The sequence below is a fragment of the Carica papaya genome, chromosome 3, assembly GCF_054855325.1.
Source record: "Carica papaya isolate Zhongbai chromosome 3, ASM5485532v1, whole genome shotgun sequence".
NCBI classification, from domain to species: Eukaryota; Viridiplantae; Streptophyta; class Magnoliopsida; order Brassicales; family Caricaceae; genus Carica; species Carica papaya.
In genome coordinates this window covers 6,564,949-6,626,905 of record NC_142311.1, presented here as the reverse complement: position 1 = coordinate 6,626,905, position 61,957 = coordinate 6,564,949, and the positions used below count along the sequence as shown (strand labels likewise).

Below are 61,957 nucleotides of genomic sequence, written 5' to 3'. Positions count from 1 at the left end.
ATTATGTTATATCACTGCTGTAAAAAATTATGAATCACTGTTTTTTTTTTTTTTAAAGAAAACTAATTGAATTTATGGGTAATTACAAAAGATTTTAGATAACATAATCTCTTTTTTTTTTTTAAAAAAAAAAAAGAAATTCCTGTAATTTCCAATAAAGAATTTGATAAATTATGAAATCAAATTTGGGATAAGAAATTTCAACTGAGATAAACGTGCCAATTAGTTGATTATGATGGAAGATGATTTCAATAGATAATAATTTTGATAATTTTAATTTAATTACTTATTAACTTTACTAATAATTTATTAATTCTAAGGTTTAACAAACTTAAAGAGAATTTCTACTATTTTTTTTAATAATTAATAAAACGTGTAAATTCTAATTTTTAAAAACTATACACTGTTAATAGAAGTGTACTTAGAAGAAAACGTGTGAATACGACCGAGGGGGATTTCTAATTCTACCTGGTTCACTTGAAAGAACACAAGCTGTTGCCATTAATGCTCATCTGGAAATTTCAAATTCACACCACTGTGACAACCATGTTTTTTTGTTCGGTTTTTATCATTGATTTCTAGATGTTCAAATATCTATTCTATAGTTATACATGGTACGTATACATAAATGTGTATATATATATGTGTATGTACATGGTCATCAAACGATCTTTATTTTGGCCGACTAGCTGGCTAACTTGAGGCATTTGGTTTCGTATGTCGTTCAAAAAGGCTACCGTTTACCATGTATTTCAATTCATTGGTCCATCCATGTGTTAATTCTCTTGTTACATCATGGTGGGATGTTTAGAATGTTTCCTAATACTATGTCACATCATACACATATATGTATAGTTATTATACAATGTCATGTCATAACATCATATCATGAAGCATGCGTGCAACACCAATTTCTTCAAAATAAACCTAAATATGTGACATATGACTAAGCATACAATTTTTTAAATTGTAATTATTAAAAATTTAACAAATTTATAAAAAAAATCATAAACTCAAATCAGATTGTAATCCTCATTCAAAAATTATTTAAATATTATGTTATAATTGGTATATTTATGTTATTTTGTTAATAATAAAAAATAATTATCTCACATCAATAAGTAGAAGCTTTACTTTTAATATATGTATTTTGTTTATAGTTTGGACACATTGAAAAAAATGTATTCGGTACATTTTTTTTATTACGAATAAAAAAAATATTATAATATTAGAATTGCAGTTATAATATTTTATTTTGTTTATGAAAACTTTATCATAAAATATGACAAATCAACTCTAAGAGATATGTAAATCTTAACGCTTGTACTTAGCGCACTTATATGACATTTTGTAAATGCATATTTGCATAAATTAAAATCAAGTTTCCATAATCTTGTTTAGGATATTAGAGCTTTGATACCTTAATATTTCTCTTTCTCTTTTCTTTTCCTCATGACTTTAAATCAGGGCTCCCCTATATATTCTAAAACCACTATATCTCCTAAAGTCTTTAGTTTTTCTTTTTTCGGCAGAGGGACATATAATGACATCATATTGGCCTAAAAGTATTTATACCATATAACACCTGAAAAACAAGAAAGCCTATGACTATTGACCTAAAGAATGTTTATTCGAAAGGTGTCCAATATGAATTTCACTTCCCTAGTACCTATCATAAGAAATGGCTCTAATGAGGCTGTACATCCTCCTATCTTACTTATTATTTGATGATGATATTCTTTTGTTCTTTCGGATCATCACAGATTAAGTTAATTGTTCATGTATGTCTTAGATTATTTTATCTCACTTATTGAACAATTTAATATTGTTAAATCAAAAACTTTTTTCTTCATAAATACAGATAATCAAACTAAGGAAAAAGTTTAGGACATTTGTGATCTAAAAGCCACTACTAGTTTGAAAAAAATTGAGTTTTTTCTTGAATTTTGATTAGACTTCAAACTAGTAAACTCAAAAACTTGATGGACAACTTTTAGAGGAAGCTCACTAAGTTAAAAATATAATTTTCTCAATTTGATTGAAAGAGTCATTCTTGCCAAATCAATCATTATGTTCCTCTCAGTTTATACTATACTGTTTATTTTGCTACTAAAATGTATTTTTGACATATTGATAAAGAAATGAGAAGATTTATTTAAAGTATGACTAATAACCACTATAAACTTTATCCTCTTTAGTGGGATAAAGTGTGCAGGTCTTAGGATTGAGGTCATGGTTGTTTGCAATGTTAATAATGTTAACACTATTATGCTAGCCAATATTCATATACCAACATATCTTCCACTGAATTTAGCATTCATGTTTCTACAGATTATTGACATGTCTATAATTTATGAGAGAATTATCCCTATTAAGCTCTAAACTTTATTATTCAACTTTGATGCACAAAGTTGGTTTCGGCATAAAGTTCATGTCTTTAACTATGTCAAGGATATCACTTCATGGCATGCATTTTTATTTCTAACTTATTTGGTCCACTTGTAATAATATTGTATTTGTAGGTCCTAACTTACCTCTTTACATCATGCATACAAGGGCTTGAAACGATCAAGTTATTCAAGAGCATCTTGATTAAAAAATTTTTTTAGTTTAGTATTACACTAAAAACAAAAACAAACCTTGGAATGCTTCTCTACCCCAATTGTTAGACATAAGAACTAATGTCTCCTGTAGCAAGATTAGTAAAGTTAGATTTGGATAGTCTTCTTCAGAATATACTGAGAAATAATTAAAGAATTTCATTCGTAATTTCTTTCTGCATAATACTTTACATGGTATACAAACTTGAAATTTGTTGAGGCTTAAAACTTGATGTTAGAAAGAACTTGAACCATATCATCATTGAAAGTCATGCATATAAGAAGTGGCTTTCCTTCTCAATAAAATACAATCTGATTATCATAAGTAGAAATATTTTCTGAAAAACTAATATATCTTAACAAAATATATCGATTATGTTACCATCTATTATATTCTTAAACGAAGCAATGAATATGATGCATGCACGTATTAATTCCATGTATCAACTGTGAGACATTGTACATAATTTTTTGAATTATAAAAGCTAGTTGTATCAACAAGTTTATCCTAGAGAACTCGGGTATCTAATTGATTGTGTTTTCTTCTCCTAGAAAAGAAAACAATCATAGTTTTAGCTAATCAAATTGAAAAATATAATGCGTGCTTATAAAAATCAAACATAGATTGTAAAAAATTATAAATATACTGTCTATTAACTGGAATTATATAAATTTTTTTATGGATAAATATAATTTATTAAAAAATTGTGCAAACCCATCTCAAGAAAAAAAAAATAATTGAATTTTAAAATAAGAGTATTAGAATTCAAAGTAATGCCATCAATATGAGCAGATTAATTAAAGAAAAAAAAAAGACATTCTCTAGAAATAAATATCTCAAGTTTATGGAATCGAGTAGACCTGCAAATTCTGTTTGTACCCTCGAGGTTTTCGTCAAGACCCATGAATACAAACATATAAAAAAGGCAAGTGTATATACAAATTCCAAAAATATTCAACGTGCACTTCGTGCATTCCTATATTATCTTCATCATCTTCATGCATGAATAGCCTAGGAAACACACAAATATACATACGTATAAGATATATATATATATATGTATATATATCTGTGGATCGTCATCAGCTGGAAACCACTGACTAAATTAACATTAATTAAAATAAATAAAATCAAGTTCATGCATGAATGATATCATCTAGGAAAATGAAAATGAAATGTTTAATTTTCTTATATTTAAGTTGTGTAATTTTCTAGAAAATTTCAAATTACGTTCTTCTATAATTATCTCCCTTCCTATTTTGACAAATTAATTCAAGCTTTGTTGCGTAATTGACTTAATTAGTTGATGCATGGTACAAATAAAAAAACTAATATCGATAATCAACTACGTCATTTTCGTAGAAAAAAAAAAATACATAAATAATCAAATATGTCGACCGCTCGTGCACTCAATTGATAGGCGACTCGAGTAGTCCAATCCTCGTTATGTCCAAATTTTTTTAAAAATATCTACTACCTACCTAAGTATATCAATTTTATCAAGATCTACTACGTGTTCTTTGATTTTTAGAGATGAGTTTTCTACCATGTTAGGAGCTACTAAAGAACTTCTATACGGATCAAGAACACGTGTGTAAAGTGGTTCCAAACATGCATTCGTAGTGTTTTGTGGACTTTCGATGTTTTTTTGAATATTTCAAAAGCTTTAGAGACGTATGTATAAAAATTTTAGTTAGTTGTCTGTAAGTTAGCAATTATGCATTAATAATCATATATTAGAATTTACAAGATTTGGGTAATGATCTTCTAATTCCGGTAAAATTTATTGAGGTGTAAAAATTAGTATGTGTGTGTGTGTGTATATATATATATATATATAACAATGAAGTAAAAGTTTAGGATAAAATTTGAGTCCAAATATTCCAGTTTCCATAATTTCATGTGTTCAAGTTCGAAAGATGATGAGTTGGTGGAATTTTGTAATCAGCGGCTACAAATTCCACAGATTTGGTGAGTTAACCCATAAAGAATTTTTAATACCCCATTATATATATATATATATATCTATATGTATATATACACATATGCATATATCCCTTAAAAGATAAATAATTTCAGATCTTAACAACCTTACATGGACTAATGTTTCTAACCGTCGTACAAAGTCATAAATAATAATTTTCCAGGTGGCCAACAGGAAAATTGATTAATTAATTGAAAGTTTTTTAGAATTGTGTATTAACTAGATTTAGATGTGAATGCAAGACTATTTAAAACTTAAATTAAAAATTGAATATACTGTCTTTTCTCTTTCTTATTATTTCTCGAACTGTCGTAAAACTGTTTCTTCAACTCTCTTATGTCATTTGAATTCATGCAATTACAGTAGGTTGAACAGTTATTAAAAATTGAAATATCAATTATAGAAAAAACTGATGAAGTAAATATAGTACAATCTCTAAAAATTTTTTGAAAATTAATTGAATGAAACGAAAAGAATCGTGATAGAATTTAAAGATTAGACGCATGCTTAGAAACATATAATTGCATTTGATCCACTGAATTTTCGATACTGTTAAGAATAGCTTATTCCACTTAAATAATCTCAAGTGGAATTTTCGTAGTTAATGGAGAGGATTTTAATTGAATGGATTTTTCGTATTGAACAATTCCTTACAGAACATGTCACTAAACTCAAATGTCCTTAAATCAGACACTTTATTTTGATAAAGTTATATTACAACGACATTAGCTCTTTATTAAAAGTAAACCTTCCAATGCTCTTATTACATTTGGATGACTTTTGTCGTAATCAATTAAAAGCTTTGATTTTGATAGGTATGAAATCCTATAATTGGACATATAAATTTTTGAATAAAAATTGTATATTGAATCCGTAAAGACTTTGAATTCTTTATGAGTAAGTTGAAATCGTCAAAAAGATTAATGTATTGAATACTTTAATAAGAGTCTTAAACTTGATATTCACTATCCAAAATGCTTGTTTAATCACTACCATATTGCACTTAGCATGCACATTAGTCAAATTGTAATAAAAATTCTAGAAAACCCTATCATCTACATACATACATACATACACATTTGATCTTTATATCCTTTTAACCAGTATCAACAATATTCAAAACCTTTTTGTATACTACCACTTTTTCCAATGTTACCAACCAAATTAAGTAACTCACCAACTAAGAACAACATATATCCCCACACAAAATCTTTAGAGAAGTACATATAACCCCATAAAGATATATGAAAAATTATCAAATTAGTTCTTGAAATTTGATATTTATTATAATTTAGTCTCTAAAATTTTATATCTATTACAAAAGTCAATTTTTGTTCATTCCTTAATAAAAAAAATCTAAAATAATTAAACTATATTTGAAAATTATTTTAAATTTTAAAGAAATTAAATTTTTTTTATAAAAGCTCATTTTTGACACAAAATAAGTTGCTTTAGATTTTTTAGTTATTTTAAAATTTAAAATAAATTATTTTCTAAAGAAAAGATTTGATGAAAATTGGACATTTGAAATACATATAAAATGTTGAAAAATAGATGTTAACATGTAATAAATATCAAAATTTGGAAATTAATTTGATAACTTATTCAAAAAATATATTATAAAAATATAAAATTAAAATATTAATAAACACAAATATATTATATCGTGTATTATATTTGTAAATATGGTATAAGTATATATAAATAATAATAATAATTACTATTATTTATTATCTATGGATAAGATGAATGACAAAAAAAATTTTACATATCGACATAAATTGATTAGCGTAATACGAAATCTAATATTAACTTATTATATGATAACTTTACTTATAAAATTATTTTATTTAATTATACATTTTTTAATAATTTTTTTTTAAAAAAACAAGTTAATATAAGACTATAAAATTAACAAGGACATCATTTAACATTAAACATAATATAACTAAGAAAAATATATAGATAACATTTATAAATACAGATATATGTATATATATATATAATTACGGTGGTTAGAATAGTTATAAGCACGTTGAATTAAATTTTTGACTATGTGATCCCTCGTTTGACCTAGTAGAGAGGCTATAAGCTATTCAAATTTTCTAATACCAAACAATCATGTGCAAGATCATATAATATAGTATGGTCATAATTGATTAATTAGATTATGAATAAGATTAATTTGTTTTAATGGAATTAATTCAATTTGAAGTGGAGGATTTAGATTTGTTGCATTGGATGATTAGGCAACCCTTCTTATCTTTCCTTACATGTATATGTATATATATATAGATATAAATCAATGATTTGTATATTCCTTTTAATTAAATATGGCCATTGATATGACCTAAAACATCCCTGCACATGTCACCTTATGTATTTCATCAACTCGCTAACATCCAAAACTTGGTCAAACTCTCTGATGATTCTCACCACATATTATATATATATATATATATGAGTGTGTTATACAATTATTTTAATACAAAAGAACAAATAATTAGGAACCCTAATCATCCAAGAAATCTTCAATATTTTAGAAGCCACAACAATTGAATTAAGCACAATTAATTTTAATGGAGATCATAATTTTAGTTGTAAACCACATTAATTATTGCTCAACTATTTATGGGTACTTAATTAGTTATTAATGATTAACTTCACAAATTAATCATGAGATCCATTCTATTTTAATATCTTCAAGTTCTATTATTTGTTTTTTTGCTTAATAATTTTTTTACATTTATATTTCCTTTTTTGATTATATGAGTTCTAAAAAAATTTGATAAAATAAATTCATAATTTCGAACAAAAAATGTCTTGTTATAAAAAAAAACATTAATTAGGTTCGGACGACCAAAATACAAATTTTTACAAAATTATGCGACCATGTTTGATGGCTAACACTTACCCGAAGGCTAAAAAAATCAGTGACCTGATAATAGAGAAACTGACAATTAAAAGCTTGATGAATAATAGTCATAACTATAAACTAAATTTTTTATCAAGTAAGTTTCGATTCGTACAAAAAAATATAATAATCTAAGTATTATTTTAAATTTTTTACTGTAAGTTTATGAAATATTGTATGATTGTGTCTTTTTTTTTTTAAAATATATTATTATTTATAAACATCTAAGAACTAATTAATAAAATACATAAAAAAGATAAAACATTTGGAAGCACATGTTGTTAGTAATTAGAAAATCTAACCGACCAAATTAATGAAGGAAATATATACTTTCAAGTTTTCCAACATCTCGATCACATGATTTCATCAAATCAAATCAACGTTTACGATTAATTAATAATTAAAACATGATAATTACAAGGTTATGATTAAGAGTGTTTTTCATATTTAAAAAAAAAAAAAGAAAGATTAATATAGTTTTGCAAAATTAATTAATGCAGACAATGTAGTCAAAATTGGGCTCGTAAAGCCCATTTAACATCAAAATTGATGCTCTTTTCAGCTTTATTATTATTATTATTATTATTTTAACGATAACATGAAAATTAGAGAATTAGATTTATAAATCTAAATAAATTTTTGAATACTTTATGATAATTTTTATTATTAAGTAGGAAATAGATTGTAGAAATTTTAGTATACAACTTTAGGGAAATTTTTTATAATCGACTCGTAATAATACAAAAATATATTCTCAACTTGTTCTTCTCTTTTAAATAATTGAATTCTGAATTTCTAATATAAAAACCAATAATAGAATTGCAGTTAAAAAGATGCACATATAATGCTTGGAGACACGCATTGTTAAACAATAATAACAACGATATCTACATACAACTACCTATAATACTATATAGTTATAAAATAAATAAATAAATAAATTTCTAGAACAAATGTAAATCTGGGAAGGAATATATTGAAATGTAACTAACTTTATAACTGTAACAACTGAAAAAGGAATATTTGGATATATATATATAAAATAGAAAGATTGGTTTTTCAAGATGGAGAGTCACAAAGTCAAAGATGGGAACACATGTGAGCACATGAATGGCTGAAGAGTTACCATTGGTGAATGAAACAAGGGAATGGGAGAGGGGAACCCTTTTTCAAATTTTCAATTGAAATTTTAATGAACTTAAAAATTCAAGTACCGCACCATGTGCTCCATAAATAATAAAATCAACCAAGTACTAATCCTTTTTTTAAACCCTAAAAACTTGGCACTTCTTCTGTAATTGTACCCAATCTTAAGCCTCTGCAATAAAAAAAGATTCTTGCATGAATACAATACATTGCATTTAGACAGGTAAGAGATGGAATTTTCCCATCATTTTTCTTTTTCAATTCAACTTCTTAACTTCATCCCAGTCAAAGGGAAAATTCATTATACTTGAAATCAGTGCTTTCAGAGATTTCTTGTTTCTACAAGGTGAACTTTGAATTGGACAGACTACCAATTTAATTATGGGAGTTTCATTTCTTTTCAGTCACGAAGTTATTTGTCATACATCTTTACCTCTTGCATAAACTCTTTCGAGTAATATTATGATCAACTGGCCATCTAAGGCATATAACCTGTCATGACCTTTGAATACTTGCTTGAGCCAGGAATGAAGAAACTTAAAGGGGGGAAAAAATTTATTCTTAACAAGAACAAGAGGGAAAGTGATGATATATTTTCCAGGTTTCTTGGCTAGTCTGTCTGATTCATTCAAGGCACTACAAAGTTAAATAATTCTTGCGAACCAGCAATTGTCTGTATTGATCTTGTCCATCTGGTTAGGAACTAAATTAAATATTGATGAGCCAAAAAGAAATTAACTAACATAAAGTTGAATAACAAATGATTATATTTCAATTCGATGTATCTACAAGTCAGAGTGTTTTCGAGCATAAAACTAAAAGAAAATCTAAGAATAGATATCTTCAATTTTGAATGCTTTGTACAATCTAAATTAGTGAATCAAGTTGTTATCAGATTAGTTCCTCCCACCATGCTACGCTGATATTTTCTTTCCTCCTACTATACCTACAAAGAATGCTGGTGGCAAGGATGCCCTTAACAAAGAAATGAAAAGATGAAAAAAAAAAAAAAAAAGGTGGTCTGAATGTAAAACCATCCTTGCCCTTCGAGCTATCAAAACCTAGAGAATTTTACAACTCTAAAAAATAATTATACATCCAGGGCAATGGATGTTACATTCGGCGGAAAAAAATTTTAGAGGCAAGAAAAACTAAGGCGGATATACAATCTGGTAACGAATGGGGATTGATATTTCTTCCAAAGCTCTATTTTGACGGTGAAAAATAAAGATACAAAAAATTGGCCTTAGTACTGTAAAAATTCAAAGGCCGGATTCTCAAGAAGTTCTGAGGCAGGTTTTACATCTGAAAATTCCTTCTCTTGTAGGGAACTAGAGATCTCATCGAGTGAGAAAGGAATACTGCATTTACAAGGGACAATCAGTATAAATTTTGAAAATATAGTTTTTAACTGAAAAGAATAAGCAGTCAACATTCCCTTAAGTTTTCGTACCTGGAATCCTCATCCAGCAAAAAGGACCGGCTGTCATCGTTGCTGGAGTCATCCGTCATAAGGATTTTCATGCTGGAAATTACCTGTACGACAAAATGCCGGAAAGCCATGTTAAAACTCAAGATGAATGGGAAAAAAGAACCTGAGCAGTTAAAAGAGACATACGTCAGGGGTAACATTCTGAGTGTTGTTGTCATCATCATACAGAGTACACATTCTGTATAGCTGGTGAACACTGAGGACCTGAGAAAAGTAAAGAATAAATTGTAGGGAAAGACAGAAAATAAAGATATCCCACAATAATATCGACAACTTTTGACTGATAATGAAGAATGAAAAAATTCACCAACTGTTACATTATAATGACAGAAAAGAACAAACAGCAAGCGACAAGATTCTAAATATTAAAAAAAAACATACATTTGAGTTTGATTCTGTGCAGGGTTTGGAAACCTTTTTCTGTTTTCTTGCTTTTCACATTTGGTTTTTATTTTTATTTTTTGGTGATAAAAGAAGAAATATCAGTAGGATGAGAGAAATAATTAAACAAAGGAGGAAAGGGACTCTCCTGCAGCAAACTCAAAACCACAAGAAACAAAAGGGAGAAAAGGAAAAGGAAAATTAATAAAAAATAGCAGCCCAACTCCTTGTAAAATAGCTAACGAGATGGCCTTAATCCAAAGAGAAGCCAAAAGATTAATCTATCGCGAAGCAACAAAGAAGATGAAATCGATTTCTGAAAACTCTAGCATTCCTTTCCAACCACAGTAGACTTTCTTTTCTGATGGAGTTCGTGATACATGGTTCCATACCATTTTTTCTCTGAACAATAGTCATCTGCTCAATTTCGAGGTGGATTTAAGGGACACTATAGATATTTTGACAAACTCATAACTTCTTTTCCTTTCTAGATGGGTTGCAGCCCTTGGTTTTCTTCCAAAGGAAGCCTAGCCCATAGTTTCTGAGTTACATTGTAATGATGAACGAGCTGGATATGGGACTCGGTGTATGATAGTTAACGCTAATATATTTGAGAGCTACAATTCATATATAAACCTTAACCTTAGGACAAGCAGTCACCTCCCAGGAAGATAAGTAAATGTCATATTTTTATTATCAGGATGGTGAATAAGGTGCAAAAAAGGAGTTACAACTTAAAACCCAGAAGAACCCAAAGTTCACATTCCACCTTCATGTCGGGGAAAAAATGAAAAGGCTCAAGATTAAGCAAAGACATCCAACCATTAGTTTTTCTATCACTAATGCTTCTTGAAAAGAAGAAATTCTACGAGCTCTCACCATCCAAACGGGACAAGAAATCAGAGATAGGTTAAGTTGAATGGTATATTTCAGTTGAAAAGATTTCCAGTTATTTGCTTCTATGCCTTCTTCCTTGTTCTTTATTCTCTCTCCCTCCCTCTTATTTCTTCATTCAAAGTCCCTTTTTCCTGCCTATTTCCTCTCTCTCCCTTTCACCTTTGTTTTCTTCATTAAAAAGTCATTTTTGTTTTGTTTCTGTTATTCCTTTCTTTAGGAGAGAATCTTCTGTTAATACAATTTTGAAGCTCACTTTTTCCATGAAAAATTCTCAGATTTCCCACACCAATATAAGTGCTTCAATTGGCTCCCCCACAATTTAAAACCCTTCACTGTTCTTTTGTTTATCTTTCTCAGAGCCCAGGGAATACCTCTTAAATTTGGATCCATATATATAGCGAAATCATTATTCACAAAAGATTTCCAGTAAAAATGGGGTTTTGTGCTTCAAAGTTATGATTATTAATCATTTCAACCTGGCCTTTTTAAGTGGGTATGTTGGCGGCGAGGAAAACTATTGCAGCACAGTATAACTTTATGAGGTAAGGCCTTTTCTTTATTGGATAATGGGAGTCATTTTGTAATTTTGGTCTTTCTCATTAATCTACCATATAAAGGAAAATCCTAACCCTAGGATTGAGTTCCTCATAGTAAAAAAGTTGAGAATCCGTGAATGTAGATGTATATTTGATTATCTTTTCACTCTTCCCCTTGCTTTAACATTAATTTTCATTGTACGCAAATATTCGCCACACTTTCTTACCTATCGTTTGTGAGTGTGTGTGTGAGAGAGAGAGAGAGAGAGAGAGAGAGAGAGAGAGAGAGAGAGAGAGAGAGAGGAAGAAAGTTACCGGGCATAGGTCATTTGTAATTTCATCATAAGATATACTGGATTTCTGTTGTAGAACCTGAAAAGAAAGGTGCATTGAATCAGGCTTAGAAAGAAAACACGATGATGACTATCTCTATCTACTTAAATGACGGTAGAGGATTGCTCGATATCTCAACCACGGACTTTCAACGAAGTCCGATTTAATAGATTCTTAACAATATACTGGTATACATTGACAATTGTTTTCTGGAAAACAGTTAGATATAACTTGAGAACACGCAACCAAATGATTTTTATGAATAAAATGTCACCAAAGGAATATCCCTCAAAATGCACTTTTGTTAAGTAAAAGAAGAAAATTCTTAGAATGAGAGAAAGTTGTTATAATCAAGATTGACAGGAATCCTCCAGCCAATACAACAAATCATGGGTGTTATAGTCTGATAATAATTAGTAACTTCTAGATCAAGTTATTAAGATAACTTGTCTCAACCATTGAGCAACTAGTACAAAATAGGAAATTAAGAAAAGCAATTACGAGAAATAATCAAGAAGCACACAACCAGAACAGAAAATTAAAAAAAAAAAAAATTGACGTGGCTCAGCTTTGTAGCCCTCCATAAACAAACACAACAAAGACTTTCACTGTCAGTGTAGGAGATTACAAGGTCAGATTATGAGACAAGAAATTCAAACTGAATCCTAGTTATACAATCTCACCACTTAAGTACTTGAGAGTACAAGCCATACACTAGTATTTTTCAACACAAAAACGAGTCTCTCATGTACTCCACTAACCACAGTCTCTAATCACTTACATTTAGCTAAAAAGCCATGCTTTGACTCACAAATGAGGGGATATTTATAGTTGAACAGTCTAAAAATCTTCACGAACATACCATGTTGAGTGCAGGATAATGAATCCAATGCCCCAGGTCATTTTAACCATGAGTGCAAATAATCTTTTGTGTAATAAACACTTAAACTATGGGGGTGACTAAACCTTATCTAGATAATATCACATCACTGGGGATATCAAACCTTAACCACATTGTTAATCAAGATCTAAATAACAAAGTAAAATGAGATCCAAAAGATGTTGAAAGTTTCATAGTACTTTACATGCATAATCAATAATATATAAAAATCAACCAAGGCAGAGGAGACATACCCCCATTTCACATGAATGCTAAATTGGAGTAAACAGCAGTCTTAAGACATCTTTGAGACTATTATTGTTCCAGAAGTTTCTATTTAAAAAGTGTTCTAGAGGTTAAAAAAAAAGAGTTCAAATCTTTTGTACGGATATATCTTCAAGAATCGGCAAAACCTAATTGTATATGCATGCGAAGGAGTTACTGCATTCCATGAGAGAATGGTAAACTGTAGTGAACCACAAGCAATCTTTTTTTTTTTTGGGATAAAATAAGAATTTATCATTAGAGAGGAAGGAGGACAATGTTATACAGGAGGTCAAGATATCCTCTGAAAACCGAAATTAAAAAGAAATGTAGAGTAAAATGCTTCTTACTACCAAGTTGTATATATATGGTAAACAAACTCCACCACTTTGGTAGCAGTTACTAAAAAAACGCTGAAGGAGAACAACACGTCTCTGTATTCGACAAGCAGGTCTGGAATGTAACACAATATTTTTGCATTTACTTGTACAAAGACAAAGAAACATACCAAGAATCCGACAGCTTGCCTTGTATGTTTGAGTTCATCCCAGGACAAGCCTGCATACTATATTAACAAATTTTCAGCAATAAAAGTCTTACATGATCTAGAAACTTGAGAAAATTGATGGAGACTTCACTATGTTCAATATGATAAGATCTTATGGGTTTGGCATTCATTGTCAAAGGTAAAAAGGCTAAAAGGTACCTCCTCTTTTGTTTCACCACACCATAGGTCTAATTCAACTAATCCAGCCTTCACATATTCTCCGTTGCTGAAAGTGCAGCACTCTTGATGAAGAAGAAGACTGCAGCAGCATATGACATTATTGTGTTTGCTAAGTGCTCTGGTATATGTAATTCACACCATGAAAAAATAAATGGAATATTTAGAAAACAAATTACCTATTAAAAAGTTGTAGGTTGATATGTGAGAAAATTTGATTGAACATTTTCTCAACAAGAATTGAAGGCACCTGAAACAGTGCAAAATTAGTAAGTTATTTATTGAAAGGGGCAAAATAATTTGCTTTTGGTGCTTCAAAAGTCAACATACAAAATTTTCTTTCAATGTACATCGGAGCCCATTGAGCTTCTCGATAATTCCCTCCCAGGGGTTAGCTGAGGGACTGTTGCCAGATGGGTCCGCAGATGGTTCCTCAGGTGCCTAATTTTGGGATGAGAAATTGACCGATTAGAAAATTACTCTTAACAAGAAAAATTACAGATGAAGTCCAGGACTGAAGAGTCAATTAGGGGTTACACATTAAGACCTTTTAACATACAAATGTTACACTCAGGGATCAAGCCGTAAAAACCTAAATCAGTTGCACAACAGTAATAGAAGTAACCTCACTACCACTGATTAACAGCATTTGGCATTTCTCTTTTCCTATAGAATAACTTGTTTAACCATCAAGGATCATGGAAATGGTAGGCAAGTAATTCACTCTCCTTGTAGAAACCCCACATGAACCAGAAATAAAACCCAAAAGAAACTACACATATTGAAAGAAAAAACAAAAAGAAATCAAAGTAACTTTCAAGATAGAACAAAATTTTAAGATAATAGAATGGAGAAAAAATGATTTTTGACCAACCACAATGTTCCACTATTTCAGATGCATTCCTATTCCTTTCCAAACAAAGAAGTACAAAAAAATTAACCCTTATAATGCGCACCAACTAAAAAATTTTAACAAACAGAAAACAAATAAAAAGTGATAGGAAATTCCAAAGATGGATAAATAAATATCCCTTACCTTCCTGCAAGATGAAAGCAGTGGTGACAAGTCTTTCTTCAAATTGTCCCGAATGATTGCATATATTGTTTCCACATAGGCTGTAAGTTGCTGCTTAAAAAGCAAAGCTGGGTATTTGGCCTCTACCTGACGTACTACATCAACAGAAAGGTTTGCAGAAGAAGAAGATGAACGGAAACCCTGCAAGAGGGGAATCTATCAGATGACTTTTGAAAAAGAAGTGAATTGGTTAAACCAAAAAAACAAGGTGTTCATTGCTTAGTATTCTAAACTCTAAACTGCAATCATGTGGAAAATATTTAACAAAAAGCAAAATTGAATAAATAACATTACTTGTGCCATTCTTCCAAAAAAAGATGTTGGCTGCGGAGGTTTCTGATGTGGACTTGAACTAGATGCACCAGGGGCTTTTAAACTTCGTTGGAGCAGGAACAATAATGCAGATGTGTTGGAAAGCCAATAAACCATATGACGGTTATCCTCCTGGTTCTGCAAAATATTATGTATAACCCAAATCACGTCACATTTCACTTTACTAAGCTCGAAACAGCAACCATTAATCTTTTCTCAGCCCATGCTATTACCTGTCTTCAGTTGGGACAAATATTAAGAAAGAAAAAGCTTGGTAGATCCTATCAAAAGGGTAAAACCTCAATGGAGCTTTCACACTCCAAAAAATTGAAAAAAAATTTTGAAATTCCCTTTCAATCAAAGCAAGCAAATGAGTAAGGATTGAATTCAATTATAGTAGGTTCCATGCAAGAAGATGAGATCTGAACTAAGCAAGGGGCAGTTTTAAGCAGAGAAGGAAGACTCTGGCTTAATTCCACTATTAATTTTGTGGACTGTTTGGAGAGAAAGAAACTTCAGAGCTCAGAAACTGTTGAATCACTCTTCCAACGGATCCCAGATTTTTAGCTGAAGACCCTTTTTCTTTATATTTGTAACAAATCAATAGAGAAGAAAGAGGAAATACAACCTTTAAAAGGATAAGAAATCCTAAGAAAGACAGGAATCGAAAAACATGAAAGAAAACAATGAAAAAATCTAAAACATCAGCATAAAATAGCAACCCAATCCCCCTGAAGGTAGAAAGAGGAATCTCCCTAAAGAATAAATGAACTTTAGCCCAAGAGAAGCTAGGCACATAATCATGTCCCCCAACTTTGTAACAGAATAGAAATATGATTGTAAGATTTCAGCATTTCTGCCTAACTGAAGGACCCAAAGACCTGCAAAATTGCTTCTCTAAAAGATGAGGAGTGTTCTATACTCATCCCCAAATTACAGAGAAACAGAAACGAAAATCTGCAAATTTTGGAGGCAAACAAAACCAACCTAAACTAGAAGAGAAAAAAGGTTTAGCCCAAACCTTCCGAGCACCTCACAATGCAGAAACAAATGACTATTATATTCTGAGCTATAAAAACACAGGAAGCACACATCAGGGTAGAGAACAATCCCGGGCAAACTGGAAGCAAGTCATTAGCATTAATTTATCATGCACCACTGTCTAAATAAAAGCTTTCACTGTGGAAAGAACTTTCACTTTCCAGAATTAAAGAAAAACTAACATTAATTTACTGCAGGTATGGGTGAGATGATCAAAGAAGGTTTACAGGTTATAGGCTCCGAAAATGAAGAAACCAAATTCAAAAATCACAGTTGGAAGAGGATGAAAGGACCAAAGAGAGATCAAAGAACCCAGGTCAGATGCTTCCAGGATTGCGTTTCTAACACAGTACGAATTCCAGGATATATGGTTATCATGACGGGCCCAAAGGAGAAAACGAGATGCATTCTCCACCCTAGACTGCAAAAAAAGACAAAACAAAACATGCATTTGGGCAGAAATTTCAAGAGAAATTAGATTGATTACACAAATTCATACATGGGCGGGCCAGATTGATCCCTTGTTCATAATATGGTAAGAAAGGAATAAGTTAAGTAGGAGTCCTAGTATAGCTCTGCCACAACTGTTACTGAAAAACTTCTCTATTTTGAATTGCTCAAGTAATATTTTTATTCTTTTCTAAAGAGAATAAAAAAAGATCGCAAATTTTCCTGGCAGAAAAACAGAAATGGAACATTCACACTTCAGATTTTGTAATTCCCATCACAAATGAGGTCAACCAGCTATTCCGCACAATCTTAACATGAATGAGAGTTCTACATTCTTCCATTGGTAAAAAAATATGTAGGATCTCTCTGTTGGTCAATAATAGGGAATTGCAGTTCGAGTTGATAATCCAATTGCCATCAAGTTTTTTTCCTTTTACCTCTAGTGCAGAACCAACCATCTGAATAAGCCGATCAAATACACTGGTTCTTTCTGCTTCAAATGATCTCCAATGGAGAAGACATTTATATATCGTAATTGATGCAATGGGTTTTCCTCCACTGAATCCAAGATTTTGTGTCACACATTTGACCAGAGCATCTATACTCTCCTGCACAAAAACCAGAAATAATATAAGAAAACTGTAATAATCCATTTGAATTTCATCTTTGAATCTAAACCAAATGAAAAAATTTATCATTTAAGCACGTACTTGTTGCCGTTCAATCTGAGATCTCCTCAATTGACTGTCGCATGTACCAAACTTTTTTGATGGTTGAGAACTAAGTGGTTCCTGTAAGAATAGGTTCTTTATCTAAGAAAACAGATATAGGTAAACATTATTGAAACTCCATAATAGTAGAGCTGAAATGGTGTTATATTCTTCACTTACTTGATGCCCATTCTCTAAAGGCTGTGATAATATAGAAAAAGGAAAAATATCAGAACTTTTTCAATCCAATTTAAGTGAAAATATCAACATTTTGTATTATTAGTTACCTGCCCTGTTGCAACTAATAAATGTCCCGACATTCTCTTCGAAGTTGAATTCCGTAGTGCCTGCTGCCGTAGAATTTTATCCTCAGTCTCTATATCAGACAATTTTTCTTCGAGTCTGAGAAAAGATATAGTCAATTTTTCAAATTAAAGATAAAAAACATGATCCAGCTTCCACATCTACATCAAGAAGAGTAAAACTCTAAGATGCAGCTTTATGAAATTTGACAGAAACAATAAGCCACTTTCACTGAAGGTAGACTACCCCACAAACCTCTGCATGGCAGTTTTCAACTCAATTATCTTTGACTCTGCCTCCAATGCCTGCTTCAACCGTTCTTCACTGATCTTACTGGTTTCTTCAAATTTTTTCTCTGTTTCATCAATTTTGTTTTCTAATGAACTTACCAGAGCCTGAAACGTGTAATAGCCATCAAATAATCAATAAATAAATGCAAAATTTAACAAAACCACAGTTGCGCATTCAAACAATCTTTTCCTAGTAACCTCCTTTCGAACCCCAAAATAAATGAATAAACATAAATTGAGATCTTATATAAAAGCAACATAGATTTGATGGAACCTTGAGCTGCTCATTTTCAGCAGTAAGTTTATTCATTATTTCATGATCGACAACTTTAACTTCCTGGACCACTGGGACTTGTTCCTCCACTTTCTTTGCAGCTTCACGTTCCTTGATAAGCAGCTCTTTGGTCTCTTGGAATTCCAGTTGCATTTCTCGCAAAGCAGACTGCAACTTCTCATTTTCCTGGATCCGTGCTTCCTCAAGGTCAGCCTGTATAAGTGTTTGGAATAAATAAACTAGATTTAGACATGATTGTCATAGTCACTGGGAAAACACACTTGGCGGATTGTGAATAATGGTTTTTTATTCCTATAAATTTTTTAAGCAAGGATTGATGGATCATCTTATTAATAGAGGTTATAAAAGGCCCATCACTTTTGAGAAGAAAGTCTTTTTTGCATAAAAAGATGAAAACAGCATGTTTTCTTTTATAAAATATGTACTTTAAAGCTAGGAAATAATTAAGTTGCGTGACCAATTATCCCAAAAACCTAAATAGAAAAGTTCTACTTAATTATTCATATATTTGAACACACTGACTCACAGACAAGGACACTAGGTTTAAAGGATGAAAGAGCTGAATTCTACTACACTATATGCTGAATTTAATTTTGAAGTATAAATGGAGTATACAGTATTCAAACTCTTAAACCTGCTATTATGTGGAATAGTTAAGTTAATAGGAAAGCCCCACTTAATTATTCATATACTTCAACAAAGAAAGTAATGAAGTTAAAATTCAGCAAGCAGGCAAATTCCATTGCTCGTCTGGATAAGAAAATTCCTTTTTTCTGGGTGTTTGCCACTTAATATGGATGATAGCATACAAAGTTATTGACAGATAATTTGTTTCATGGCATTGATCATATTGAAATATTACTTCTACAATATCATACATTTGATAACTTCTTGGTTATTTCAAAATTCGAAAAAGAAAATTCCTACCCTCATTCGTTTTTCCAACTGCAGATGCCATGTGAGTTCTTCAACTTCCTTTTCCAGTTTACTTTTGGCAGCTTGGAGAGCACCTGTTTCTTTAGCCGCCTGCAGATCAGGAAGAATAGAAGAATTCAACCATTTGAATCAATATAATAAAGAAAGAACAAGGAAGATATCTAACTGATAGAAACCTCTTGCTAGATTAGCAATTCAGTGATAAAAACTCGAAGTTAAAATATATCACATTCTCAATAGCTATGTTTCCCAATAAGCTAAAATGTTTAGTTGAGTTGTGCATGTACTTGATAGGTAGGTAAGGAAAAAGCAACTAATTTCAATAGAGAAGTTAAATAGATAACATCTTGAACAATTTCTATGCATCTAGAGAGCTGGTGAAAGGTGCTTCATTTTCTTTAGATGGTTGGGTCACTCTCCTTTACGCATGTTTGTCCAGCATCCTTCATTATCATCCATCTACGCTTAAAACCCCAACCGACATTACTAATAGACTATAAGAGATTTTGTATGGTTTGGCATGAGGGACACTAGAAGGCATCATCCAAATAGATGGGAGGTGCATTGTCACTCAAGAAAGGAAGGAGGCCTCAATAATATGATTTAGTACCTCCCCTCATAGTAGCCCGAATTTGAGTATCTCCCAATTTCTCATTTGAAACAATAGTCATGTGTATTCTTCACTGCAAGTTAGTTTGGAGGATTTTTCACATCTGACATTTTGCAGGTATGTCCCCCTGAGGAGAATATGTACTGCTGGTGGGGGCTATCTTCATAAGGTTATGGCCTGATTGACAATCTTCAAGCAACAATCTTAACCAATTCAATTTCTAAGGAAAAGATAGGTGTTTCTTACTTCTCTTTGAGCTAGGATTCAATGTTTCTTCCCTTTTTTTTTCACGAGGATATTTTATCCTTCCCATCTACTTTGTATTCCTTTTTGTAGAAAGTAGCTGACACTTGTGCAATTAGTTATAATGTTCTTTACTTTCTTAGAATAGCTTTTGATCTCTTTCTTCTAGTTTTAGTTTTTCCTTAATTAGATTTTGTAGTTTCTAGTTTTCCTATTTTGTTGGAATTCCTAATTTGTAGGGATCCTTTCTCCTTTTTCGGTGGACTGCTATGCCAGCCCCTCTAGTATATATATTAAGATGTAAATTATTTTTTGGGGATAATAAGAAATTAGAATTTCTTCATGGTATCAGAGCCAGGTTCCTAAACCCTAATCCATTCCAAAATTTTTTCTCTCTACCGCACTTTCCTCATAACAAAATACGGCATGGCCTGTCACTTCTAGATCCGAGCCTAATTCTACAGCCCCTATTGTTCCCGATTCTTCCTCTCATATTGTCAAAAATCTCAAACTTGATGGCCACAATTTTCTTCAGTGGTCACAATCTGTTTTCATGTACATCTGTGGCAGAGGAAATGATGGACATCTCACAGGCGAAATCTCTGCTCCGGAAACAACAGATCCTAAATACTGGACTTAGAAAACTGATGATCACTTGGTTATGTCTTGGCTAATAAATTCCATGACCACAGAGGTTGGAGAAAACTTTTTGCTCTGTAGGACAGCCAAGGAGATATGGGAGGCTGCTTGTGAAACATATTCTAGCACTGAGAATTCCTCAGAGTTATTTGAGATTGAGATATGACACGGAGAATTGAGTATTATTCAATATTTCAACACTCTCACACGCAGTTGGCTGCAATTGAACATGTACGAGATTTATTCTTGGAAATGCCCTGATGATTCTGCCTTGTATAGGAAAATTGTTGAACAGAAAAGGACCATCAGATTTATTCTTGACCTCAATAAAGACCTAGACGAAGTCAGGGGGAGAATCGTGGGGATTAAACCTCTTCCAACTATTCGGGAGGCTTTTGCAGAAGTTCGTAGAGAGGAGAGCAAAAAGAAACTGATGATGACAGACAACCACAATACACCCACTGTTGAAGGGTCAGCCTTGTACACTCACAGTTCCTCTCAGAATAATAAGCCAAGGAAAAGACGACCATGGTGTGACCGTTGTAAGAAATTTGGTCATCTGAAGGAGACATTCTGGAAAATATATGGAAAACCTGCAGATTGGAAGCCATTCAGTGGAAGATATGAGAGAGAGAACTGTCAAATGCTGCTGCCACAACAGACAAAAATGCAGAATTCAGTCCATTCACTAAGGAGCAAATTGAGGCACTGCAGAAAATGTTTGGTCACGTTCCCAGTTCTGGACAAGCACCACAATCCTCTGCTGAACAACCTACCAGTCTTCTAGCACACCAAGGTACTCTATCCTATACTCATATTGTACAAAATAGGACACCAAAACCTTGGATAGTTGACTCGAAAGCCTCGGATCATATGACTGGAGACATCAACATTTTCAGAAACTATAGTCCATGGACTATTCACGCTGCAGTCCGAATAGCTGATGGTTCATTCTCTCCAGTGGCAGGAACCGGATCAGTCCAATTAACAAAGGATTTTCATCTTAACTCTGTCCTTTATGTTCCTAAATTAGATTGCAACCTACTCTCAATCAGCAAACTTACCCGTGACTCAAAATGTGTGACTAAATTCTATTCTAATATTTGTGAATTTCAGGCAGTGGATTCGGGAAAGGTGATTGTCAGTGTTGAGATGCATGGTGGTCTATATTTGCTCAAAGAAAATAATCTCCTTGATAGATAAGTTCACCTATCAATTTGTGCTTCTCAATCTAGTTCCAACTCTGTCAATCTTGTTTCCAATTCTGTGTCTCTTTCAAATTCTGAGAGTCAAGTTATTTTATGGCATTGTCATCTTGCTCATCCAAATTTTGCGTATATTGAAAAGTTGTTTCCACATTTGTTTATCAATAAAAAATCTAATTTTTACAAATGTGAAATTTGTCAGCTTGCAAAACATACTAGACATATATATTCTAGTTTACAATACAAACCTTTACATCCAGTTTTTGCAATTCACAGTGATATTTGGGGACCCTCACGGGTAAAAAATATAAATGGGGTTCGATGGTTTTTGTCTTTCATAGATGATTATATGAGAACAACTTGGACATTCCTTACGAAAGAAAAATCCGAAACAGCCACCATATTTCAATCCTTTCTCCATGATCTCTACTCAATTTCAAAGCATTATTCAAGTACTTAAAATAGATAATGCCAAGGAGTGTTTTAATTCCATTCTTGGTCCTTATCTTTCCAATCATTGTATCATTCATATAAGCTCTTTTGTTGATACTCCTCAACAAAATGGCGTCACTAAGAGGAAGAATAGACATTTACTTGAGGTAGCCCGTGCCAGTATGTTCTCTAATCATGTGCCTAAACACTTTTGAGGGGAAACCATACTCACAGTCACATATCTCATCAATAGGATGCCTAGTTGAGTACTAAAATTCCAAACTACTCGTCATACTCTCATGAAAGCCTATCCACTTATCCACTCTTTTTCTTCCAACGTACCACTAAAGGTTTTTGGTTGTTCTTTCTTTATTCACATCCACCAACAACACTGCACCAAACTTGATCCCAAGTCTCTCAAGTGCATCTTCCTTGGTTATGCCTCTAACCAAAAAGGATACAAGTGTTACTCCCAATCACTAGGAAAGCATACAACTCCATGGATGTCACCTTTTTTGAGAACCAATCTTACTTTCACAAATCCGATATTCAGGGGGAGAACTTGAGGGAATATCATATTTGAGATCTTTTCCAAGACACTCAGGCCATTTTTCCCTCAACAACTCCAAATACCCCAAACACTTCCACTCAACCGGCTCCACTTGAAGAATCAAACTCAGGCACTAAAACTGTCTCTGCTCCACCTCAACTTGACACTAATAATCATGAACTTTGTGTCTAAACCAGAAGGAGAAGACCAACTGAGCATATAGAGGACATTATGCAGACTATCTGTGACTGCCAAGAACCGGAACCAAGTCCTGCATCCGATAATCACAATGGTATGGATCTTTTGTGTCACGACACTCTTGAGCCATTGGTTGATGACTCTAATCAGCCAATTGTCCACAGGAAAGGTGTCCGAGGGTGCACTAGTCATCCAATCAAAAGATATGTAGTTTATAGGAAGCTGCTACCACCTTACAGGGCCTTTGTGTCCAACCTTGATAGTGTGCAGGTTCCTAACTTTATTCACGAGGCTCTAAAGGTTCCAGCATGGAAACAAGCAGTTGAAGAAATTCGGGCTCTAGAAAGTAATGGCATATGGACTCTTACAGAATTGACTCATGGGAAAAATCCTGTAGACTGCAAGTGGATATTCACGGTCAAGTACAAAGCAAATGAAGTATCAAAAGATTCAAAACCAGACTTGTAGCAAAGGGCTTCACGCAGTCATATGGGATAGACTACAAGAAAACTTTTGCACCCGTTGCCAAGCTCAATACTGTTCGAGTTCTATTCTCTCTTGCAGTGAATCAAGATTGGCCTCTATACCAACTTGATGTTAAAAATGCCTTCTTAAATGGGGACTTTGAAGAAGAAGTCTACATGACTATACCTCCGGGCTTGGAAAATAGTTCAAACTACAGGTTGGTTTGTAAGTTGAAGAAATCCTTATATGGCCTGAAACAATCTTCTCGTGCTTGGTTTGACAGGTTTGCCAGAACTGTGATTACAAATGAATACCATCAGTGTCAAGCTGATCATACACTGTTTGTTAAATCTAACTAAGATAGTTATTCTTATAGTATATGTAAACGATATCATTATAACAGGTGATGATTCAAAAGAAATTATTAGACTCAAAAAGATGCTTGCAATAGAAGTTGATATCAAGGATCTCGGGACTCTAAGATACTTTCTGAGAATGGAGGTGGCTCGGTCTAAGGAGGGAATTGTAATATCCCAAAGAAAGTACATCTTGGACTTGTTAAGCGAAACTGACTTTCGTGGGTGCAAACCTACTAATACACCCATGGATCCCAACAAAGAGCCAAACAGAAATGGAAAAAGAAATCCAGTTGATAAGGGAAGATATAAAAAACTTGTGGGTAAACTAATCTATCTATCACACATAAGACTTGACATTGCCTACTCAATCTGTGTGGTGAGCCAGCACATGAATAATCTGAATGAGGACCATTTGAAAGCAGTGAATAGGATTTTAAGATATTTGAAGATGACTCCTGGACATGGTTTGCTCTTCAAAAGATCCGAAAAACGTGAGTTTGAGATGTACACAGATGCTAGCTGGGCAGGAGAATTAACTGATAGAGGTCAGCCACTGGTTCATACGTCTAGGGAAATCTCGTCATTTGGAGAAGCAAAAAACAAGCTATTGTCTCTCGGAGTAGTGCAGAATCAGAATATCGTGTTCTCGCACTAAGAATATGTGAAGGAATGTGGCTTCAAAGGCTATTAAGGGAACTTAAAGTTGAGACAATGGACACCGTCAAGATGTTTAGTAACAGTAAAGCAGTTGTTAGCATAACCAAAAATCATGTGCATCATGACAGAACAAAACACATCGACATTGATCGACACTTCATTTCAGAAAAGGTTAACAATGAGATTGTGCAGCTAAGCTATGTGTCAACAAGACTTCAGATTGCAGACATTCTCACCAAAGCATTACGAAGGGTCAGCTTTGATGAATTGAACTCCAAGCTTGGTTTGTATAACATCTACAACCTAGCTTGAGGGCGAGTATAGAAAGTAGCCGACACTTGTGCAATTAGTTAGGATGTTATTTACTTTCTTAGAATAGTTTTTGATCTCTTTCTTCTAGTTTTAGTTTTTCTTTAATTAGATTTTGTAGTTTCTAGTTTTCCTATTTTGTTGGAATTCCTGATTTGCAGGAATTTTTTCTCCTTTTTCGGTGGCCACTTTAGTATATATATTAGGATGTAAATTATTTATCGGAGATAATAAGAAATCAGAATTTCTCCACTTTTTGAGTTGTTAATAAAATTTTCTTTTATTTCTCATAAGATAACAGTTTGAGCATAGTTATTAAAACCAAATCAGTCATGAAATTAGCTAAAACATAAGTTCACTAATTTATTCGTCTGACCAATAGGTAGTTCATTAGTTGAACTGCTGGTTCTAAAAAGACACATATAAAAGAATATAATTAAATTTATATTATTTAAAGTACAATATTTTTTATAGAAAAAAAAGATATATTGATAGAAAGAAAGAATAAGAAAAGGAGCATTAGGTATCCACGAAAAAAATAAGCTAGCTATTCAAGTGAAAGGCTAGCTAGCTAATCTCCACTTAAACAAATAAAGAAACATCCTGAAAATAACTGTTAGCCTTAGTCTAACAGAGACTAAAACACACTCTTTATCCAAAAGAAATGGAAAAGGTGATTAATAGTCCTGAGAGATTCTAGCTTTCAGCTCTGACCAAATCACCCACAATAAAGTGAAAATCACTCCATTGCAAAATAATCCCAATATCATCAATTGAACTGCTTGATTTTAATTGAATATGATAGTTGTTACTGATTTCTATCAGTTTTAACTAGTTCTAACTTGTTTTATGTTTATCTAATATATTTATCTAATCAAAACATTTAGGTATTTGGTTCACAGTCGGAATGGTGAAAATGGCCAGTTGGGTCCGATTTTAATATTACAAATCTAAGTACAAGTTGTTAATGCATTTTAGGGGTAGTTATGGACAAGATAATGACTTTTACATAGCTATCACCGTGAAGAAGATTATTTCTGTGTAACAATTATTATTATTTTGTATTTCTAAGTTATTTAGATTATTTAGGTTTATTCAAGCATTGTGATATTTTACTTTTCTATTCAAGTAGATTAAATGTTATAGGAATTAGAATCTTTTACATCTTCTCTACTATAATTTTCCATATTAGTTGTAACTAATGCTTATATGAAAGCTAGCAGTTACCAATAAAGAGAATAGGTAATAATGAATTAAAAATTTCTTTATTAGAATTTTATTCCATATTATCTGTCTTTGTGTTTATTTTTCTAATTATTATTCTGTCTAACCTATTTTGTTCAGTCTATCTTTATTTTTCTGTTTGCAAACTATCCATATGACAAGGTAGTTTATCCTGCATCAATAAAGTAACTAATGAGAAACCAACACATACATAATAGGAAATAAAATAAAAGAAAGAACATCACCATTTTAAGTTTCCGTAATTCTATCCGGGCGACTCTTGCCCTCCAGGCAGATTGTGTAGTTATTGTTGCTTGCTTTGTCTTTAAATAATGACTATGATCCAAGTATCGACGGCATTGACTCTGCAGTATACAAAAATTCGAATAATTTCAGAAGGCACAAGTTACATATGTTAGTTAAAAGATTAATTTTATAAATCAATGAGATGCAGGAGCATTGAGAAAAGCATCCCAGGACATTCCAATTCTAAGCACGGTGAAGCACCCTTGACGCAATCAGCATCTGAAGCTTTCCACATCAACTCAAAATATAATAATGTTCTTATGCAAAGTATGAGTCCATAAAAAAGCAACACAATCTATTGTAATGAAGATACTCATGTAACACGTACAGATTGAGTAAAAACAAGAATAAAGGGAAAACATAAAAATGGCACAATTTAGGAGTGAAGATACTTATGTGTTATAGAAGAGTAAGGTTCCCTCCAAGATTAAGGTGTTTGTATGGATAGCATTCTTTATCCACTTTAAGACGGAGGAATTAGGTTACTATCATGCATCACCATGTAATGTGTTATTTTCTTTGGCAGATAACTTATCGTCCTTAAGTTTATATTTCCTTTTCTCCCTTCTAATAATGTTTTTGTTCTTTTATATTTAAAGAATACATTTTGGAGAACCAAATATAAAAATAGAAAAGAGCAGATATTGTTTATTCAAAAAAGCCCAAAGATATTACTACCTAAATAAAGGAAGTAATATCCTTACCTGGATAACAATTGCAGCTCTTGTCTGCTTCCTGAACCAAAGTTCATTGCAAGCAGCCATTCGACGCATACCAGTTTGAATGGAAATTGCTGAAGAGCACAACTTCTTGTAAGCTTTGCTTGCAAGATATGATCGTGACTGCTTTTGAATCATCACACAGGCAGCTTCTCTCCTCATGTGCTCGTACTGATGCCGTGCTACTTGCCCTGCAATCAATTTAGAGAGAATATACACAAAAGTGAAATTTATTTAAAAAATCAAAGCAGTATACCTAAACTAAATACGTTTTCCAGCATTCATACATGTAAAGCTATGAGTTACCTCTGCATAAGGCTTGGATTTGTATGGCAGAGGACCGCAACATGATAAAGCTTTTACGATGCAAATGTGAGCGAACTTTTCTCTGTATAATGCCTGCTGATTTACCTAAAAGCTCCGTACGATGAGCATCTAGTTCTGCCATCTGACCAGCCCTGAGAAAGACCTTTGTTTTGCCAATCTGCAGTAGCAGTAAATAAGAATATTTTTGTGTATATTGTTGAAGAAAATTAAGCAGTAACATGGTCAAATAAAACCCATGCCTTCATGGATAAAAAGATAACATCCAGCAATAGAAACAGTAGAAACAGTTACAGAGATCACAAAGGCACTATGAAAGGCAAAAAGCAGCCAAATAATTTAGAAAAGCAATAAAATAATGAAAAGAATAAATACCTGGTAACCTTCAAGGTTCACCTTAGCCAGAAGCCCTTTACAAGCAGTGACCTCATCACAGCTATCAGGAAATAACAACAAAAGAGAGTAAAAAAACAGAATGGGAATTAGAAAAGGCAAAAGTTGGTTTTTGTTTCTTTTTTTTCGGGGGGCGGGGTGGCGGGGGGTGGAGAGGATGTTGGGATTGAAGGGGCTGTGGTGTCAAACTCGAAAGGTGCATTATCATAATATAAAACTAAACATGAAATTTTTAATTGCTAAAACTCTTGAACTGATAGTTCATGACAAAATTAAGGATCTTCTGTTGAACAGACTGCTCTTTTGGAAAGACTGTCAAACAAATTGGTAATAGAGATAACATGAGATTGATACGTGTGGTATGCCTACTTCTTCATAACATCATATCTGTGACCTGATGATAGCTTGACATTTCAAAAGGTACTTATTTTTTTCCATTTTTACATAAAAACAGACAAACAAAAGATGGAAAGAAAGAAAGAAACATCGTTGCTAAATTAATCCCTCAACATATAAACTCAAATACAATCACTTGATATTGCCATATAACAAGCTAATCAATTCACACATCATAAATGTGACGATTTACTCTGATTTTATCTGTTTATTCAGAAAGATCCTTATATGATACTAGCTAGGATGCAAATTGATGCTAAAAGATTGAGGTACACTGATATTTCTACGAACAAAATAACAAAGGGTGGAATTTTGATAAAAATCTCCAAACATAAAAATTTTGAATTGAAATTGTTAATTTAGTACACTACCTCCCATCTAGAACTTCTGGAGCCAGGACGCTAAAACGACTTATAAATTCCTGAAAAGGCTTTCTAGTGGGATACCCAGCACAACTGATCCTAATAGCCTCCATGACTCCCTGTATAAGATTTATGTACCATGAGTAAAGAATGTAGCAAAAACACTCAACAATACCAGCTCCTAAATTGACCAAAATGTTAGAGCTTACCCCACATCTAAGCTGTTGCAAAACATCATTGTTCTCAAAAATTGCTGGCTTAAGAACGTTATTTGGCTTCACACAACGTATATAGTGCGGCTCAGTGGCACTCAGCGTTTCAAGCAAAGCTTGCAGTTGTTGCTGTATATAGAACATTATAAGAATAAAAGTAAACTACAAAGATAAAGAAGATAGTTTGCAGTATACCCAAGATTAGGACAAATTCAGACCTTGAACCGAGAACCTATTGATGAAAACTTCGATGTCTTTGAAGATTCCTCAGGTAAAGGTGGGAATAAAGCTGAAACAAAGTGGCACTTGGAAGCACTTAAGAGAGCTTGATGCTCTGCAACAACATAGTCTTTGTTTTTATCCAAGAAGTACTCAGTCTGGTATGTAACCTAAAAGTAAGAAGAAAAAAAATATTCCTATGAAGTAAACAATTTTACAATAAAAGTAGATCCACCAATTTAATAAAGAATGAGTAATTTATAATTACTGAAGCCACAATTATTAGTTTGTGGTTCAATATGATAAGAGATACTTACGTCACCAGCATAGTGAGAAATGGTGAAGTCAGTCCGTGCCAACTTTGGCTTGCTGAACCGTTTATGGTCCTTAAACGTCTGGTAAAGTTTTTGGGAAAATGTTTCATTTGTTGATCTAGGAAACATACTGCAGAGCATAATAGTAGTTTCGTCAATATCTTACAGCAGAAAACAAAGAAAGGAAAAAAAATGAATATACACACACATAAAAACACATACATGTATCTTAAGGGAAAAGAAATTTCATATACAAGGAGCCAAGGGGGAAAATTAAAATATAGTTATATCGATTGATATCTTAAATAAACAATTGTCTGATATTCTAGTGATATTCCAATACATACCAAGCTTCATCCAGAAGGGCAATGATACCACCTGGCTTCTGACATTACAGAAATAGATATTAGATAGAAGATATGATAGCAAGACCTATTAAGAGCTATTAGAAAGCAAACATCCAAAACCAACAATTAGTATTTATTAGAATTTAAAGACAAATTGTCCTTCATTATCAAAAATAGAAAGCATCGTCCATTACTCCACTGGAAAAGCCAAAGGTAATTTGTTTTAATAGAAAACAATATTGAGAAGGAAGAGTCAAACTCTGGGTCTACGCCCAAGTGCTAATTCCATGCCCATTCATTTACACCATCCTCTTATTATCCTTAGAAATACCCCATCATATTCCTTTCCATGTATGATGAATCAAACAACCAACACTAGTAATCATGGCATTGAAATAACTTTAAAAATCAGTATCAAACCCCTATTTTGGTACACTAATCAAATTAGTGATAATAAGAAAAATATCCAAAGTTTCAGGATTGTGTTAGATGGAAGTTGGGCAGGGGGGAATAGAATCCATTTTTGGATGGATAATTAAATTGGTAGGGGGAGTTTCAAGACGCAGTTTTCACAGATTTATGCCATTGCTTCCAAGAACATGTCAGTTGAGAATGCTTATGGTGGGGGGAGTGAGAGTGGGGAGTGGGCAGTTTTTGTGTCAAGGAATCTTAATGACTGGAAGTTAGAAGTGTCTAAAGTATTATTAAACATACTGTCTGCTGTTCATGTGAATACTAACAGAGATCAACCATTGTGGAAATTGAAGGAGAATGATGAACTTACTGTCAAGTCATTTTACAACCATTTGCATGGTGAGGGCGAGACAAGTTTAAATTACTTTCCAGCTAGACAGATTTAGAAGGCGCAGGCTCTGCCAAAAATTGCTTTTATTGCTTGGAAAGCGAGTAGAAACTGCACTTTGACCGTCGACAAATTGATGAGAAGGGGTAGAATTATGGTGAATGGTTCTTACCTTTGCAAGAGAGTGAATGAATCTTGTAATCACATACTTTTATGGCGCCTGATGGCCTATCATCTTTGGTCAATGGTGTATGAATTGTTTGGGATTAACTGGGTTGTAGAGGGTCCAATAAGGGAGGAGATTTGGGCTTGGGGAGGTATTTGGAAAAAAAAAAATGTAAATCTTATTCCTTTAACTATTTTTTGGGTGGTGTGGAAAGATATGAACAAAAGAGTTTTTGAGGGAGTTGAGAGTGATATTTTGAAAATCAGGGTAGGTAGTTACATAATTTCGGGTTTTTGATTCTGGATCATGACATGTATGGGAAAGAGGATTTTGGATATGTCATTGACAGGCTTACTCATCTATAAATATTTTGTAAATGGGTTGCACCCCCATGATGTTATAGAACTAATCTACAGCTTACATTTTTTCTTTCAAAAAGAAACAAAAGAAAAATATCTGAAGTTCCAAGAATATGGATCTTTACTGTTTCAAAAAAGATTATGAAATGATAAAGGAAAATACTCCTGATCTTTGCTTTTCTTCCCGACTAATTATTATCCGCTTAGTTATTCACTTATGCAACAAACAGAGCAGAATTTCCGTATTAAGCTTCAATATTCTTTGCTTCAGGTTGCAAGCTAACACAAGAACAACTAGCAAACCTTTTCAATGAGATCAAGAACATCCTGATTATCAATGAATTCTATGTAACTCCACTCAATTTCTTCCTTGGTATATTCTTCTTGCTCCATCTTGAACACATGCTGTCAGAGAAAATAATGATGTCAAATAAACAGTTTAACAGTTCCATGGGTACCCCACAGTGCCACCATGTAATATACTGCACAAACCTGGTTGAAATGCTGCTGCAACTTTTCATTTGTCAAATTGATACAAAACTGTTCAAAGCTGCATATAGGTCCACAAAACAAGAGTATGAGCTTTGAAAATAAAGTGAACAAAATTCAACTGAATACATGGAATGATTGACATTTTAAAAGAGAAAACAGGACTTATTCACATTTAAAAATTCCATGAAGTGCTTCATACACTGGCATGCAAGCATTACAATAAACAACCAAATCACTTGAATAGAAATTTTAATAAAACACATACACTCATCAGATCAACATTCAAATGGCATCATCACATGAAAACCTTTCTTAGTTAAACATCCCCCATGACTGAAAGCACAGGGAACAATGCAATTTGCAACAAGAAATAACATATGTAAATGAAGAAAACAAAAGCGTACCGGTTAAGCACCTGTTTGTCTGGAAACTCTCAAATCCATAAATATCCAGAACCCCGATTATGGATTTTGAATCAGGATCTTGACCAATAGAATTATTAATCTTGTTCACAAGCCTGAGGCAACAAGTGTCCAACACATTAAACAAAATCAGAGACTAGGTAAAGCAAGAGAAAGTTTGATGAGGTGAGAGATATAATGAGCAAGTAGTAGAGGGCATTGTGCCCACCAATCAAATAATCTTGAATAAACAATTTTAGCCAGCGCATCTCTATTCACAGTTGCAGAATCAGGATCAAGCCATTTCGTTATGCTTTCATCCCGTGTCACAATCACACGCTTGCATAATGAGTCCTCAAGGGACTTCTCATCACACCTTAAAAACAGTAGCAGATGATGAGATTTTCCTTAACAAAGTACAACATCATCAAAATCATCATGTGAATGTTTCAAAGTCAATAATCATCAGTACATGAAAAGCTCAGCTGCCATTTTGAGATGAAATCGAGATGAATCATCCTTAGGCTCAGACGAATCTGCTTCCTCCCCTTTTGCAAACTCAATGTTGCCTAAATGGAGAATTGCAGCCACAACACGGAAAATTGCATCCTGAGGAAATAAAATTTAAACAGAATGTCTGCTGGTCAATAGTTGCTTTTTTTTTGGGGGGGAGAGGAGAGCAGGAGAGAGGAGGGTGTAATAAGATAAAATACCTGCTCTTGAGCGCTGATCCCAACAACATTCATAGCTTTCCTTGTTGCAAGGTATTCCTTAGCATCGTCTATCCCATCCAGCTTATAGCAGTTTGATTGATTTAGATAATGAAACGTGCTTGGATTTCCCAACTTGAACCGCTCAATGTCCTGAGAAAACATCCATATGAAAACATATGGACCAAACATCCAAATCACTAAATTGATTATAAGATTTTGGGTCAAAATAACTACAGCAGAAACCATTGTTAAAGAAATGGTAAATTAAATGAAAGAGTATAAGAGTAAACTATATCCTCTATAATTTATTGTAATTAATTGTTTATTTTCTTTTATGTCCTAAAAATATATATATATATATATAGAACAGTAATATTTAATAAAAGATATACAAAAACATTTATAACATGATATTAGAGACCAATTGAAGAAACTCTATCATTAGTTATAAATCCTATTCGACCTTCATTGTCAAAATAGAAAATTAAAAAAAAAAAACTAAAATGATTAGATTAGCCTTCATAGCTGACCACTATAGATCAACCACCAGCAATTGCTACCAACCACCAGTAGCAACCAAACCGGACTTCATTGCCGGCAGTAGAACCTTTAGTTGCACATCCAAAAACAGCCGCACTGCAAACAGATGTAGTCACACAGCCAGACGGGTCAGCGACCAAACATAGACACGACCCTCTCTACTCCATTGTTGTTTGTTGCGATGCCTCCTTTCGCAACCAAACACAGGTGTGACGCCATCTATCGCATGCTATTCTATCACGAAGCGCCAAGAAGTACGATGCTTGCCCTTTTGTGCCACCCTCAGCTCCAACCTCTATCCAGATGAACGACACTCACGAAGACGTACTCAATGCACACTCGTGACAAACGGTAGATACAAACGGCGCTCATACAAATGGCAGACAAAGATGAATGGTGCTTGCCAGATGAACAGTTCTTTGCTTGTACCATGCCCCTATGAATTGTGTCTCTGCCCTCTGCTCTTTGCCCTCTACTCTGTGCACAGTGTCCCTACCATGCTCGTGTCTTTCATTGCCTCGCGCCCCTGTGCATCCGAACTCATGCCTTTCTGTCCAGATCCAAGCTGCTGGATCAACCGTGCAAAACTAGATCAGCTACAAATTGCAAGTTCCGTCCACACACAACCACTTGTATTCTTGGTAGAATCTCTTTTATAATGTTTTTCTTTTAACCTTAATTACCGTACAATACTTAGAAAGATGTAAGAGATAACATCTCAAAATACTAGAGCATATACCCACAAAGGAAATCCCATCACCGAATTTCAATCAATCCAGGTGACCTAGTGCTTTCCAGGAAATGATTATTTGAGTTGATCCCAATTAATCTAGACCACTCTCAAAGGTAAAGGTAAACTCAACCATCTTTTAGATACCGGACCAAAACCCGGAGACCACATTTGATACTTTCGACAAAGAGAACTCCATGACCATGATATGACTATGGAATCTCATGGCTCCAGAAAAATATGCTAGACCGGATGTTCCTACCGACATAAAACCAATGTGGGATTCAATTGGTGAAACCTACTCCAAAGTTAAGAACATTGCACATATTTATGAGCCGACAGTCAAGACATGGTCTATCAAGGAAACAAGTCAGTAATGAAATTCTAACTTGTTAGAGAACTTGTGACAAAAACTGGATTAGTACCATAGTTTGACCATAGGGATGCAGCTCGATTTAAGCAATTTATATAAAAAGACCGTATATACCTATTTCTATCAAGGGTAAATCCTGAACAAATGAAGTACGAGTCCAGATTTTGAGAAAAGAGAAAATGTTATTACTCAATGAGGTAATTTCCATTATAACAGGAGAAGAAAGCAGAAGAAGAGTTATGTTAGAATCTCTCTCCATCAATAATTCAGTCATAATTTCACAAAACTCCAGACCTTGTTAGCAAGCAAATGAGATAAGTAACTCTAAGAACTCAACTCCGTGAATAGATAGCTGGGATAATCCTTGGTGTACATTTTGCAAAAAGCTCATATACGCTAGAAAAGTGTTAGAAATTGCACTGAAAGCCTAGTCTGGGATAATCCTTGGTGTACGTTTTGCAAAAAGCTCGTATACCTAGAAAAGTGTTAGAAATTGCACTGAAAGCCTAGTACTTCCAGCAAATAGTGGGATACAAAAATACCTCATAAAAGATTCCTAAGCAGATTCATAAGGCTAACCAACGGGAAGAAGGAGCATATGTCGATCTTACTGTTTTCAAGGTCAATATTGAATGACCACAAAGTTGATTGGAGGACCTTGAGAAGTTTACAACCATAAGTTTAATAAAACACTCAAATATATATTTCTTTTCATACGATTTGAATGTCTCAAATAAATCCTGTGGAAAATTTTTGGATTGTAAATTCAGAAATCACAAATCATATGATCAATACTAAACATTTTCACATATATCTTCTCTATTCAAATTATAAGAAGATTGTCACTACAAATGGTTCCCTAAATACTACTGGTAGCAAGAAGAACATTAAGATTAATCCTATCATTATCCTAGAAAATATGCTATACATTTCCAAATTAATCGCTAATATTGTATCAGTCAATAAATTATTACGAAACTTGAACTGTAAAGTAACAAAACTTATAAAGTAAGTGTTATAAACCAATTTACGCACAATTGAAAGAAAGTGCACCTACAAGTAGCTTACAGAGTATTACAATACTAAAAAAAGCCACCAAATAAAAGAATTATGTTAAGAAAGAATGATAACCTACTCCTAAAAACATATATTGATGTAGATTATGTAAATTCAATTGTAAACAGAAGTTCTGCTATAAGTTTCTGCACTTTCTTGGGGATAATCTAATCACCTGGAGAACTAAGAAATAAAATTTACTTGCGAAATCAAGTGTAGAATCAGAGTTGCGGATAATGGTACAAGGGGTATGTTATTATTATGGATAAATTTTTTTTTGAAACATCTTAGAACCAAGTGAGAAAATCTTATGCACCTATAATATGACAACAATACGGTCATAGACATCGCTCATAATTCGGTGCAATACGACCGAAACGAACACATCAAAATTAATAGATATTTTATTAAAAAAAAATCTTGACGACGGTCTGATTTGTACTCCTAACGTACCTACCAATTCTCAATTGTCAGATGTATTAACAAAATACTTAAATAATCTAACATTTCAAATTTTTATTAGCAAGTTGGGGAGGGGCAATATCTACTCTTCAACTTGAAAGAAAATGCTAAAAAAATAGTAAATTAAATTAAATAGTACAAGAGTAAATCATACCATTTGAATTTTTTATAATTAATTATCTGTTTATTTTCCGTTCTACAAAAGCTGCATATATATATAATTATAATATTTAATAAAATAGACATTAAATAATTATTAATAACTATTATTATAATAAGGCTAGTTTATTATGCTAGCTGCTTTCCGGAAAGAATAACTCAGCCAAGTTATAACTATAAAAAATGGAAACTGAAAAAAATAGTATTTCAGTATTTTTTTTTATCCTCAATCTCTGTAACAGTAAAATGACAGAATTACTAAATTGTTATTTTACCACTCAAAAAAAATATTTTTAAAAAACAAGACATTTAGCTATAATTGTCCCAAACATAAAGAACTTGAAAATAGTAGAAAAAAGATAAATTAATAATTTAAGTTTTAATTTTTAATTATTTTTATTTTAGTTCTAAATTTTTTTGAAACAATTTTCAAATTTTGTAGTATATTTTAAAGTATTGACCGCATAAAAAATTATTTTTGAAGTATTTTTCAAAGGCCTTCTTTCGTTTAAAAAAAAAAAAAGTTACCATGAGAGTCTCCCCAACTTCATCTCGCTGCTCTCCCTCATCACTCATCTCTTTCCAAATTAGCTTATTTTATTTTTTATGTAAAATGAACACAAAACCATGAAAAAAGAACTCAGATGAAAAAAATTAAACACAAAATCACGTTTCTACAGCTATTCTCCTCCTCCTTCGTCTTCCTCGTCTTCTGGATCGTGAAAATGGAGGCCAGGTTCTCGTCTTCCATGGCGCCCACTGCTAATTTGCAGCTTCTCGTCTGCAGCTCTTCTCATTCTTCTTCTTCGTCTCGCTGAGATTTGTCCTTTTCGAATGGGAATGAAAGTACCCACTGGTTATTTACAGTGGTTGCATCTAATTCTTCCTTCATCCGTATCTTCCTCGAAAACCCTAGCCTTTGCAATCTCCTCTCCCGTGTCAAAAAGATTAAGCTGTCGAAGAAAAGGAGTAGTAACAGCAGAGACAGTCTCAGTCTCCGCATTCCTTGCAAAATCCGGTCAATTTTCTGACTGACCACATCGAGGTTGGAGAGGAGACCACTTGGCCCAGACAGAGCAAGGAGAGACAGAGTGATGAGAGAGAGAGACAGAGAGAGAGAGTGTGTGTGTGTGTGTTCGCGCGCGCGCGTGTGTGTGCGCGCAGAAGGGGGAAGAGAAGAAGATGAAGACCACTGCCTCATAGATGCTCTGAGGTACAGACAAACTGTTGAAAGGAAAAGGCGGTACAAGTTATTGCTTGGACTTAACAAAGAACGTGATAATGTCCGAGGAAGGAGTGTGGGTTCGAAACCCGTACCTAGTAACCGCAAGGCATTCTCCAAGATGTTCATGAAGAAAAGCTGAAAGAAAGTGATATTTGGAAAACTCAATTCATCTGAAGTCATTGAAAGCTCTGTACTTGCTACCCAGAATAGTCGAATAATCCAGGAAGAGACAAAGCAGAAGAAAGGGAGCCATCGGTATGATCACTGTCGAAAACTAGGCACACAAAGGGAAAATGCCGGAAACTGCATGGGATTGAAGACCGGCCCAGAACCCAAACAGTAAAGAAGCAAGAGGAAACATAACGGCAGGAGAAGACTCTACTCCAACAAAACGAGTTCTGTTCAGTAATGAGCAGACAGAATTTTTCTAAAAATTAATCAATTCCCACCAAATAAATAGCCCGGTTGCTGATATTGAATCAGTGGCTCACTCAGGTAACTTCATAAATGCTATAACTTCAAGGCAGAAGTTGGACAATAACTGTATCATAGGCTCTGCTACTTCAAATCATGACTAGTGATTTTGGGGTCCTCAAGACTTATAACCCTTGCTAGAATAACATGTCTGTCAAAATTTCAGATGGGTTTTAGCACGAGTTGTTGGAAAGGGTTCACTACTCCTATCCAAAGATATAACCTCGAATACAATACTCCTTTTTCCTAATTTAAGTTGCAACTTAATATTTGTTAGTGAACTCAAGAGTTGATTTGTGTTGCTAAATCTTATACAGACAGTTAAATTTCAAAAACTAAGTTCAAGGAGGATGAATGACATTACTGAGGTGCACTTTGGATTCTATATTCTCAAGAGTAGTATGAAAGTGCAATTATGTTGTGGTACTATAGACTCGAACAACCCAACTTTAGTTATTTATAAAGATATGTTCTCTAATTATTCATCAATAAAAATTTTTAGAATTCCAGTGTGAAATGTACCAATTTGGAAAGCATACTCGTAACTCCTATTAGGCTCAATCTTATAGAGAATCAAGCGCAATGATTCTTATTGATGTATGGGACCTTCCAGATAAAAAAAAAATATTACTAATACAAGATGGTTTGTTCTATTTATTGATGATCACACTAAAATCACATGAGTATATCTAACGGAAAAAAAAATCTAAAGTTGAGGAGATATTTCAAAAATTGAACACAATGATCGAAATCCTATTTCATAGAACTGATAATGTTATCACACGAGTATATGTAACGGAAAAAAAAATCTAAAGTTGAGGAGATATTTCAAAAATTGAACACAATGATCGAAATCTAATTTCATAGAACTGATAATGTTAAGGAATACTTTTAACAAAGTCTTCGAGTATATCTAGAAACCAAGACATTACACACTGAAGCTCATGTATTGGTATACTCGAACAAAATAAGGTTGTAGAGAAAAAGAATTGTCACATCCTAGAAGTTGTCATATCACTCATATTCACAACTCATGTTTTTGGGGAAAAGTCATACTAACTCATGTTTTTGGGTATTATCAACAGAATACCCTCATACTAAACTTTCTAAAGTCAATACAAAAGCTATTCATGATGTTCCTCATAACTAAACTATCTCATCTATTCCACTAATAATATTTGAGTGTACAACATTTGTCATATTCATTCACAACACTGCGGTAAACTTGAGCCTAAATCAGTATAATGTCTCTATCTTGGATACACTCGAAATCAAAAGGAATACAAATGTCATTTGCAAGTAACAGATGGTCCTAAACCTCTAGGGATGTGGCATTCTTTGGAACCACTATGCCCCAAAACTTGGCATTCAGGGGTAGGGAGAGCAACAAGAATCCTAGATTTGGCATCAAATAGGGAAGACCAACCAACTTTGTGATTGAACAAGAGAAAACAATCAAGCTATAGAGTCATAACCTACCTCCAAAACTTTGCAAGATCATGGTTTTGAACCAAAACATACCCATGAAGATTGCCAAGAAATTGTGAACACAAGGCCAGCCAAGAATGGAGAGGTTCTTGATTAAGGAGGCCTTGGGTTCACAAAATCTATTAGAAGAAATAGAACAAAACCGTCCTAGATTATAGTTGCCAAATAAGGAGGATGTGGATTTGATTCTAGGATCCTATAAAATTAGTACAATTTTCTTTCCTTCCTAGGAGACTCAACTTAGAAGAATTCTTGCCTAAATTGTTGGGTCACTGCTCTTGTGACCCTCTCCTATATATTTGTTTCTGGTGAACGAATAAAATTAATACCGAATTATCAAACAACAGTGTTATTGTTTTTGAAAAAACTTGAAAAGTTCAAGGACTATTGTGTATCGAAAATAACATTTAGGACGAAAATGAAAAAGAGACCAAATGCTACGCAACCAGCCAGCAAAGGCACTAACAAACGTAAGACATCATAAATATAGCTTGCTATCTTCCTATTAAAAAAAACTTTCTATTGACAATAGATAGCATGAGGCTCAAGAAAATCACATTCATGCCTCCACTCTGTAGACAAAAAAAAAAAAAAAGAAATAAAAGAACTTTGTTAGATGTAGAAAAAGAAATTACAATATGGAGGAGGGGAAGCTATTCTCTATGAAGAGATGGAGAAAAAAGCAAAACAGAAAACAAAGAACACAATCTACTTGAAGGTTAGGAGTTCGAACTTCACTGATGATATAAGACTCTCCTATTTATGGATATATTATGAGTTGACATTGACTGGCCTATAATATTGAATCCAATAGGACTGAGCGCTTAGCTCATTAGTTTGTTGTTAAAACTGCAATGACTAAGTTGCATTTAGTCTCAACAAGCATATCATGTTTTTGAATTAGAAGAACATTATGATACAACTAGATTTCCTTAGTTGGATAGTCACATTAGTTGGATAGTCACAATGAGTTATATTCGATTTATCATTTTATTCATTAAAAAAAATCATATGGAAGAAACACCCTAAAAAATGTGTGATTTAGCCTGAAAAGAAGCAAAAACACCATCCTCTCCAAAGATCATTTTAAATTGAATTAATTGACTAATGAATTGTGTGGAGCATAAATTTAATTGGACAAGTAATGCTACTCTAATAGTACCCATCTAGTCCAACAATATTTGTAACCAATAATGTCATGCTAATTGCTTGACACAGTTTTAAATTTGCACTTTCATAATAAACCTAAAAAAAAAAAATCATTGACATTGTCTTTGCATCATGTTTACAATAAGAATGTCGGTTGCATTAGGGAAGGGCAATGAACAAATAAGCCAAAGCATAACTGCAAGTTCTTTAGAAAAACAAAAAAGCAAAATTGCAGGTTGTCATACAGAAGAAATCTATCGTTGCGCTAATCATTATCAACACCATCTCATTTAGACGATCAAGTCTCCACTCTATAAACTTAAAGAAGAAATTTCATATACCTCTGCTGGTGCAGCACAAAGCATATAAAAGCAATGATAATTTCTCTCTGGATCAGACACTTGACAAACACGGGATCTTTCTAGCAAATAAGTTCTGATAGCAGCTCCTGAAATTCTCCCACTTTGATCAAATTGAATCTCCACAAACTTACCAAAACGACTGCAAATATATTACTTAAGTTCAGTGTTATTTTTGATAGAATAAGGTGATTTCCAGATAAACTATAAAACTGAAGGAGAAACGAAGTTTGGGATCTAATCAGTACCCACCTTGAATTGTTATTTCTGAGAGTTTTTGCATTACCAAAAGCTTCTAGAACTGGATTAGACTACCAAACAAGAAAAAGGAAGAAAATATGAAATAAACATGAGTGGTTATTTCTGTTAATTCAATTTTCTAGAAGAAATTATGACATCTTATAACCAACAATTGAAGTATGAAACTGATATTCCACCAAGATGAAAAAATAAATATGTAAGACAGGGATGAAAAGAAATTTTTTTTTAAGAATAAAAAAGTAATGTATAAAGAAAACTTAAGCACCTCTAAAACCTGCTGCTCCACAGATCGCCCCTCATTCCCAGCTCTCCCTCCCATGTAAGCAAGAAAATGCATAAGCATCTTAGTACTCTCTGTTTTACCAGCTCCGCTTTCCCCACTCACCAAAATTGACTGGCTTATTCCCTCATTGATCATTAATCTGCAGGAGAAATTGTTAAATGATTGTGAGACACTATAGAAACCTGCAACACCTGCGAATGAAACCGATAGTCATCTGAAAATATTTACCTGTATGCGGAATCTGCAAGAGCAAAGGGATGCGGGCTCAACTCAGCAAAGGCTGCCCCTTTATATTTGCCCATTACATCATTACCATATAAATGTGGTAGCCTTTGAAAAGGATTTACAGCAATCAATATATTCCCTGTGTAAGTCTGGCATCAACATAAGAACTTTTAGCTCAAAGTTGACTAAGAACACAAAATTTCAAGTGACTTGAGCACCATAGAATTCAATGTAGATTAGAGATTGGAAAAAGAAGGCTCTACCATGGCTCTTACAAAAGGAGAAAAAAACATTCAAAATTATGCCAAAATGGCGTGAAATAGATAGCATAATTAACACCTGACATGTATAAATTATATCTACTAAAACAATAAGTTAGAAATAAGAAGATGGTCATGAATTGTACAGCATATACTCACATATATTTCATTTGTATCATATCGACATTTTAAATTATGCAGGACTCCTGGTTCATGTAAATATGCAAGCTTTGTCATGTCATCCACACCGCCTTCAGGAAATTCAGGATCCTTTGGATGGACATCAGATGTCTTGGCAACAACCTAAAGTTAAGAAAAAAAAGATACATGCCGATGAATAGAAAGTAAGCACCAAATTTTATAAATAAACAACCAACATTATACAACTAAAACAGACTCTCCATAGAAAATTATTAAGTGAAAATAATACTTTTCTTGGATACAAAGTGACACTGAACAAAAGAAGAAAATTTAGAAACCAGTATTTACGAAACATCAACCCCAAAAGAACCATTCAAGCCACAGCCCATCAAATTACTTGATAGCGGTTCTAACTTTGCAGGGAATATCCCCTCTTTTGCTCAGTAACCAAGTTGTAGAAGTTCAATAGTCTTGATAGAAAAATAGTCTCCATTACATGTTGTAAATGTAAAAGAGAATTGTCAAAAGAAGCACTCACAGACTTCCCTGATGAACAATTTATTGTTACTTCTTCACCATTAACTTCTTGGACTTCCCCATCAATCCAAGTTTCTTCTGGATCATCAACCCAAACTAGAGATCCAACCACTAGTTTGACCGGAGCCGCCTGCAAATTGAATCATCCTTTATGAAGTCAAAGTAGCTTGAGTCTCCATGTTAAACATAGGATGTGAATAAAAAAATGGGTTGTCCGTCTGTAGGTATAGATATACGTTATATATTAGCGTAGTAGCAATGTATATCAGATTGACTCCAACCACTAGGTTAAAAATGCTTCTCCCCTCAGCATTCTTATGAAACATGTTAGATTTGATTAGGAAAATCTAAAGGCCAATCATCATTGTATGCCTATTACAAAGTATTTCGTAAATGAACATTATAAAATTTGGTTTCCTAAAAATTTCACTACATAACTCAAAGGAAAAAGAAATTAACATCAGCACAGTTTTTCCTCAAGTAAACCGGAGGGCAATGAACTTTCCACTTTTAAGTATCTTCTCCTCTATTTCTAGAACAATAAGAAGGAAAGTATAATTACTTTTCTATCAGAACCTAAGAATTTTACCAGAAATGAAAAAGAAAAGTAGAATCATTCTTAGTATTAGTTTGCACTTGGCAGTAAGTGTTAGTAGTTTACCTCTCAGAAAAGCTGCAGAATACATTTTCACCATTGTCCCAAAGTTTATATTTCACATTCTAAAAGAAAATAAATAAAAATGCAGCTGGCTCGTAAACTATTTTATAATCATTTCAACAGAAATAAAATTCTAAAAAACTGAATGTTCCCTTAACAATGCATCCAACTTTTAAAAAACTGAACGTTCCCATATTACTACAAATGAAAGAGAGAAAATTAAGATTACTAAATCTAGAATTTCTTACTTTCTATCGGAACTAACGTGAATTCTCTAATGTTTAAAGCATGTTATAAATGAAAACTAAAAAAATGTAATAATTATCTTCTCTAGCTCGCCAAACTAATAAGCTAGCGTCATATAAAATGTTATTTTATATATGAAAACTAAAACTGAACGTTGATTGATGCAGTAAGCTCTGACATATTTGAAGAACAAGGTTCCAATAATAAAATGTAATAACACAAAATCCGAAACTAGAAAAACGGGAAAAAATGCATGACAATCAAAATCGGAAACAGGGACTCCTACCATCATCCAGCCAAATTTTATCAGATTTGGATCCAAGGTAGCGGCAATAAGCCCTAGGCTCCGTCTACAACCAGCCACGAGCCAATGCCAATACCAACGAATCCATTATCGATTTCTTCAAATCTAACCAAAGGAAACGTCGCAATAAAAAGATCCAATACGCCCTAACTCAAATGATATTAAAGCTCCAACCTTCTCCCTTCTTTTTCCCTCTCTCTGTGTAAACGGTGACTGTAATGATCCTTCGTATCTCTTTACGGCTGTAGATAATTGTTTTCAATCGAAATTATGCACGGGCGAGGGAGGTGAAAATGCTCACGCAGAGGATAGATAGCTCACTACAATGGGGGACATGGAACCACCATACTCTGGCGATGAGAAAACCAAACCTAACAACACCACTCCTCCGCAACTATTTTCTCTTGAATGTTCTCGCGCTTTCAGTTTCCTGGACTTTTCTCTCTCCCTCGTTTGGAATTCGTTTTTCCGGTTGCAGGCAAAAACAACGTGAACGCGTAAACTCTAAGATCGTTGTGCTTAATTCCTAAATTACCCCTCATTTTGTGGAGTATATGCAAAAATACCATGGAGTTGCAACTGTTGCATTTATTAAAAAGAAATTTCTTATTATTCTTAAAAAAAAAAAAAAAACAATTACTTCGTGCCATGTGTAAAATTTTTATATATTACTTTATATATTTTTTTAAAAAAAGTTATTTGGGTTCTTAATTTGTACATATTTTTTAATATTAGATTATATTAAACACAAATTTCTATTTGTTAGTTTTGTTTAATTTAAATTATTAATTTTGGTAGTAGTTAGTATATGATATTTTTATTAAAAAAAATGGTTTCTTTCAAAATTAAAATAACTAAACAAAATTTAGGCAAATTCATGAAATTATATGTCAGTATTTTTACAAACATTATGTGTTATTATTTAATTCAATATAAGTAATTAGATAAGTATTTAACAAAAAAATTTAATTTTAAAAAGATATTCAAGTTATATATTAATAACACTATTATTTCTCAATCAACACCAAATACTATTTTTTAATAATTTTTTTCAGAAAGAATTATTTTTTAATTTTTTAATTTAAATTAAATATTACGTATATAAAAATTTAATTAATTATATATTTTTTGTGTATCCAATAGAAAAAAGAATAATTCAGATATTTTTTTAAAATATAGAAATTAATTTAACAAAATATTGAGGTAGGGATTAAATCAAATAAAAAGAACAAAATTGTATTTAAGTCTAATAATACTATTATTTCTTGATGAACACCAAATACTAATTATTATAAACTTTATAAAAAGAGTTATTTCTTTTCTTTTTTTCTCTATTTTCTAAAATAATTTAAATATTAATTAAAATATTTATCATAAAAATTTAATTAATCATATAATATCAGCGTGTATAAAATTAGTGACACGTGATATGATTATTAACAATGCAACTAGTCACTAACTAAGAGAAAGTAATTCTTATTTCTTAATCTTTGTTATTATGATTATATGTATTACTTAAATACGAAAAATTATTTATTAAGTTTTACTTATTATAATTTATAAATTCATTGGATAAACTAAGAAAGAATTTCTGTTATTTCTAATAAAATTGTCATATTTATATGAAAAAATATGAATTTAAATAATTTTATAAACTTTAATAGCAAATTGTAATAAATTTTTTTTTACAAACTTAATTATAATGTGACAAATATATAATTAAAAGAGGATAATAATAAATTGTCCTAAATCTAATATACCCGGTTGTGAATATCTCCAAAATCAAAAAACATATAATAAAAATCATTTTTTAAAAAAAAATAAAAATTTGAAATCTTTTAACACACACACACACACATATATATATATATATATATATCGAGTAACATGTAAGATTTAACGAAACAAAAAAAAAAAAAGAACTTTTTCTCTCTAAACGTTTCAACAGAAGAAGTCGAAAATTCTCATGTTATTTTTGTTCTTGCTACTCATATAAACCTCTACACACACACACACACACATATATATATATATATATATATGCATGTATCTTGTTTTATTAGATTTTCAAATGGGTTTCAACTCTTGTTTCAACAACTTTGGATCATGTAGAAGTTTGATGGTTGCAGACTTTCACAATAGCCCAGCAGGTTTCTATCCTAATACCCAGAAAACTATAGTTAAAGAGATCCCTGTTTCTAACCCCTCTGTTCTAAAGCCCACAAAAGTCAAAGTTCAAATTTTCAAAATGAATGAAAATTGAGATAACCACTGCATGAATAAAACTGTAAAATTGAAAATATAGATAGTATTTACTAACATGTACATATTGAATTGTTAAAATCTATAAAAACAACTTCGTTTTGTTTAATTCTACAACCATCAGATTAAATCCAAGAAATTTCACCCCTGAAATCCAGAGAAAGAACATATTTTCTTTTTCTAACAGAAGGCTTAAAGAGTGTTCTGTGTCTTCTAATTATTAAGAAAAGAAGGAAGAAAGAAGAAAGAATAGGAGAATAGGAGAATAGTATTGGGTGAAAGTAAGATAGCCGTATTGTGTGGGTAAGGTTATAAGGGGTAGATAAGATGGGTTGACAAAATAAATGAGTCATGGACCTACATGTGCGTACGAGCGCTCTCAACCATTATATGATAATGCATGCCATCCTTGTGCAATGTGCTTCTCTTCTATATATATATATATATATATACACATACAAATACATACACATACACATACACATACACATACACACACATATGTGTACATTGAGTAGACTCAAGAGTATTAACTACGAGTCCTTGTCAGCCAGGGAATCCCAAGAACCATCGCCATAAATGTCTTTGTATGCATGTAATTACACTCCGCTGCAAACTTCGAACTCTGCAAAACTAGAAGCCAATTTGGATGATAAGACCCTCAAGTTTTTGTTTGCTAACCTACCCTACAGACCTCTATTCACATCATAACCATGTGAATGAGCAGTAAACAGTTGCCAAATTTTGTCAAACTTATAATTATAACGATCTTTATTGATGATAATGATACTTTGTCATATATACATACATACATACGTGCGTACGTATAATATGTACAATGTATCACTTTGTAAGTGAAGATGCCGATCCATCCCAGATTTGCCAGACTCTATCCTGGAATACTGATGCGCTAATGTGGACAAGCAAGCTACCTAGTAGTACACATATATGTACAAAGAAACCAAAATATATATATATATATATATATATATTTCAATTCCCTATATATAATATAGTCAGTACATGGTGGAAAACTAGCTAGGTGGAAAGAAATAATAATACATAAGAACTGAACTCTGTTCTTCTCTCCGGCTAAATTTGTCAAAAAGTTATGTTCCTTATGTCAGTCATGTTAAAGAACGGATTAAAAATTCAAAAAGATACAAGCATAAACTGATGGATTTGACTATTATTTGTGGACATTGTCTCCTTGTTTTTATCTGCTGGTAAAACGCATTTGTGAATGATGTAATGGACGATGGAAAGAGAGAGAAAATGCCCTCAAGAACACCATAACTAAAGTAATTAAAACTCCAGATTGATTCAAAAGAATTCTTCATGGATTTCAGCCAACTTATCCACCCCCTTTTCTTCTTTTTGAGAAAAGAAGAGAATATCTGGGGGAAAAATTGATGGATATATATAATGAAACAATATTGTTGTAGTTAACTAGTTTAGTTTTGTATGGGAAAATATAATATTAAGAATCTAGTCAAATCCGAGGTGGGGAAAGCTCAAAAACACAAATGTGGTTTACAAAAGAATGTAGGACCACAGGAAGCCCACCATAATATTCTAGCGGAATAAGTAGATTGTGAAATCCATGTTCCAGAAATGTTGCATGTGAGCAGCCATCATATCTAATCTGATCCTTCTCCATTTACAGTTTCATATTAAATGTCGTGTATGTTCGAACAGACACCCATAGTTCACTTCACGAGTCTCTTTTTTGTTTTTATGCTTCCCCATCAATAATTCAAGCTAGCTATACACTCACATATACATGTATGTAGTTGCTCCTAGTTTGTTTGACGTACATGAGCGTGTGTATATACTAGCAATTGTTTGTGGGTTTATAGCCATATTGACCAGGGCCTAATAATTAGTGCTCTCCATTGATGAAGGAGCCTCTGCATCATCTGCAAGGAATTTATGTCATTCACAGGCTGCGCTTCTTGTAAACCCCACCAAGTCTCTGTCCCTCTTTTGTTACCCATCAACAAGGAGAGATCAAACAATTATTTGGTGAGGAAAAAAGGCAAGAAACAGGGTGGGGATAAAATGGGTGGTTTTGCAAGCAAGAGAAAGGGTGATCATGATTATTATGATGATAGTCATAACAAGTCTTGCAGTAGCGAGATTAGGTCAAAGGAGAAGATGATAATGTTGCAGGAGGAAATTGACGAGATGATGTGGGAGAGAGAGGAGGAGAGGAGGGGTTACGAGAGGGAAGTGATGGTGTTTGCGATAAAAGAAGCAGAGTGGAAGAGGGAGAGGAAGAAGCTGAAAGAGGAGGTGAAGAGATTGGGGAAGATGGTGGAAGAGAAGGAAGAGAAAATGAGAGCTGGGGTATTAACTAAAGATGGGTTATTAATCAATAATGGAGATAGTCAGAAATGGAGTACTGAAGAAAAAGATTACTGGCCAGAATTCATAATGGGGAGTAGTTTCTTGGTGGAGCAAATGAGAGAGGAAAGAGCAAGGAGAGATGAGGCCGTGGAGAAGTGGAAGCAGCTCTATCTTGCCATCAAAACTGAGCTTGATGATCTAATTCAGAGAACAAATGGTGATCATCTCTCTCTCTCTCTCTATGTCTCTAACATATATGTGTATACATATGCACATGATGCTTCAGTTTATTTTGCTGCTGTTACAGCATATTGATACTAGCTATTTATACATATAGCAAAGATTTTTTTTTTTTACTCCAGCTTCACTAGTTGAGCACGATTGGATTTCAGTTTTGCATACAAATTCTGCAATTCATGCTTCAGTACCGGAACTCCTAAGAAATACATGACTTTGTCTCCTGTGCAAATTTAGCATTACCTGTCTGAATATGACATTACCAAAACTCCAGAAATCATGGATGGGCCACCTTACCTCTGTATACTTTTTTGTTAAGAACAGAACAACAACCAAAAAAATGTCTCATTTTGAAAAATATCCTGACATTAATTTTTTTTTATGCAAAAAAATATCTTCCTAATACTTAGTCTCCTATGTAATACAGAATCATTTTCCTTTATTTGTGTGATTTACTGCAGTGCCATGACAAAATAGACAGGTTTACATTATTATGTAAGAATTTAACATGTTTAGATAAATTACAATATTTTGAGGCAAACAAACAATAAAAAGCACTTGTTGAATGGTTTGTCTGTGCCACTGTATGTTCAGGAGACAGCTTGTACTGGAGAGCTGAAGAAGAAGAGATAATTGAAGAACTGAGGAAGGAAGTGAAGGCGAAAGAAGAAACCATAGAAATGCTAAAGGCTAGAATAGTTACTATGGATCGTGAAGAATTCAAGAAGGCAAGAGAGATTGACATCCTGAGACAGAGTCTGCGAATCATGAGCAACAACAAGAAGACTACAACATCCCATCCTTCAAAGAGTCTCCACCAGTATTTTCTTTGAAACCCCAGCCGTCTAATTAAATAACAATTTAAGTTTATTAAGTAACTATATTATACATGCATATACATTCTGTCATTCATCTTTTAAGGAAAATGCTAAATGCGGAATCATATCTAAATAAACCGTGATTGCATTAAAATGTTCTTGAGAAAAATTTATTGAAGCAGAAAAAGAAAATGGGTAAGGGTCTAACCCTTGTGGCTACTTCCTAAGACCATTACTATTGAAAGAAGCCTCTTAGGTTTTGCTAGGGTTAACAATGAGCCAAACAGATCTGTATTTTGGTTTGGTAAGAATTTGTATGAGTTTGGTGAAATTAGAACTGGAGCGCAAATTCTACCATGAAAAAAGGGTATGTTTAGCTTAAATCTGCGGAATCCAGATTAAAGAGATTGGTTTTAGCAGCTAGTGGTTTCTTTGTTTATCTATTAATAAACTAAACATATTCCACATATTTTTGGAAGTGATTAATTTTAATTCTAACCTGAATACTTCCCTACATATTTAAAAAGAACAACCAAATGAATAGAATGTTAAACCAACTTAGAGTTTAAGCTCATTCATAAAGTTTCGCTTGACGTCAAATTGGTGAATTTGCCCGACCTTTTTGTGCTGCGAAACTAAATGATTAATCTCAATGTCACATACCTACTACTAGTGCAAAGATATCACTGAAATAAATTCCATGGCATTGGGAGTACACTTCGACAATAAGTCTAGCTTTCATTCAGTTAATAGAACTATAAAAGTTTAGTTTGCTTAATTTCAAACCAATGATGGCGCAGAGTAGAAAGATCCTAGTTTTGAAACGAATTTTCTATTAAAGAAATCTTTTGTAATTATGATTATTATTATTATTTTGTATCTTAAGTTATTTAAATTATTTAAGTTTATTTATGTATTAAAATATTTTAATTTCCTTTGAAGTAGAAAATATTTTAGGAACTATAATTTTTAAGATATTCTCTTTTACAATTTCTCTTATTCGTTGTAACTAATGCTTATACAAAGACTAGTACCTACCAAACAGAAAATTAGAAGATAAATATAAATAATTCCTTCGCTGGGATTTTATTCACTATTGGCTCTCCTTGTGTTTGTTCTTCAAGTTGTTGTTGTTTCTTTTTCTTTTTTTCTTTGAGGAAAATTGTTATTCTCTTCGATCTATCTCATTTAGTCAACTTCTATATTTCATCTCTGTTGGTCCAAATCCCACGGTAACCCAAGAAAAGGGATGAATTGGGTTTTTGAAACTTTTATCTTTTTAGTCAATTTCCCAACAACACCATACAAGAAGATAATTCTCAAGCAATTAAAGTTAATTAGAATATACATGTACCTCAAGTAATTAGTGTGCTAGAAAAAATACAAACTCCAAGCAATTTGTTGAACTAGCAAATATTGAAAGTTCAAGTAATAAATATTAACAAACATTGTCAATCTCAAACAATTAAGGAAGCTATAGTAAAAGTAAACGCAAGTGTAAGAGAGAGAGAGAAAGCAAACTCGTTTTACAAAAGTTTGATCCCTACTTGCGCCTATGTCCTCTTCTCAAGTTATCTACTAAAGAGTTTCATTATACTTCAACACTTTTTTATAAGTTGTCAAATTCTACCTTTCAAGTGCTCTTCCTAACACTTGACCACCAAGAGGAATAACTACTCATATCTTATAATACTCAAGCAAATCAAAAACGAAATTATAGATAATTCTCTCACAAAGAGTTGATTTACGACTCAAAACTTAGGACTCAATCAATGTTCAAGAAAAAGAGATTAACATTTTGTCTTGATTCTTTCAAAATAATTCTTTACAGGTTTCAAAAGTTATGCATGAAGTTAATGATAAGAACCCAAAAAAGTTATTGAAATGATTTTTCAAATAATCCTTACGAAGGAATTAATATACAGATAAAAAACGCTTGAGAATTAAAAAAAAAAAGAAAAGAACTTTTCACTTAATTTCTTCCAATAATTTTTCAGAAGTTGTAGATAAAACAATATTTTAGAACCCAAAAAAGCTTTAAAAGACTACTTAAAGAATCCTTCTCAAACAATAAATAAACAAGTAAAAGCGTATTAGATGAATCAGAAATTAAGAAATAATAAAGATGAGAACCTTTCTTCAAATAATCTCGTAAATAATGTGTAAAGTCCTTTCTTCTACCTCTAAATGATGTAGAAGAAGTGTATTTAAATGTGAAGGAAAAACTAACTTTTAGAGATAAAGAAATTTGAAAATATCTTTTTGAAATGTAGCTAAATGTGCTTTTGGATGTGTCGGTAGAGATAAGTTCGGAAAGTTAGGATTTATTTCTAAAATATGAAAGTTTAAAATAAATCATAGATTCCATAAGATTAGAATAAATCCCAAATTTCATGAGATTTATTATTAGTCTGATTTTATATATTTTTTCTCTCCACATATCTGTAATTTGTCATAATCAGAAAATAAGAGAAATGGTTTTTTACTACTTTTCTTTCTCTATCAATTTTTTTTCACGTGGTATCAGAGCTCTAGGGCTTGATTATCAATTACAAAGTAGCCATGGTTGGTTTTGGAACACCACCTCCAAAAGACACGTGGTACTATTTCGACAGGGACTAGTTCTCAGTCATCGTTGGTTATCTCATCTACACCTTCAGTTGTCTCCCTCATTAAAAATTCATTTCAGATTACCATTCACAAATTAGATGGAAAAAACTAACTTGAGTCGTCTCAACCTGTGTAGTTGACAATTGACGGAAAAGGAAAACTAGGTTATTTGAATGGTGAGGTCACCAAATCCGATTCAAGTGATCCTAAATACCAACAATGCGCTCAAAAAATTCAATAGTGATTGCATGGTTAATCAATTTCATGGAACTAGGAATCAGAAAGCTTTCTATATTTCTGCTAATAGTGAAAGAGGTACGGGATGCAGTTTGCGAGACCTAGTCGAATCTACATAATCATTCGCAACTTTATGAGCTAAATACTCGAATGTAAAAACTGTAACAAGATGATTGTAAGGTGACAACCTATTATAATAATATGATAACAATATGGCAAGAATTGGATATGTTTGAAGATGAATCTTGGGAAAATCGTATTGATGGTGCTCGATATAGGAAGAAAATTGAAAAAAAATCGTGTGTTTGTTTTTCTAACTGGCTTAAATAAAGAATTAGATGAGGTTAGAGGTTGCATACTTGGAAGAAAACTCTTGCCAATAATAAGAGAAGTGTTTGCAAAGGTACGACAGAAAGAAGTTCGGTGAAAGGTGATGCTAAAAAGCAATTATGAGTCTAAAAAAATTGGTGAATGATAAGCACTTATAGCTTGTGGTACTGATTCAGATATTGAAAGGCGTGGGGGAAAACAGTGGTCATGGTGTGATCATTGCAATAAACCTTGGCATACTTGGGAAACTTGTTGAAAATTGCATGGAATACTAGCAAATTTAAAAAAGAAACCAGACAGCAACACTACGTCAGGGGAAGACAGTCGTGCTCTCCAAGCGGGCAGCCCTTATTTGGAATAAAAATTTTCTCTAGATAGAACATCTTTACAAAATGTTTCAATTTCATTCTACTCCTTATTATTCTTTAATATAGTCAGATAATCTTTTTTCTATCATCTTTATTTGTTCAAATTCTAACAGCTCTTGAATATTAAATTCGGGAGCCACCAACTATAAAACAGGTTCTTCGCATTTTTTATCTTCATACTCACTATGTGCAGAGAACCAAAATGTAAAAATTACAAATTGTTCACTTGCCTCGATTGCTGGAAAACGGACCGTCTCTATCTCTTCTTTGTTAATTCTAGTAAAAATTCTTCATATTCAAAAATTGTCATATAACTTGTTGTCCGTTAGTAAATTAACCCTTAATTATAATTGTCAAATTAATTTTCAGTTCTCTCATTATGAATTTCAGGATTTAACCCTGGGGAAGATGATTGGAGGTGTTAGATAATGTGACACCCAAAAAAAAAAAATTATTATTTTATTTTTATTTTAATTTAATTTGGAATTTTGTTTATTTTATTTTATTTTAATAATTAATTTATAAAGTTTTAATTTAATTTAATTTAATTTAATAGAAATAAAAATAATAATAATAATAAAATGGGGTAAAATTATTTTTGGCATTTAATTGAAATTGATTTTGGAAAAAATGGGTGAAAATTTGGATTATGGGGGTGTTTTTGAAAAGAAAATCGAAAATCGGGGGTCAAAATGTAATTTAGAAAAATAGCACCACATCAGCAGCCGCATCAGCAGCCCGGTCAGCAGCCCCGGCCAATCAGGACACGCCGCGTGGCAGGGACACTGACGTGGGAAGCCACGCGGGACGGAGACACGTAGGCGATCCGCATGCGCGCGATTGGACGGCCCAGATCCGTTCCTGCGCGCACGGACGGCCCATATCAAAAATGCGCATGGACGGCGCAGATTTCACGCGTGCAGACGGTTCAGATTTGATCACGCACAAACGGTCCAGATCGCATCGCGATGGACAGCCCAGATTTATTTCTAATTTAATCGCGATCGGACAGCCCAGATTAAATCATGATGGACGACTCAGATTAAAAGAGGAAGATTATAAATAATCGCATCCACACCCAACCCCAAACCCTAGCCGCTAGAACCGTCGCCGGAGAAGACAACCCAGCCACCGGAGGAACCGGCCACCGCCACCCGTCGCCGCACCAGAGGATTTTCCGGCTGCCAAACGAGGTAAAACTTTTCCCATTGGCTCATTTTTCGATACTGAACCTCCCTGTGGCCAAATCAGAGCCAAACCACCAGCCAATTGGCCAGAAAACACCGCTGAAGTCCAGCAGCGTCGCCGCAGGTTTCTTCGATTTTTGCCTCCGATGAGGCATTTCCCAATTTTCGTTCGATGTAATTTTTATACCATTGTGATCACCGTCTTTTTCTCTACAGGTTGACCGGAGCAAAACACCAAATCACAACTCGTGCTGGAGGAGCCGCCGTACTCGAGAGCTTCGCCGCTAGTAAGTCTCAGTTTTTTGGAATTTTTTGGCCCACCGAGGGCCCTATGAGTGTTTTATCATAGGAACTAATGCAAGTTTGGCTGAATTCAGCCAAAACGGTCGGAAATGGCCAACTCGAGGCAGATCGCCACCGTGGGCGGCGATGCCGTCGCCAGAGCACGGTGGAGCCGCCGTGTCAGAATTCTGAAATTGGCCGAAAGGGCCCTGGGTCTGATTTAGAATTTTTTGGGGACGTGTGTACCTGAAGTGTGTTTCAGTTTCTGGAAAAAAATTAAGGGAATCTAGGGACTGCCCGTAGGCGCAGTGAGAACCTGATTTCAGACTCCGAAACAAGTAAGGATTTCTCACCCTATTTCCTATCACGGCATTAAAACTTAATAAATGATTAAACAGTATTTTATGAATTTATAGATATATATAATTAATTAAGATTGCTAATGGGGTCCAAACCTGATATATTTGTCGGTTTGTTTTTGTTTGATGTATTTTACAATCTAAATGTAATATGGTGCTTGATGTGTTTATTCTATGGTTTCATATGTATGAATCACGGTTTCATTTATTATGGTTTGAATTATTGTGAACCCGATGTTGTGTTGCCTTATTTGGTGTCTATTGTTGGTTTACGTATTTATGTTGATTGGGTAATTGAGACTAAGAAAAATAAGGGATGTTAATAATAATCTATTTTATTTCGCTTCCGCACTTAAAATAAATTTACACATTTCTTTTTTATTTCCAGGGTCGTTACAGTTGGTATCAGAGTCTCGTTCCTTGGACCCGTCCCTTACACAATAATACTTAGAAGAATACCAAACTGAGAATTATTACTCAACCATTCCTTGTGAAATGCAGGTGCAGAGAGATGAGGAGAGGGAGACCCCCACTAAACCGAGCAGCCCGGGATGATTCGCTTCGGAAAGATGTTGACAGAATATTTGAGATGCTCGAAAGGATCATTGCTCCTCAGCAAGGTCGAGAGGAGAGAAGGGAATTACCCAACCCTCCTCTACTACCACAGTTTGAGCCACCGTTGCAACGAGCGGATCCCGAGCCACCTCGACAAGAGCCTACTCCTCCACAGTACCACCCGGCACCACCGCCGCAGTATAATCCGGTGCCTCAGCCAGTATTGTCCAGCACCACCACAGTATAATCCGGTGCCCCCACTATATCAGCAGGTGCCACCACAGGGCCCCCCAGTCTATCCTCAGTCCGGCCCAGTCCCTCTTCCACGGGACCAGCTCCTTCCCTGATTGACCCGGGCTACGTAAAGAGGTACAGGAGACTAAACCCTTCCACTTTTGCAGGGGAGTCCTCTTTCGAAGATGCCCAGTACTGGTTGGCGGAGATAGAGAAGGCTTTCAAGACCTTAGGAGTGGTTCCTGAGCAGAGGGTTACTCTTGCTTCCTACATGCTGGTGGGGGAAGTAGATCGTTGGTGGGAGCTCAAGCAGACCACTCTGCCTACGTCTGTCACTTGGGAGCAGTTCCTAGCAGCCTTTCATGCTGAGTACCTCCCCGAACACATCCGACATTTAAAGGAGACGGAGTTTATTCAGCTGGTCCAGGGAAACATGACAGTGTCGGAGTATGCTCGTAAGTTCCTAGAGCTGGGCTGATACTCCCCTGAGACATTGATGGATGAGGGCAGAAAGGCCATGAGGTTCCAGTGGGGCCTCCGCCCAGAGATCAAGCGGCACTTGTTGGTACTAGAGCTCAAGACATATTCAGCCGTTCTGGCAAAGGCGCAGATCGTGGAAAGGAGTTTCAACACCCTTTCCCAATCATCAGGGAGTCACATACTCTCAGCTCCACCCTGTAGACCAGCACCTACTGCGCCTGTCTAACAAATTAAGAGGTCCAGACCGGCGATCCAAGCTCCCCCACAGGCTCCAGGAGCAGCACGTGGCAAGATTTGTCAGCACCGCGGCAGGGATCACGGGGACTGACCATGCTGTCGCCTCAACAACACCTATCGCATATGTGGTAGTGCCCAGTACTATGCGAGAGAGTGCCCGAGGAACCAGAACCAAGGAATACCTCCTTTTCAGGGCAGAGTTTACAACCTCACACAGCAGGATGCCGACGTCGACCCGGATATGGTACAGGGTATGTACACTATCTGTGACCATATTGCTCATGTTTTATTTGACACTGGTGCATCGCATTCATTTGTTTCACATGTTTTTGCATCCAAACTTAATGTATCACCTGATAAACTTAATTCAATATTGTTTATGTCTACTGCTGGAGTGAAACACTATTAGGGAAAGTTGTCTACAGGGCTTGTGCCGTGGAGATAGCAAATAAAAAACTGAGTATAGACTTAATAGGGTTAGACACGGGGGATTTTGATATAATTTTAGGGATGGATTGGCTAGCAGCGTATCACGCCACGATAGAATGCTTTAACAAGAAGATTGTATTCAATCCTTCTAATGAGGAGCCATTTACAAATTAATAAAATCATTTGATACTTATTCCTTGATGGCAAGTTTTCTTAATTTTCAAGTATTTTAACCTTGCTATTTTTTCTAACTAGGTAAGCCCAAGAAGGAAATTTGTATCCAAGAGATTCTGGTAGTTTGAGACTTTCCAGATGTGTTTCCGGACGAACTGCCTGGACTGCCAGTGGACAGGGAAGTTGAGTTCACTATAGACCTACAACCAGGCACCCAGCCCATTTCGGTTGCTCCTTACTGCATGAGCCGCGTTGAGATGGAAAAACTGAGGAAACAGATCACTGAATTGCAAGACAGTGGTTTTATTAGACACAGTGTGTCTCCTTGGGGTGCCGGAGTCACGTTTGCCAGAAAGAGAGATGGAACGTTGAGACTGTGTATTGATTACAGAGGATTGAACGAGGTCACAATCAAGAACAAATATCTCATTCCCAGAATTGACGACCTCTTCGATCAGCTGCAGGTTGCGCAGGTCTTCTCCAAAATAGACCTGCGATCAGGTTACCATCAGGTGAAAATAAGAACAGAAGACATCCCCAAAACGGCCTTTCGAACCAGGTACGGACACTATGAGTTCCTAGTCATGCCATTTAGGCTAACCAACGCCCCGCCCATCTTTATGGATCTGATGAACAGGGTCTTCAGAGAATTCTTGGATTAATTTATTATTGTGTTCATCAATGACATCTTGGTATACTCAAAAAGCAGAGAAGAGCATGCTCACCATCTAGCCCAAGTTTTGCAGGTCCTCAGAAAGAAAAAGCTATATGCAAAGTTGAGTAAGTGTGAATTCTGGCTTGAGGAGACTGCATTCCTAAGACACATCATATCGAAGGAAGGAGTATCAGTGAATCCCGGAAAGGTTGAAGCGGTACTTGGCTGGGAAAAGTTGACATCAGTTAAGGAGATCCGTAGCTTCCTGGGAATAGGAGGTTATTACCGCAGGTTCGTTGAAGGATTCTCTAGTCTAGCGGCTCCCCTAACCCGGCTCACAAAGAAGAATGCCAAGTTTGAGTGGAATGAGAACTGTGAGAGAAGTTTTTCAGAATTAAAGGAGCAGCTGACCACTGCACCCGTACTGGCTTTACCGAGTGGATCGGGGGGATATACAGTTAATAGTGATGCCTCCTATCTAGGCTTGGGTTGTGTCCTGATGCAGCATAGGAAGGTCATAGCCTATGGGTCCAGACAGTTAAAGAATCATGAGAAGAATTAACCCACCTGTGACTTGGAACTTGCCGAAATCATACACACCTTAAAAACCTGACACAATTATTTATACGGAGAGACCTTCCAAATCTATACCGATCATAAAAGTCTGAAGCACATATTCACTCAAAAGGATCTCAACATGCGTCAGAGAAGGTGGATGGAACTCCTCAAAGACTATGATTGTGATATCTTGTATCATTCGGGTAAGGGCAACGTGGTGGCAGATGCCCTCAGCAGGAAAAGTGCAGGTATCTTAGCCCATTTAATGGTTTCAGAACGCATGCAAATTGGGGCCACATAACAAGTTAAGCTTCAGGACCTGAAGAGAGTCGCATGTTTGGGCCGTCTGACCGTCCAGCCCGAGTTAATACAGAGAATAAGGGAAGCCCAGTCAGTCGACTCCGCCCTAGTAGCCCGCAAGAGTGATGCAGAACGGGGAGCAAGCTCAGAATTCTGAATCTCTGCCGATGGGTTACTCCGGTTCCAGAACAGAGTGTGTGTCTCAGACGACAATGAGTTAAAGAGAGACATCATGATAGAGTCCCATACCTTCAAGTTTGCCATGCATCCCGGAAGCACCAAAATGTACCAAAGCATGCGACCCCGGTTTTGGTAGAATGGGATGAAGAGGGACATATCTGACTTTGTATATAAATTTTTGGTATGTCAGCAGGTCAAAGCAGAGCATCAACGCCCAGGCGGGTTACTTCAGCCCTTACCGATCCCAGAGTGGAAGTGGGAACATATCGCCATGGACTTCGTAACGGGATTACCCAAGGCACGTTCAAGACATGACGCCATCTGGGTAATTGTTGACCGGCTTACCAAGTCTTCTCACTTCCTAGCCATCAGGATGACCGATCCCTTGGACAAATTGGCAAGAATGTATATCCAGAAAATAGTAAGATTGCATGGAGTTCCAGTGACAGTGGTATCCGACAGAGACCTCAGGTTCACTTCTCGGTTTTGGAGTAGCTTTCAGCAGGCCATGGGAACAAAGTTATCTCTCAGTACTGCCTTCCATCCTCAGACGAATGGACAATCAGAAAGGACAATCCGTACACTTGAGGATATGCTCCGAACTTGTGTTCTTGACTCTGGGGACCATTGGGACGGCCATCTACCCCTGATAGAATTTGTCTACAACAACAGCTACCAAGCAAGTATTGGCATGGCTCCGTACGAGGCGTTATATGGGCGCCCATGCAAATCACCAATTTGTTGGGAAGAAGTGGGCGACAGAAAATTGTTCGGGAAGAGTTGGTGGAGGAGACCACGTCTAAAATAGTTAAAATCAGAAAGAACATTCATACGGCTCAGAGCAGGCAGAAAAGTTATGCGGACACCCGGAGAAGAGATTTAGCGTTTGAATAAGGCGACTGGGTGTTCCTTAAGGTCACTCATTTCAAAGGAATTACTAGGTTCAGCAGGAGGGAAAAACTGAACCCCCGATTTATTGGACCATATGAAGTCTTAGATAGGATTGGTACTGCCGCCTACAGACTAGCACTGCCTCCAGAGCTCTCCAAGGTCCACAATGTGTTCCATGTATCCATGTTACATAAGTACAACCTGGACCCCTCTCATATCTTTGCTCATGAACCGCTTCCACTCCAAGAGAACTTATCTTATGAGCAAGTACCAGTCGGTATCACGGACCGAAAGAGCATAATACTCCGCAACCGAAAAATATCATTTGTAAAGGTAGTGTGGCAGAACCACTCGCCAAGGGAGGCTACTTGGGAGTTAGAATCAGACTTTAAAGCCCAGTATCCCCATTTGTTCGACCAAGAGTAAGAGGCAAATTTGGAGAACCAAATTTCTTTAAGGGGGGAGAGTTGTAACACCAAAAAATAAAAAATAAAAAATTCTTTAATTATTTTTATTTTATTTTATTTTAATTTGGAATTTTGTTAATTTTATTTTATTTTAATAATTAATTTATAAGGTTTTAATTTAATTTAATTTAATATAAATAGAAATAATAATAATAATAAAATGTTATTTTTGGGATTTAATTGAAATTGATTTTGGGAAAAATGGGTAAAAATTTGCATTATGAGGGTGTTTTTGAAAAGAAAATCAAAAATCAGGGGTCAAAACGCAAATTTAAAAATTAGTGCCACATCAGCAGCCCCGACCAATCAGGACACTTTGCGTGGCAGGGACACTGACGCGGGAAGCCACGCGGGATGGAGACACGTGGGCGATCCGCGTGCGCGCGATTAGACGACCCAGATCCGTTCCCGCGTGCACGGACGACCCAGATCAAAAGCGCGCATGGACGGCCCAGATCTCACGCGTGCGGACAGTCCAGATTTCATCACGCACAGACGGCCCAGATTTATTTCCAATTTAATTGCGATCGGATGACTCAGATTAAATTATGATGGATGGCTTAGATTAAAAGGGAAATGTTATAAATAATCGCATCCACACCCAACCCCAAACCCTAGCCGCCAGAACCGTCGCCGGAGAAGACGACCTAGCCACCGTAGGAACCGGCCGCCGCCACCCGCCGCCGCACCAAAGGATTTTTCGGCCGCCAAACGAGGTAAAATTTCTCTAATTGGCTTGTTTTTCGATGCTGAACCTCCCTGTGGCCAAATAGGAGCCAAACCATCAGCCAATTGGCAGAAAAACATCGTTAAAGTCCAGCAGCGCCGCCGCAGGTTTCTTCAGTTTTTGCCTCCGATGAGGCCCTTCCCGGTTTTCCTTCGATGTAATTTTTATACCACTGTGACCACCGTCCTTTTCTCTACAGGTTGACCGGAGTAAAACACCAAATCGCAACTTATGCCGGAGGAGCTGCCGTACCCGGGGGCTTCGCCGCCGGTAAGTGTCGATTTTCTGGAATTTGTTTGCCCACCGAGGGCCCTAGGGGTGTTTTATCACAGGAACCAATGCAAGTTTGGCCGAATTCAGCCGAAAACGGTCAACCTAAGGCTGATCGCCGCCGTGGGCGGCGGTGCCGTCGCTGGAGCACGACGGAGCTGCCATGCCGGAATTCTGAAATTGGTCGAAAGGGCCCTGGGTTTAATTTGGGGTTTTTTGGAGATATGTGTAGATACCGGAAGTGTGTTTCAGTTTTCGGAGAAAAATTCAGGGAATCTAGGGAATGCCCGTAGGTGCAGTGAGAAACCGATTTCAGACTCCGAAACAAGTAAGGATCTCTCACCCTATTTCCTATCACGACATTAAAGCTTAATAAATGATTAAATGGTATTTTATAAATTTATAGATATGTATAATTAATTAAGATAACTAATGGGGCCCGAACTTGATGTATTTGTCGGTATGTTTCTGTTTGATGTATTTTACAGTCTAAATGCAATATGGTGCTTGATGTGTTTATTCTATGGTTTCGTATGCATAAATCACAATTTCATTTATTATGGTTTGAATTATTGTGAACCCGATGTTGTGTTGCCTTATTTGGTGTCCATTGCTGGTTTACGTATTTATGTTGATTGAGTAATTGAGACTAAGAAAAATAAGGGATGTTAATCATAATCTATTTTATTTCGCTTCCGCATTGAAAATAAATTTACATATTTCCTTTTTATTTCCGGGGCCGTTACAGATAAGATGGTGGTTTCTATGTTCTCAATAGTAGATTTTTGAAAGACAAGACAAGGAGACATGTTTCAATTCTATCTCTATGTTTAGTGGTAATAAAATTATGT

General features: G+C 34.4%; 2 protein-coding genes across 6 annotated transcripts; one reads left to right on the top strand and one right to left on the bottom strand.

Moving 5' to 3' along the window:
* Positions 1-9,394: 9,394 nt before the first annotated feature.
* Positions 9,395-44,407, bottom strand: LOC110813938 (myosin-6-like). Of its 5 annotated transcripts, none has more exons than XM_088215332.1 (39): positions 43,893-44,405; positions 42,704-42,832; positions 42,184-42,327; positions 41,768-41,913; positions 41,522-41,678; positions 41,248-41,306; positions 40,978-41,137; positions 32,981-33,130; positions 32,740-32,876; positions 32,497-32,643; positions 32,282-32,383; positions 31,867-31,924; positions 31,678-31,779; positions 30,048-30,085; positions 29,704-29,830; positions 29,386-29,556; positions 29,165-29,296; positions 28,965-29,074; positions 28,180-28,240; positions 27,787-27,964; positions 27,466-27,671; positions 26,701-26,820; positions 19,556-19,654; positions 18,608-18,820; positions 18,299-18,438; positions 18,028-18,142; positions 17,921-17,941; positions 17,741-17,821; positions 17,468-17,638; positions 15,522-15,677; positions 15,189-15,368; positions 14,483-14,593; positions 14,332-14,402; positions 14,135-14,234; positions 13,937-13,993; positions 12,267-12,323; positions 10,264-10,341; positions 10,099-10,181; positions 9,395-10,006 (listed from the first exon to the last, which is right to left on the bottom strand). In XM_088215332.1, the coding sequence occupies exons 1-39, from the start codon at positions 43,896-43,898 to the stop codon at positions 9,892-9,894; spliced, it is 4,488 nt and encodes a 1,495-aa protein (XP_088071458.1). In that variant the 5' UTR covers positions 43,899-44,405; the 3' UTR covers positions 9,395-9,891. The 5 variants fall into 5 exon arrangements, 4 of the variants coding, with proteins under 4 accessions (XP_088071458.1, XP_088071459.1, XP_088071462.1 ...); XM_088215333.1 differs by having other exon boundaries at positions 30,048-30,082; XM_088215336.1 differs by having other exon boundaries at positions 44,085-44,166.
* A 3,335-nt stretch (positions 44,408-47,742) lies between these two features.
* On the top strand, positions 47,743-50,043 carry LOC110813917 (uncharacterized). Its single transcript, XM_022041196.2, has 2 exons — positions 47,743-48,738; positions 49,353-50,043. Exons 1-2 carry the CDS (start codon positions 48,105-48,107, stop codon positions 49,589-49,591), a joined length of 873 nt encoding a protein of 290 aa, XP_021896888.1. The 5' UTR covers positions 47,743-48,104; the 3' UTR covers positions 49,592-50,043.
* Positions 50,044-61,957: the final 11,914 nt, after the last annotated feature.

Bases quoted from the DNA above. Each gene is read 5' to 3' on its own strand.
- LOC110813917 (XM_022041196.2), top strand. From the start codon at position 48,105: ATGTCATTCACAGGCTGCGCTTCTTGTAAACCCCACCAAGTCTCTGTC. The intron at 48,739-49,352 runs GTGATCATCTCT...CTGTATGTTCAG, and splicing joins TCTAATTCAGAGAACAAATG to GAGACAGCTTGTACTGGAGA.
- LOC110813938 (XM_088215332.1), bottom strand. The intron at 27,672-27,786 runs GTAACTCATAGC...AATTGATTGCAG, and splicing joins AATCCAAGCCTTATGCAGAG to GGCAAGTAGCACGGCATCAG. The intron at 17,942-18,027 runs GTAACTAATAAT...ATATTATCACAG, and splicing joins TATTAGTTGCAACAGGGCAG to CCTTTAGAGAATGGGCATCA.